We start from the raw sequence: 56,802 nt of genomic DNA on the forward strand, positions 1-56,802 counted from the left end.
CTGCTCATTTTTCTCAAACACAAAATTTGGCTTTTTCAAAATGGTCTGTTAGGAATTTTATTTGAAATCTTTAATGTGTGTTAACAAACCATTAAACAACAAAATCTGGGAACATATATGCTCCCGTTTGAAGGCATTTATTATACGAATTATTTCATTATTAAGGAATTACTTGGGTACCACAAAGAAAACCCAACAAGAAGGAGATGATATGGGAGAGAATTTCATAGTTTATTATTAGAAGAAACATAAAATACAACATATACACTATCGTTCAAAATATTTTAAATCGTTAAGATTTTAAAAGGTTTTTGAAAGAAGTTTCATACTCGCCAAAAATAAACAGTAATATTGAGAAATATTATTAGAATTTATATGGTTTTCTATGTGAATATATTCTAAAATGTAATTTATTCCTGTTATTAAATATCAAAGCTGTATTTTCAGCATCTTCACGTGACCCTTCAGAAATCACTCTAATGATGATTTGATGCTTAAGAAACGTTTCTGATTATCAATGTTGAAAACAGTTGTGCTGCTTCATATTTTGCGATTCATTACCATTCAAAAGTTTGAGCTAAGTAAGGATGCTTTAAAATGATCAAATGTAACAGTAAAGACATTTATAATATTACAAATGATTTCTTTTTCAAATAAATGCGGTTCTTTTGAAGTTTATATTCATTAAAGGATCATAAATATCATGCAGCACAACAGTTTCCAACATGGATTATAATAAGAACTTGAACTTGAAGGATCATGTGACACTGAAGACTGGAGTAATGACGCTGAAAATTCAGCTGATACACAAAATGTATTAATATAGAAAACAGTTCTTTGACATTTTGATAATATTTCACAATAATACTGTATTTTCAACCAAATAAATGCAGCCCTGGCGAGCATAGGATACTACTTTTGAAAAGCATTTAAAAATCTTCATGGTTCCAAACTTTTGACCGGTAGTGTATACAACATCTAAACGGTCTCTTATTTGTTAAATGACATGACAGTTTGTTTTGGTGTGACTCCTCAACAAGATAACATTGTAATCTGTATGCATGCTGCATTTTGATCATCATCAGGTCTGTCTGAGAGGAGTTGAGGTGTCTTCAAGTGTTATTTTACTACTAATGAACAACCAGTTGACTTCTACAGCGTATTAATTGCACCGTTGGTCAAATAACTCAAAATCCAACTAGACTACTTCAAAAAAGTTGCTACTATTGTGATCATGGGGCAGGCTTATGTTAATTCATGTATTTGTGTTCAAATCAGTGGTTGGGCAACTTTAAGTCAACTATTCCACAAATCTATATTGGCAAAATAATGTGCGATTATGCAAAGATACACTGAGATTACTGCGAGTACAGCACCCGTAATCAAAGTCTCTATTAACAGAATACGAGCCGTTCTTTTCCAGTGAGGAGAGGAGCCAATGCAGCTCACTGGACGTCCAGCCAGGCGGCTCTCCCGCATTCTACGGCAGTGACTCAGCATTGGCATGAGGTTAAACTCGGCTCTCCGTTTGGACAGCGTCGAAGTGTCTATGCCAGCGGTGTGACCGGCATCACTGATATGCGAGGCAGTTGTGTGGCGTGCACTCCTCTTGTTCCTCCAGCTCGGGGCACGGCGTGCCGCTGTTGGCGGGTTTCAGCAGGATGTAACGGGTGCGATGGCGCATTCCGCCCCGAGAGCACGGCCCCAGACACAGGCCCCAGGACGACCACATCGACACCTCGCAGTCCAGTGGCGTTTCTGAAACACATGCAGGAATCATGAGGAACGCTAGTCTGGAAGCAATCAGTCCAGAGATTATGTTTATGTGGCTGTTTATGCATGGTCAGATAAAGAAAAACAGGCCACTGGCGTGCTAGATCTACAGCAGATAGCCCCAAATAACTGAAGAAATGTGTATTTTACAGTAGGACTATTATTAGCAGCATGCAATAGAAAATTGTAATGCTAAATCTCTTAAAGGGTTAGTTCACCCAAAAATGAAATTGATGTCATTAACTCCTCACCCTAATGTTGTTCCACACCCGTAAGACCTCCGTTCATCTTCAGAACACAGTTTAAGATATTTTAGATTTAGTCTGAGAGCGTATCTAAGTGTATGCACACTATACTGTCCATGTCCAGAAAGGGAATAAAAACATCATCAAAGTCGTCCATATGTGACATCAGTTAGTTCATTAGAATCTTTTGAAGCATCGAAAATACATTTTGGTCCAAAAATAACAAAAACTACGACTTTATTCAGCATTGTCTTCTCTTCTGCATTTGTTTTCAAACCTCAAATAAAGATTTAAACGGTCATGAATCAGCGTATTGATGCCAATGTCAAGTGATTTCGGCAGTTTGGCAATTTGACACACGATCCGAATTCGCTGATTCACAATCGTTTGAATCTTTATTTGAGGTTTGAAAACAAACGCGGAAGAGAAGACAATCCGGGGGCTTGATCAGGTCTCATCGGTGCTTGCTCTAGGCCAACAGCCAGGTTTTTTTGTTTTTTTGAGCTCTGATTGAATTCGTCTGAAAGAAGAACGTCATGTATACCTAGAATGACTTGAGGGTGAGTAAAACATGGGGTGATTTTTATTTTATTTTTAATTGAAAGACTTAATAATTTAGCTCAACTCGCTTTCAGACAGCAGCGAGTGTTTGAAATAACTTCTGTTTGTGATCCGATGTGGATTTTGATCATCGTAGAAATATTTATATGCAATACAAAAACCATTCCTGGTAAATATGGTAAACACGACTGCTTGAAGAAATCAGACACACTGTTTCTCTGACTGATAATATAACTGTAATGGGACTGTCACTGGAGAGAGTGCTAAAGCTCCTCAGGTCATAGGCCTATCTTTTGGTGGAAGTAGATAGTAGATTTGTAGAAACGATCATTCTTTCTAAATGTGATGTAACCATGCTGTCCTGTGACTACAAATAAACAGAAACAGATGCGACTGTTTAATACGTGTATCCTTTTTCTTTCGTGAATTAACGGTAAATCCTCTTTATTTCAGTGTGACTAATGTGTGCAATATTGACACAAATAAATTCATTGTGATGATAATGTGGTAAAACATAGAGGGGTTTAAAATCTTTAAGTAAACATCAAAAACGCCAACAAACGGCCACTTTAATCATGTTGGTTTTGCGATCTCGTTAGTTTCCAGGGATTTTTTTCTGATTCGTTTTCTGACAAAACTTCCATTTGTTGGTGAAGCGATAGGTTTGTTCCAGAGAGGCGTGTTACAGGCGGGTTTTAGGGAAGTGCTGCAGAACTTCTGGCCCGACAGAGGAAACCCAGCATGGATTTGGGCTCTGGGCTACAGGTGCAGAGGCTATTAGTAGCCTAAAGCCCTGCTGACTGAAAGCCCCCCAGATAGCATGGTGACATTGATTCAATGTTGAAATTCCATCAGAATCATCATTTTGGTTGAGGTTGAAATTTCAATGCTAAGTAATATTGGATCAATGTTGAAAATTCAATGCTAAAACCATACTGGACCAATGTTGAAAATTCACTGCTAAATAATATTGGATCAATGTTGATAATTCCATGCTTTTCAGCGTTGAAAAGACAAACATTGAATCAATGCTGATGTTTGGTCAGCTTAATTCTCCACCGGTGAGGCTTACGGTCAATCTATCTGTCACATTATTCAACATGTTAAGGCAAGTCCAAATCAATTGGCTACATTTGTGTGAATGTGAGCACATTTATTATCCTCAAAGGATACGATGAGTACACCAACGAGTATGTGGATTAACAAAGAATACATAAATGTAAATTTTGTAATTGTAAGCCTTTCTTTAAATTTTTCTGGAAGAGTTAAAATTGTATGCGTGTTTGATTTCTGACTCTTCCAATAAGAAAGCTGTAAAAACTATGAATCTTTTTAAAAGGTATATTATTTTCCTGCTTACTGGCATGTAATGTTGTCATTCTGTGTTTCATGTTATTATAATAAAAAATGCAAAAAACAAATAAAAACAAAGAACTTCTACCATAAATTTAGTCTATCAGTTTTAAATAAATAAAAATGTAGCCTATTATTATTATTTAAATAATGTAGAATGTACATGCTAGTACATGAATGTACAAGTTAATAAAGAATTTAGAATATGTGTCCCTACCTATCGAATGCGCCACAATCCAATCCAGCAGGTGGCGGTAATGCACCTTCAAGACATCCACCAATCAGATCAAAGCAAGCGCAGCTGAACAGACTTCAATCGCGAAAAAGCCACACAGGACAGCGACCGTGTTTTTTAGAGGTAAGTAGGCCTACAAAAATATATTTATACAATTCATCTCAATTTTAATTTAGTATTTTTATTCATCTTTATGTTTTACAACTTGTGTGCTTCTGAGAGTTTTAGTGAACTGCAATGTTAATAATAGTCACATGAGCGCCCTCGTAAGTTACACAACCAACGGCCAGGATAATATTAATACATTGAGTTTCAGTTTGTTTTTCACCAAACCATATCATATTTGTATTCATTTTTCTTCTTAAGATTGGCATATACACTGTGAATTGTGTCCGAATTCTGACTCGTGCAACTCTTTTTTTTTTTTTTTTTTTTTTTTTGGTCGTGCGTCGTTTGTTGTGAGGTGTTCATCTATTTTGTGAGATGATTTTTGTATTAAGATGATTCATCTGTGCGTGCAACGAGTAAAATGAATGCGCGGCGCCGATCCACAAACGTATCTTACTCGGTGCACGCACAGATGAATCATTTTGAATCATCCTATATTCGTCCAGTGTATAAACGAGAGGCGATCGGAAGGTTAGATGAATTTCTGGGTTGTCAGTAATTGTGTTCGCCACTCGTGAGAGTACCTCACAGCTGAAGCAGAACTAGAACTGATTGACCTGTTAGCGCGGTGAGGGGAAATACAATCAGTTCATAACTGCTTCAGCTGTGAGATCATCACGAGAGCAGATCACAATTACATCCTTACAGTTTAATCTTTAATGCAGCAAGAAAAAAGAAAAGAGTGAGATTTTTAAGTTCTGTAGGCAGCTATGTCAAACTACAGAAATTTAGTAAACAGCTGTGCCTCCAATTCGTGTTGTAAAATGGAAAAAAAATATCTTCCAAACCACCATGTAGCCTATACAGCTCCTCTTTTATTTTCTTAATTTAACTATTTGGTCATTCATTTACTCGTTTCATTTTCACACTTTATTTATTTACTATTAAATACAATAATATTATTAGATAAAACACCGGATATATTCACTTTGCTCTTTCATTCATTGTGTGACTGCTGGTCCTTTAAAGTCGATTCTAAAATGCATTAAATAGTCCTGAATTTAATGTTACCGTTTTAACTGGGATATCAAGATTTTGATAAAATTTCAAGTTTCATCTTTTTGTAGTAGGCTATATTTGTAATGTATAATTAATCACATTTCCAAATATTTACTAACTTCTTGTTGTTTTAGATGCTGTGAATGCTGATAAAAAGAGGCATCAGAGTTTATCTTTGCTGGGACGGTGCAAAACTGTCTCCATTACAACCTGAAAGGCTTCGGGACAGTTTGGAGTATTTTATTCTTTCTTCTACCTTCTTTCTTTCAGTAGTACTGTGTCATTTCTGTATTTATTGGCAAGTTTACATTTGTATTTACTTCCATTTTGCAGATGCACGTTGTCATGTTTTTCCAGGCTCTTCTCATTTGTGTCATAAATTCAGATGTAATTGTTTTAAGTCAATGTGAGATTTCCTGTTGTAACTGTGGGGGCATAAATAAATACACTTGCATCTAAACTGAAGGATGTTGTTTATTTTGAGTGACTTTTTGATGCAAAATCATATCGACTGCAGCCACACATGGTCTCTGATTAAAATGAATAAAATAAAGAGACAAATGAACTGGCATAGAATCCTGCTGTACATAAAGCAAGATTGATCTATTTTTCATTGTTGAAATAAAATTATTTCAGGGTGCAAACCTGATGAAAAATCAATGTTATATTTCAATATTGATTCAATGATATTTTGATTGATGTATTAACATTGATTCAACATTGATTCACTTAAATAAGTGGTTTAATTTTAGTTGGAAAACTATTGATTTTAAGCCCATCTTGATCTATTTTTCATCGTTGAAATAACATTATTTCAGGGTGCAAACCTGATGAAAAATCAACATTCTCAACATTGACATCTCAACATTGATTCAATGATATTTTAGTTGATGCATTAACATTGATTCAACGCTGATTCACTGTTTGTCTGCTATCTGGGCCTGGCTCACACTGGCCCCACAGCAAATGGGGTCTGGCTGACTGCTAAAACAACCCTCAAACACTGTAGTTGTTGACATGTCGAGAAGATAATGTTTTTAGCGCTGCCAAAGTAAATCCACTTTGCAGCACTTAAAGGATGAGGACTCGGTACGGTAAAACCAGCTCATTGTTACCTTGTGTTTCAAGTGCTGAGGGAGCTCTGGAGCTGAAATTCAAAAATGCATATGCATGTAGACCCGTTTTTTTGGAAACCTCCACAACAAAATTAGGAACTGCGTAATAATTAAAACCAGCACATTAGTTAGTGGAAAAACACACAGGCTACATTTTTTTGTGGAATCAAATAAAAAGTCTTTACCACATGTGGCGCGCATTAGGGTTCATCAAGTCTGAACTGTTTACTTGCCCTAAAACACGTTAAAACATGCACAGTGCAGTGGTAAACCAGAACATCTTGAAGAAGGGATTGGATTAACCATCCAAATAAATAATACTCTGCCCTTGCATGTGTGAACTGCGTCTGCAGGTCTACCTGAGAATCTGTGAGGTTTGGTCACTTCAGGCAGGATGTGATTGGACACCCGGTTCTGTTGGCGGACAGATGAGCGGCCCTGACGCTTGATCCAAATGGAGGCCAGAGGCGGGAGTTCCGTCAGCCGAGGGTAAAAGAAGGAATTTGCCGGGTGGTTTGGGTTTTGAGAGGTGATCTGCATCAGAATAAAACAGCAGAGACATGTCAAAACAGTGATTTATGATTTGAATCAGTCAAAAATATTGTAAGTACATCGGTGGCCAAAAGTGACAACCGGCCTACGAAAATATACATCATTACCTTATATTATTAAAAATGTGTTAATGATTTTGTTGCATGTGATAACGCAATGAGACATGACAAAATGTGCAGTCAATTATCATTTTAAAATGTAATTTATTCCTGTGATCAAAGCTGTATTTTCAGCTGCATTACTCCAGTCTTCAGTGAGAGTCACATGATCCTTCAGAAATCATTATAATATGCTGATTTGATGCTCATGAAACATTTATGATATTTTAGATAAATAATGTTCTTTTGAACTTTCTATTCATCAAAGAATCCTGAAAAAAAGCTGTTTTCAACATTGATAATAATCATCTTTCATCACAGATATAAATTACCCTTTAGCATATAAGAACACCTGTTTTGCACCGGAATAAAAAATTATAATGTTTACATTTTAAAATATAATATCTCACCATAGTGATATTTTCCGGAGGTGTTGTTGGAAAGTTGGGTGAGGAGAAAGTGAAGCCGCTATCTGTGCCGGCATCAAATGGGTGCAGGTCAAAGGTCACTTCCTGTTTCCACTGGCTACCCTCACACAGGTTTAGACTGTCGATCCCCACAAACCAGTCTGGGCTGGGGATGACTTTCACTATCAGAGACAGCTGTGAGAGAAAACACAACACGATCAGTCACCCACATGCTGAAAACACACAGACATTATCAAAGCTGATTTACCTTTGGCAATGCACTTCCTTTTTTCAGTATGCTCTGCTAACATAATTGGCTTCATAAGTCACATCTGAAACTTTTCTTTGTAGCCATTTCCAGTATTTTCCACTCATTCCTGTATGTTATGTGAAACCATCTGTTTTTTGTATTTTTTTAAAGGTGATGCATGTTTCCTTTTTGACTATGGCCTCATTCAGGAAGATCCCTTCGGGTCCGAGCAGAATGAGGGAATAGCCACACGACAGAGCGAAACGAGCCATACTGTGACAATGGCTATTTCAGGATGAGCACAAGCCTATAATATTGAGCCAAAGATGATTCATCAGACACAATAAAAGCTGATAGATCACATCTGCTTGAGTTCATTTCAGGTATATCAGTCAAACAACTCTACAAAAGAGAAGGCAGATTCATGTTATTTTTTTGACTAAAATGCAAAAGTTAAAAACTTGCCTATGTGGTTGCTAGGGTGTTGTGTGTAGTTTGCTTACTGGTGCTAGTCAAAAGAAAGCTTTAAAGGGTTAGTTCACCCAAAAATGAAATTGATGTCATTAATGACTCCCCTTAATCTCGTTCCACACCCGTAAGACCTCCGTTCATCTTCACACACAGTTTAAGATATTTTAGATGTAGTCCGACAGCGTATCTAAGTGTATGCACACTATACTGTCCATGATTTTTTTTACGCACAAAAAATATTCTCGTAGCTTCATCAAATTATTGTACAGCCACTGTAGTGAGATGGACTTTGTATCAATGTTTTTAAGGCCTTTATGGCTCTTCTGAGTGGGAATGTACTGAATGCCAATGGAGGCCTTTCTGAAGCCTTTCAGAATCAGCTTTCAACAAAAATATCTTCATTTGTGTTCTGAAGATGAACGAAGGTATCACGGGTTTCCAGCGACATGAGGGTGAGGATTTAATGAAATCATTTTCATTTTTGGGTGAACTAACCCTTTAGGCCCCGCCCCTCACTTCCGGTTCTGTGGATGGGGTTCTGAAACTGGTGCCGTTCTCATTTTTAAACAGCAAATGCACTCACGCCCATCTGTTTGCTCATCAGCGTGCTGGTCTTTAAATGAAGTGTGTTCAGGAACATTGTTGGTGTGTTGCTATTTTGAGGAACTAAAAACGACTGCGCCATTGACCAACAAAAACCTGGTCTAAAGTCAATAGCGCAGTATTTGGTGTATTATCGCAGTTTTAATATGGGCCTATTGGCGGGTGCACAACATGCATATACGCATTATTACACACACAGAGATGCAGCAGCAAACTAATATTTTTAAATATTAAAAATAAAAGGATTCCTCTCTGGAGAAGCACTCAGTCTTTCCTCTCACAAATTCTGGCTTGTAAATAGCAAATCCACCATGAAGCAAGCGCAACTGGCTTTTAAAGGGAATGGGAGACGAGACTCTGATTGGTTTATTGAATTTTACGCCCAAAACACAGCCATGACTCATTAAAGCTGCACTATGTAGTATTTTTGCAGTAAAATATCCAAAAACCACCAGGCCAGTGTTATATATTTTGTTCAGTTGAGTACTTACAATATCCCAAATGTTTCCAACTATTTGTAAATTGTGAGAAAATTGCTATTTTAACTAAAGACCGGGACGTTTCAGCATAGCGTTTGAGCGAGTCAGGGATTCTCATCAATCGTCAATCGAGTCATATCTGCGTTACCCTCGGTTTTATTCTGCAGAAGCGGAATAAAGGGAAATAACAGTTTAATATGAAAAAGCGGTGAAGTATCCCTTTAACATCCATGGAACCTTTCCATTCCACAAAAGGTTCTTTAGATTACAAAAACAAGGTTCTTTTGGAAACCTAAAATGGTATTTCTATGACACTGCTGCAAAGAAATCCCTCTGGAACCTTTCAAGAGTGTGCCTAATGATTTTTTCTAGACACCAATTGCAAATAGAGAGCATAAGGAGATTTTTGGAATATCCTGCTTCTTAGATTTGTCTCTTGACCCTATAATCTCACACGTCTCTGCTAGAGTTTCAGAAGACATCTCAAAAATGTCTCAAACTGCTCAGAATTGATTGTGTATATGGTGTAGTTTTTAAAATGCAGTTGAATTGTTCTGTAATCTGTACGCAAAATATTTATATGAAATTAAAAGCGGAAATAAAAATAAAAAGTCAATGGTTCCATACTTCGAAAGGGGGCAGCAAGATTATATAAAATTATTAGCATAATTAATTAAGGCTAAACTCACCAAAACCCTAAAAATCCTCACCCTAAAAAAAGTTGTTCATGTAGGAAACTGGCCTATTTATTTGAATTTGTCCCTTCAACAGCTGCTGTTTTTACTGAGGAACAGTTCTGGAAACTTCTGGAACCATATAATCAATCACGGTTAATTAATTTACACTGAAGGGGCCTTGGAGCCAAAAAGGTTAAGAACGCCTGCATTTAGGCCTTGCACTTGCAGAGCAATATTTTCCTCTGGGCCACAAACTTAAGCAACAAACTGGATGTCACTTTTATAGTATGCATTTTAGTGTGAATTACTTTTACATCATTCCCAAAGCAAACATTAAAAGCCGGACAGATATATTTGCAGTCGGCACTTTGCATTCATAATTGGGGCACGATTTTGGTACCTTGTAACAACATCCAGTCTACGTTTGACTTTTCTCTAGGCTGGATTTACTCTCGTCTCTCGCTCACATCTCTTCTCGTTCTGTGGCTTTTCCAGGAATACCTCCTGCTATATCAATTTCTCTGGCGTGAGAGGCGAGCGGTGCCTCATCCCTCTGCTGTCTGTTCCGGCCCCGCGCTAATAGAGCTCAATCTCTCTTCAGGGCACAAAGTAAAAACTAACACATAATTGCCAAACCAATGCCCTGATTTGCCAGAACATTGTGTCAGAAAAAATAATACACAATTCCTCTTTCTGTCTGCATGTGCTGCTGGAGCACGCTGCGGTTTCTTACACAGTGCTGCCGCTGTCTGGTTCCTATTAAATTCAAAAGAACCTTTTGTAATTTTGGACAGCATTTAGCTGTTTTTTGATTACCATGTGTTCCTGTTGATTTGATGGGGTTGGTCATGCATGTGCAGGAATCTGAAATTTGACACGGTCTCTTTTTTGGAGACCTTAAATAATTGAACAATAGTCAGTGTCGGCTGCAGCCCAACAGTGTATTTGCGTAGTTTCTCAGAAAATGACACAGAAAGGGAAAGGTAGCATACAGAGGTAAGAAGGCATCAAGGCATGTCTGAATACAATGTTCATTTTAATAAGTGTAAAGTTAGAGTCTGTCAAATGTGAATTTCCATTTATAATACTTGAAAAATCTTCTTATTGTTACACACGTGGTGCAAATGTCAAACTCACAAAGGCGAAAGAGAAGGAGAACTTGTAACAGGAACCTTTAATAGCAAAACTCAGGAACATGCAAACACCACTTTGACATTAACGTTGACAGACAAACACTGAGGGGAAACAGAACTAAATACACAGGGCTAACAAGGTGATTAACATGACACATGTGATAGGCATAACTCATTAGGAAGAATGGGGAGAAACTAGGTCACGGGGGCTGAACTCAAAACACAAAGAACACAGCAGACAGGTTTACATGTAACATAACAACCCCTCCGAATAGGCGCGTCCTCGCGCCGTAACCATAACAGCAGAGGAGGGTGGGAGGGGACTCTGGAGGAGGGCGTGGAAAAAAAAGGGGAGACAGAGTCCAAAACAAAGAAAACCAGTCCAACAGAAAAGGGAAGTCCATGGGGGTGTGGAAGGAGGGAGGAGCCAGTGGGGAGCCTGGAGCAGGAGCCAGATGGTCCAGAGACCAGCCACGATGAGGCCCCAGGGCGGAGTTGGAGGAGAGAGGAACCATGGGGTCGACGATATGGTGGGACACACCCTGGGGACGACATACGAGGAAGCAGCCACTGATGGAGACGCCGGAGGAGCAGCTGGGTCGATGAGCCCACACGAGACCAGAGGTCCAGGAGACCGAGGTAGAACCATGGTGACGAGCGTCCGAGGTGGAGCTGGACAACCGCAGGACAGAGGCTGAGCCGGTGGGACCGAGGATGAAGGCAGAGCAGAAGGGAAGGAGGAGCCAGACGAAGCCGAAGGTGGAGGAAGGACGACGACTGACCAAGGCGGAGCCGGAGAGACGAGGGAGCTCGGAGAAGCCGTTTGGCCGAGGTTGTCCGGTGGAACCAAGGGAGGGAGGAGCCAGGGCGTAGCCGATGTGTCGACGGGCCGCTGTGGAGTGTAGGGGGAGGAGGCCAGCAGTGATGATGGGAGATCCTCTGGGCAAGGTGAAACTGCTGGACAGACATCTCGAGGCGTATCCACACTGCATATGGGAGGAGCCGAGGGGATGACGGACAGCAGTGTGGTCGAGGCAGAAGGGCTGGTAGACAGAGGCGGAGGAAGAGGGAGGATGGGTGGGAACTCGGAGGGCACAGGAGAACCTTGGACACAGGGGTTACCGGAGAGACAGGGGTTGTGGGAGAGTACCAGTCAATTAAGTCTGCCTCGAAGATGTTGCCTAGTTCCTCGAGATGGCCGCCAGAGGTCCTCATCACATCCACCGCAGCGGGCTGATGGGTGGGGCTCCTGTCCCAACCCTCAAGCTCCACGAGGACTTCCTCCACGAAGGATGATGTAGCTGGCTCACGCACCTGGTCAGACACTCGCTGTGGTCCGGGCTCCGGGGCGATGACTCCTCTCAACCTCTGCCTGGGTTCGGGCTCGTCGATCGTGGCAGGCCGGTCTCCATGGTGTGCAGTGGGCTCAGACACTTCCTTCATGCCGGTCGTGGTCGGTGGTGGATGGCTGGTCTCTGGCGGTGGAGGAGTGGGACTGGTACCACTGTCCTCTTCAGCGGGGCCGATGGTGAATGACGAGTGGTTATGTACCAGTACCCACTCCACAAATGCGGCGAAGTCTTCCCTTGGACTGCCCGCTGGAACGCGTGCCTTCGACCGCTCGCTCAGCCCGGTGTAGTAGAAAACGCTGAGCGAGCGGTCCGGGAAGCGGGACAGGCACACAAGCTGGAGGAAGTCCGGGTGTGTGCCTCCAGCGAGCAGTCTCCCTGCTCCAGGCAAAGAAGCTGGACATCAGGGAGAGCCATGGGAAGATGGGGAAACTCAAAACAGACACTAAGAAAACGCTGCAAAAAAACGTTTTCAGTCCGTCGATCTGTTACACACGTGGTGCAAATGTCAAACTCGCGAAGGCGAAGGAGAAGGAGAACCTGTAACAGGAAGCTTTAATAGCAAAACTCAGGAACATGCAAACACCACTTTGACATTAACGTCGACGGACAAACACTGAGGGGAAACTGAGAACTAATGCTGCCTTCACGTGCTATCGGAAGTTTCCTACTTCCCACTTCAGAAGTCGTGATTACGAGCTTGTTGCGTTCAGGTGCTTTTTTGTCGGAAAGAATGGAGGACGCCAGGTTCATACTTTTGTGCGCCTTGGGAAAATGTTATTTTAACACTATAACCATTTCAATCATTTCCCAGTATATGGACAGTCAGCTTGCTCACTTCTGGAATGATGGTCTAGATGCGATTTTCGATGTGTTTAAAATACACAATATGCTCTAAATGATTATTCATTTATGTAAATGTGTACTACTTTAAGAACAAGACAAGACAATTACATTGTTGTGAGAAAAAAAACTAATAAAACACCTGCCACAGCAGAAATTCGTCTCCCATCTGCCATTTTTAACGGTTATGCCACGCCCATCTCAGGAACTTGGGTATCAAAATTATTTCCGAACTTCCCAGTGGTAAACACGACATCAGAGGGCGTTCATGTGCAATTTTTACCTCGAAAACTCGTATTTACGATAATTCCGATAGCACGTGAAGGCAGCATAAATACACAGGACTAACAAGGTAATTAACATGACACAGGTGATAGGCATAACTCATTAGGAAGACTGGGGAGAAACTAGGTCACGGGGGCTGAACTCAAAACACAAAGAACACAGCAGACAGGTTTACATGTAACACTTATTCAGAAAAATAAAAAAAGCGCTTTGTTACTGTCCATTGCAATGCTGTTGCTACACTGTAAAAAAATTCTGTTGGTTTTTGTTGGTTTAACTTAAAAAAGTAAGTAAACTCAAAATTTTAAGGCAACCAGGTAACTTTTTTTCTAAATAATTTTTTACAGTGTAGTGTTTAAATATTAACATCGATATATATACACACACTGTAACATTTTTGGTTTTTGTTAGTTTAACTTAAAAAAGTAAGTAACCTGGTGGCTTTAAAATTTTTAGTTTATTGAAATTAAAAATTTGAGTTGATACAATGAAGAAAATTTGTTTAATAAATAGAAACTCAAAATATTATTGTATCTAAACCACATAAAAAATTTGATAAATCATGAAAATAGCACTATTTGACACGTTTCACTGCGTCATCAGAAATAAAACACACACAATTACCCAATATTCTTACAAAATCTTTTAATAATATTTTAATAATGGTTGTCGAATCTCAAAAAATGTTCATTGTATTAACTCCAAATTTTAATTTCAATTAACTCAAAATTTTAAGGCAACCAGGTAACTTTTTTTCTAAATAATTTTTTTACAGTGTACAGTATACAGTAAATATTTAAAAAGTCTCAAATATATTTTAAAAAGAAAAAAATACATATTTTAAATACTTTACCGTGTTTCATTGTGTTACTACCATTAAAACAACTGACTCCAAGCATAGCTACATAATATGCTTACAAAACTTTAACACATTTTTAATAATATTTGCATAAATGGTGAAGATGTCTAGAATTAACCTAGAAAAAAACTTGACACTATTGTTTATGGTACAGCGTTGTCATATGGCAACAATAATTTCTCCAAATTGTCTTAGTTAAAAAAGGCACTAAATGCACCTCATTATGGGGATTAAAAGGGCAGGCCTTTGATCATATGATGAGAAGTGCTGTTTTTTTTTAAGTCAAATGACATTTGAATGCTCGTCCAAAACTCTCTTTTCCACTGTCACCCAGTGTTTCAGAAGGTGCTCTGTAACCTATTTCTCAACAGTTGGAGTTGCAGTAATGTATTTCCCCGTTGGGATTTTGTATACATAGTAGCATTAACAATATAATTGCAATTATTTATTTAAAGTGTTTTTTTGTTTTTGTTGTATAGTTGTGTTTATGTATTAGTAACAAAAATGAATATAGCAAATATTTTACAGAAAGGGGCAATAGGAAAAATGCCGAGTGAGGATGAGTTTGTGAAAATTTAAAAAGCTAAATGTTAAACTTTTCTACTAGGTAAATCAAACAGTCCTTATCAATATTTATATAGTTTTATTCTATCGCCTAAGCTCTTTCAGTAATTCATCAAAAATGAGCACTAGGTTACTTTTACTTTCAGGGTTCCCCTACAGTTGGAAAAAAATATTGTCCTCTACTACTGTCGTAAACTCTGTCATCCTACATCAGGGGATGCCATCGCGCGTGCATTTGTTGACATGACAACCCTGATAGCCCTGAACTAGTGATGCGTGGGTCGTCTCATAACCCGCGGACCCCGTATGTCTATTTAATGGTCGCGGGTGCGGGGCGGGTTGTAAAAATATATACAGTGGTGCGGGGCGGGCCAAATAACTTCATAAAAGCCGGATCCGTGCAGTTCTGCTTGCGTCGCGTGTGAAATGTCTTCATCCCAGGTACAGTGACATTTGTTTCAGCATGTCATAAATGAATATAATTTCACGGGTTTAATTTTTTTTCAAACGCCAAATGATCGCGATGCATACGTTTACAAGCCAGCCTCATTATAGCCTAGTCTATTGGTTACCGTTCTACAGAATCTATGATACTTCAATTCAATATTTGAGTGGTAGGTAATAACCCTAGCAAGCATGACAGCCAAGTCAGCATCGGTCGGGCACGCCTCCTTCAGCTCACGCCAACGAGCAAACGATGGCCCAATGTAGATCCTTGTCCTGCCTTTAATCCCATCACTTTTTCGTTTCCTCTTATTGCTTTATTTTTGCTTTTTCTTTGATTTTATCTGTGCTGTGCGAGCCCAAACAAACGATAGTTGGGCTCGCACGTCTGAATGTAAGGGAGTGGTGGTGGTGTTGGTGGAAGTGACGTATATGCCATAAAGCAGTCGAATTTTGTAGTTAGTTTTTGTTCTCGGGTTACTACCCGAAACCCGAAGTTTAAAAGTATGATTAAAAACGATACAGACCCCGTCAGACTATGGCAGACGTGTAATTCATCCTATTGTAAGTCAATGTATCATCACAAGAGGCTTGAAAATATATTATGAAGGTTGAAAAGTTACCTAGTGCTACTTTTAAATAGAAAAATAAAAGTCCTTTTTTGACCATTTGACCATTGTGGTACAGCGTGGTACACGTAGTGTGATTTAAGGTATCATTTATTTCTGTAGCTCAAACATTCAGGACAAATTAACAGTTTAATATTATTAAATATGTTTAATATTAAAGTGTAAGCAATCAGTTCATCAATAAGTGAACAGACACTCACAGCTCACACCCTTACAGTCTCATCACAAGGCCACATTCATGCTCTCAGTCGTACTTTACAGCCCTACGGATCTAAAAACAGCAGCGCCACGACAGACATCCCGCCATGCTGTGGTTAAGTGCCTGCAGGACTGAATGCCAAGCGCATCTGAGGATAGTTGCTGTTTTTAATAAGTCTCGTTTGTACTCCAGACTTTGGCAATAAAGATATGTAGGTCACCAGCAGCACCAGCGCTGCCTTTAGACCCTTTAACCAACTGACTCATGGCTAAGGAAAATAAATATTCCAGAAACTGAGAAGGAAAGGATCCAGCCTCTCCCTATCTGCAGATCTGGTGGGTGCAGGAAACACAGCACAGGAGCCGGAAGGGAGGCTTGTGGTCTGGAGGTCCCGGGACTGTGGATGTGGTTTTGCAGACTTGCGCTCTGGTAAAATCTGTCTTTGTGCAATATAGAACTAAATTGTATCAATAAAAGTCCTGACCTGAATGACGAATGCAGGACTTCTCCAATCATTTGCTTTCTTAAACCTGATCCTGCAAGCTCACGTTCATCTGCTTCCACTTTTGAGTGCAATAAATCCAATAAACAAATTATGCATCGGACCAAGTATACACAGCCAACATTTTTGTCTTTTTCGATAATCTATTATGGATGTACACTATATTGCTAAAGGTTTTGGGATGTCTGTCTTTATGCACATGAACTTTAATGACATCCCATTCTTAATCCTTAGGGTCTAATATGGAGTCGGCCAACCCTATGCAGCTATAACAGCTTCAACTCTTCTGAGAGGGCTTTCCACAAGGTTTAGAGTGTGTTTATAGGAATTTTTGACCATTCTTCTAGAAGCTCATTTGTGAGGTCAGGCACTGATGTTGGACGAGAAGGCCTGGCTCGCAGTCTCCGCTCTAATTCATCCCAAAGGTGTTCTATCGGGTTGTGATCAGGACTCTCAAGTTCCTCCACACCAAAGTCATCCATGTCTTTATGGACCTTGCTTTGTTCACTGGTGCGCAGTCATGTTGGAACATGAAGGGGCCATCCCCAAACTCTTCCCGCAAATTTGGGAGCATGAAATTGTCCAAAATGTCTTGGTATGCTGAAACGTGCCCTCACCATAATCCCCCTCCACCAAACTTTACACTTGGCACCATGCAGTCAGGCAAGTACTGTTCTCCTTGCAACAGCCAAGCCCTGACTCATCCATCAGATTGCCAGACCGAGAAGCGTGATTGGTCATTCCAGAGAACACGTCTGCACTGCTCTAGAGTCCAGTGGCGGCGTGCTTCACACCACTGCATCCCACGTTTTGCATTACACTTGGTGATGTAAGGCTTGAATGAGCTGCTTGGCCATGGAAACCCATTCCATGAAGCTCTCTACGCACTGTTCGTGAGCTAATCTGAAGGCCACACAAAGTTTTGGAGGTCTTTTAACTAGTGACTCTGCAGAAAGTTGGTGACTTCTGCCACTGTGCGCCTCACCATGCGCTGACCCCTCTCTATGATTTTATGTGGCCTATCAGCTAACTTGTGGTTGAGTTGCTGTTGTTCCCAATTGCTTCAAACTTTGTTATAACACCACAACAGTTGCCCTAGTGATTTAGTAGTAATTTCATGAATAGATTCACTGCACATGTGGCAACCTCACGGTACCACGCTTGAGTTCACTGAGCTCCTGAGAGGGACCCATTCTTTTACAAATATTTGTAGAAGCGTCTGCATGCCTAGTGCTTAATTGTATACACCTGTGGCCATGGAAGTGATTGGAACACATGAATTCAATTATTTGGAGGGATGCCCCAATACTTTTTGGCAAAATACTGTATAATCCTGTCCCATCCATAAGTTTTCTATTTATTTTGACCTGTGTTGCGTACCATTTTCAGGTGGTGCGCAAATTCTCACACTCCACAACACAATCTCATGGCCGTGCCACTTTTATCATAGAAATAGACATTTGCCATCAGACAAAAAATAAAATGAAATCAATAAGATGATCCTAATCATGGAAACTAATAGCAGAGTTAGGTACGAATGTAATCTTGATTGACAAGGATTTAAAATTTAGATCAGACAGTGCAGCGTATAGTATTTCTACGGCAGAACGGCGGCAGCCATGAACTAACCCTTTAATATCCAAAAGCAAATTCAAGTTTTAGCTGCTCTTTAACTTGTGATTTCTTTATTATTCAAGAAGTCTAAAGAATATCAATAAAAACAAATCTCTGTGTAGTAATGATGACACACCTACATTTCAAATCTATTGATTTGTTAGGGTGGACATTGACATTTTCTTATTTGTTATTATTAATATAGGTGAATACTTTGTGGTACGGTAACAGTTTTGCATATTCATGGGCACAATTGTTTATGTCAAGCCATAAATCCACAAGAATGATGCAAAGATGCTTGCTTTGGTGTTTTCACAGTCCTCATGTCATCCCCTTACCATCCCACAAAAATGTTCTAGATCACCCCTGAATGTCCCTTCCTACTAACTAACAAGATCTGTTTTCATTTCGATTCCAATGAAAAGTCAGTGTTTCGCTAAAAGTTAAACTTTTCTACTAGGTAAATCAAATAGTTCCTATCAATATTTATATAGTTTTATTCTATCGCCTAAGCTCTTTCAGTAATTCATCAAATGACATATAGGCAAATTGTTTTTAGGTACAGAAAAGATGTAGGAAACAAATGACCTATTTTGTGCCGGGACTATGATCATCTTACCAGCGGACTCCTGGGCGTCAGAAGCAGCTCTGTGGAGCTGTGGCCGATGCCAGAGGGAATCCCGGCTGTGCGGTACATGGACCCCACCGTTCGCCCCTTCCTCGCCTCCTTTGCATCCTTCACCAGATCCACTGTGAGCCCCTGCTCAGCAAAGCTCTTCATGCCGTCGCTCGCCGGCGCCCCCTCCTGCCACAGCCGGTACTGCTCATTATGGGTCACGGCTGCACACATTCAGAAGTAAATGAATAAACACATTTCAATTGCTCGTCTTCTCAGGCCTCGTGATTCCTCGGGCAGGTTCTGTCGTGGCCTGTTGAATATAACTACCACTTCATGAATTTATATTGCTCATCTGATTTCACAAAACACAAATACAGTTCTGCCACTTTCTGTGTGTGCTCAACACACCTCGAGCTGTTTAAAATACAGCCATGCAGAAGCCCCAATGCCAAGAGAATAAACACCTAAAAACAAAACCTTCAGTGAGAAAAACCAGACCTACTATGAGTCCAGCGGGCACCTAAAGTGCAGGGGTGACTGAGACTGCTATGTAATATATTAAAGTAGATTTTCATGTCCTGAAGGTAATATCAGTGCTTGCGAGACGGCAAAAGGTTAAGGTTTTAGGTAAACCGTATGCATGTATGTTTTCGGATTCGGTTCACTTTGTCATTTAGCGTGCATCGTGTTTGCAGTTCATTGCACTCACTAAGCTCTAGTCTATACTGTGGAAAGAAGAAAGACCAATAAAAAGTTCAGTATACAAACACACAAAGACCAATCCCAAACTGGTATTCAAATATTATGACATGATCTTCACTCACTGATAAGGAAATACTACAGAAAAGAGTCATGTAATTTCTACCTAAATAAGTTAAAACAAAGTAAATGCTATATCAGCACTCAATTAGAGCTTGTGGACATTAAAGGAAGTGTGTTTAAGATTGTGGCCAAAACTGGTACTGCAATCACTTTCAAATGACTGTAGAGCGGTGTATCCCCTCTCCCCCTCCCCCTGACTCGAGGATGTCAGATAGGCTGCAGGATCAGCAGGAACGGTTGTAGCTGCAGCTGTGGTAACTAGAGCAGATCTGGAAACCCGGATGCTGAAACACTACTGACTTCATGATTGGTCGATAGGTGGAGGGCGGAGCTTCAGGTCAAAACACAACATGTCAACATCAACATCAGTTGAGGGCTGCAACAACAACTTTGAAATGGCAATATCCTGGCCGGACTACTGTTATCAGTGATATAAGTATTTGAAATGAACATGATTTATGTCTAGTGAGACATATCAGGGCTATAAAAGTGAGTAAAACCTACTCAACTTTCTGATACTGGTGTTCCCATCATGCACTGGGGTTTGAATAATTAATAAGGTTGCATTTTCCACTGTTTTACAGCTGTATTTACTTGGTTTAATCATTGCTTTTGTTGTCAGGCTTAGTAAACTGTTGTTTTCGCTCATCTGGAGTGCATTTTCTACTCAAAATGACATTTATCCTCAAAAAATTATCTAATAAATGTGTGTACCGGGTGGGTGTCTCTGTGTTCGGGTGGGTACCATATTACTTCTATTATGTTGTCTACTCAATATCTATTCTATTATTAAGTTAGAGGTTCTAACTAAAAGCTTTCACTTTAGAAGCATGGCTTAATTCAGTGTTATGATGTTTGACTTGAGTAAACTGCACTTTGAGAATTGCAAAGTAGAAATGACACAAACAAAATTTAACTGGCCACTTATTTTCTTTGTTGATTTTACTTAAAGGGTTAGTTCACCCAAAAATTATATTTGTCATTAATGACTCACCCTAATGTTGTTCCACACCCGTTCATCTTCAGAACACAGTTTAAGATATTTTATATTTAGTCCAACAGCGTATCTAAATGTATGCACACTTTACTGTCCATGTCCAGAAAGGGAATAAAAACATCATCACAGTAGTCCATATGTGACATCAGTTAGTTCATTAGAATCTCTTGAAGCATCGAAAATACATTTTGGTCCAAAAATAACAAAAAATACGACTTTATTCAGCATTATCTTCTCTTCCGCGTTTGTTTTCAAATCTCAAATAAAGAATCAAACGGTTGCGAATCAGCAGATTGATTCGTGATTCATATCGCCAGTGTCTCGTGATTTCAGCAGTTTGTCAGTTTGACTTGAATCATGACCGTTTGATTCTTTATTTCAGGAACACAGAAGAGAAGACAATGCTGAATAAAGTCGTATTTTTTGTTATTTTTTGGACCAAAATGTATTGTCAACGCTTCAAAAGAGTCTAACTAACCAACTGATGTCACATATGGACTACTCTGATGATGATTCATTACCTTCTGGACGTGGACAGCAAGTGGGCATACACTTACATTCAGACGACAGAAAGGCCTCGGACTCAATCTAAAATATCTTAAACTGTGTTCCGAGGATGAACAGAGGTCTTACGGGTGTGGAACGACATTGGGGTGAGTCATTAATGAAAGAAATTTCATTTTTGGGTGAACTAACCCTTTAAACTGTTTTATTGCACACATTCCAGCCAATCAAACTCGAGTATTTATGAGTAAATACAGACAGAATTTTCATTTTTGGGTGAACCATTACTCCAAAGACAAAACGTGCCTAGTTTGATAATTCACCTATTAGCTCTTGATATGACAGTAGAGGTTTTGAAAGAGGAAAGAGCTAAGATGAAGTTCCTAAAATTCAGCCTCTCTCAGTGTGTTCTTCATAGCTACAAACCATTTTGGTCTGGCAGAGCCTGGGAGTGAGAGAATGAGAGAAAAAGTGAGAATGACAGGAAGACAGGGAGCATGTTTGGCACCCTGACACGTCTAGTCTCTCCATGCTACACGTCTGGCCCAAATGTGGACGGGAAAATTGAAGAGACCTGACCTCAATCAGCTAAAGCACAAACCACAACCATCTCCCAAGCTTTTATCTCTCCAGCTCCCTCTTTCTCCAAATTGTCTTATACTTCATCCAGGGAGTTCATACGTCCGTCGCAAACTTTAGATTAGATACAAAAATGTGCGGGTTCTGAACATAATTGTGATACAATAGTGATAAATGGATAAAGAGAGAGCCATAAAGGCATCCAGGAGGCAGCAGAAACCGCTCAGACATCATCTCAGCGCTCCAAAGCCACAGCCTGAACTTTCAGGATCTCTGGGTTTCAAATGTTTTGGCTGGGGCGTCCACGTCTGCTGCTGGTCTTGGCTCGCGTGCCGTGGCATGTGACGACTGGTGTATACCGGTGACACCCAGAGAGCGCGTTCTTAGAAAATGTGAGCGTACAGCCATTGCAGGCCGCATGCAATGTGTATTTATGGAGCATAAAAGAAAAGGGTGAACCTGCAGGGCAGTCCGCGTCATCTGGCAACGGTTATTACTCTCTCTCTTTCTGCTTTCCTCATTAGACTGCCCCGCTCACTTGCTGTGGCAGGTAATGCGTGTACGTTTCGGGGGTCGTCGGGGCAAATTACAGGGTTAACAGGCCAGCTGTGAGTATTTAATGTCCTGACATATGGTGAGGTGAGGAAGTTTGAACAGCCTCATCCCTAACAGAAAGTGGAGCCTTGCTGGCGGTCAACCTCAGAGAACTAAATGTTCCACATCTAGCAACCTACATCTGAAATGTCAACCAAACACCTCATCTCTCAGAAAGCTCTCGCTCTCACTTTCGGAGTCTTACCCATGAGCTTGGACCACTGAGCAGGTGGCCGGAACAAGGGATACTGTTTGGGGAAGGTCTGTGGACTCCAGTGGCCGGTGAACACCAGGATGTAAGAGGCGGGTCCTCGAGCGCTGCACTCCGTCCCATTGTTCAGGTTCAGCGGGGCCGCGCAGGACAGTGTAAACCTGAGCAGCACGACGAGCAGCTGCTGCAGCCAACCGGGAACCAAGATCTCAGATGACATCATCTGTGTCAGGGGGAAAAAAGCAGGAAAAGTCATTAGCCAAAAATAGTGTTCATTCTTTTGAAGTTTGTTTTCCTTTCATATGGTTAATAGTAACGAAAAGGCCATGTAGAAATGTTTGGTCCTTCAATAACTCTGATCCACTCATGCAGCAAATATGCATTGCAATAGGAAATTACATAACTTTGGTTCCTGACACCATAATCCTCTGTCGAGGGAAGCATCCGAGATTTGCAGCTTGCTCCGGATGAGAGTGCATTCAAAGACGCTAACCATCTGATATTACAAAGTTACACTCCTTTAGAGAAAAGGCAGGTCTTCTGAAATTTCTGAAAATTAAAATCCCTGTCGTCATTTACACGACATGTTGTTCCAAACCTGATCGACTTTCATTCTTCTGAGGACCATAAAGCCCACTGAAATCAAAATTGAAGTTTTTTAGTTTTACAATGTCAGCCTTAAAGGCCCACTGAAATCAAAATTGAATTTGTTTAGCTTTTAGTATGACTGTGTTAGCCTTAAAGTTATGAATAAGCTGGTGTGTTCCAAAACTATGACAAAATTTGCATTTAGGAGATATAGGCATTCAAAATATACAGTCTCTCACTTCCGTTAAAACGAATCTCAGATTTTGATGACATCATCGCAGACTTCACTTTCTCATCAAATCTTCTGTCCAATCAAAATGCTGTCTAGAATCTAAAGCCCGCCCCTACACTGCTGAAGTTGCGTCTGAAATCGGTCAGTTAGTCACACATTTACTAATTTATGCATGGTGAAAGGGACACAGCACACTATATATGTGATAGGAAACGATTGAGTGAAAATATGCTTTCAGTTGAGGCGAATGAAGTCTGGTTTTACACTAGTTTCACACACCGTAGCAGCGCAAACACACCCACACACCAACAGCTCTGGTCTATATTTAGACTACAGACGCAGCGGGGATCATATGTGCGAGTCGGCGCAGACAACAAACTTATCGGACCCATTTGAATTCTGCACAAAATCAATGCAGCATTTCAAGGCAATATGGAGGAGATTTTGATAATAAACGATTAGTGGAAACAAGCTTTACCAAACAGACAGGCTGTAGTCAAATTGTATATCAACGAAATGCTATTGGCTGTTTCAAAAAAGGGGAGGAGCTGCTAACAGCTGGAGACGTTTCAGGGGAAATTACGTCAACACATTGAATAATGCGGCGCGTTTCAAGGCACTTGATTAGAGACACGAGAGCGCAGCGCGGATCATATGCGCGAGTCGGCGCAGACAACAAACATATCGACCCATTTGAATTCTGCACAGAACGCTGCTTTTCAAAGCAATAGGGAGGAGATTATGATGGTAAACAGTGTTAGAGGAAACTGGCTTTACCAAACAGAAAGGCTCAAACTGTGATATTATTAACAAAACGCTATTGGCTGTTTCAAAAAAGGGGAGGAGCTGCTAATATGGAGCTAGAAATATGACGAAATGATCTGATTCAAATTTGTTAGATTACACTTGTCAATAATTCAGATATATACAATTCAAATTCAGATTTTGTCATATTTCTAGCTTTATATGCTAAGAGCTGGAGCCGTTTCAGGGGAAATCACGTCAACACATTGAATAATGCGGCGCGTTTACAGTTTAGCTCTGTAATTTCATATATTGCATCAGGTTTCAAGTTACTGACGATGCTGTGAGAATAACCCGTTAAACCCGGTGCGACACAGCGCAACATGGCATTATTTTAAAATGATTAAACCTTTCCTTTAGTATGCAATATTGCTATTTGTGCATTTATACGATCTGCAAAGTTGCAATGCAAAGTCCACACCAAAGACAGTGAATCTCTCCAACAGAAAACACTTGCCTGAAACGCCTTGTTTGTAGTCCTGCCATTATTTACGTGACTTTGCTACATCATGTAAACACATTTGCATAATTTCACTACTGGTTACTTGGCCATCTTCAAAGAATAGTTGAATAAGAGATTTAATTTGTTATTAAAGGAAACATAAGCCACTACAATAGCTTTCTAGCCTGGATGCCAGCTGAACTCAGCCCCGCCCGCAACATTTGAGCTCGGGCAGTTGGGTCTGGACTTGATCCATAGTGGAGTAATTATGCCCAAACAGAAACTGTTAGACCAATGAAATTGTCAGGGCGGGCTTTAGACGATGACGGACAGATGATAAACAGTAACGTAATCATCCATGTCATCAAAGGGGCTTTGGTTAAATTTGTTCTAATCCAAAACGGAGAGCTTGTTTGTATATGCATTCACCTTCACTAGTTCTCTCAAAAATGATGATCGTGTTGGTAAGTACTTCAACCCGCGGACATGGAAAACAACCTGCGGAAAGAAACGCAAACTTGGCAACACAGTGCAGACATTTGACAATGCGTCGCTTCGTTGGTCTATCCAATTGAGGTCTTTTGTGGTTCGGTTGAAACACGCCCCATAATCACAGCCCAATGGAGCAGTTTCAGACTCATATTCTGACTAGAATTGAGTACGACCACGTCAGAACTCAGAACTTTCTCTAGGAACTAGTGACTTGGGGGTGATACTCTGAGGGTTTTGACCGCAGGGACTAAATGAAGTTGCAGGTCAAAATGTCCTCAGAAAGTCCCTGCTCTAGACTGGGTAAACCCAGCCTGATCTGCCAACTCAGATCAGTTCTGCCAACTCAGTCTGGAAACCTGTGCATTCATTTCTACTGCTTCTGTTACACTTTTGTCGGAACTAATCACAGTAATTTGAATTATGCTCGTTGATCATACCTCTTGCACAGTTGAAAATGCAGAGCAGACTCCCCAAACCAATGTTCAATTTTAAATTGAGCCTGGTCTGGTGATAGCCAGACAATCCCTGCTCATGAGGTAGTACTTTCAGGAAGTTCAGAAACTTTTGGGGGTGGGACTTGGGCGCTAAACATGCTGATTGGTGTACTCCACGCAGCATTTTATCTCAACCACCATTTTTAAAAGTCTGTTGGGTGTGTGCGCAGTAAGAGTTGCTTGCTATTCAAATCAACATTGGAGTTTAAAAAATACAACCGGTGGACCGACAGCGAGGTTCAGGGTTTATCAACCTTATAAATGGAGTGTAAAAAAGTGGGAACTGGAAAGTTGTGAGCAGTCCTACATCACCAGACTTATTTGCCTAATCTTCACGGTACTTTGGGGGGTCTGGGTAATTTTAGTGGAAACATGACTATAGTGACATTTTCAGAAAGGTGGGCTTTAAAGGTGCACTATGCAACTTTCTGTCCACTGGAGGGCGCATATTCAAAACAAATGCGTAGTTTGATGACGCAAAGTTTTTGCGCAGCATCTTGGTGTGGTCTTCACCTCACATCCAGTAGAAAATAGGACTCGGGCAGAAATCACATTCATGGATGCAATTAATAACATTACTGTAGTGTAAAGCAGAGCAGGGCCGAGTGTTGTAGAGCTGAGCACGGCTGCTGGAGCGATTGTTAAACAAATACCCACTTCGCGAACACCGGGACTTTTATTATGACAGGACGGGACACATTCGCCGGGCGCCTGCACTTATCAGCTCTTCCGGTTATGATTATGAGGTAAAGCAGCTCTATTTTAGCCTGAAAATATAGACGCACCCTAGCGGCAGCAAATTTAATCTGTCCGCGAGTGTCGTCTAGCAACTCTCAATACCCATCTGAGCTGTGTTCACCTAACTCTTGCCGGGCCAATCACATCGTGTATAGAGTCGTAATGATAACGGCCGAGTTGCGTTTGCGTGTTTCTAGTAAATACAGAAACTGGAGAAACGTCTTTCGAATCAGCTTTGACCGCGACTCTGGAAGACTTGGAGTTAAGCTTTTCTCTGAGAAAAGAACAAAGAACGGCACTGAAGTCATTCTTAAAAAGGGAAGATGTGTTCGGAGTTTAGCCGACCGGATACAGTGAATGTTTAATCCATCAACAAGCTCTGTTTCACCTCCGTTGCTCTGGTTGGTTGTAGCGCTATCCTATCGCGTGCAGAGGGAGTTTGAAAGACAACCGTTTATCCCGCCCCTCGGATTGAGCCGTCAATGGTGAGTTTCCAGACCAAACATCTTGATGTGGCTCTGGCTTGTCAGGCTAGCTCTGTTTATCATATTAGATACATTTAAGTGTGTTGAAAAGGATGTTATGGCGTTAATCCGTGCGTTCACTTGTTCACACTGCTAAGAGTAAAGCGCTCCTGCCAAATAAAACCCGAACACTAGAGTAACCCAGATATGACGTAATTGACAGACGACTTCCTCAGACGCTATGCTGAAACGTCCCGGTCTTTAGTTAAAATAGCAATTTTCTCACAATTTACAAATAGTTGGAAACATTTGGGATATTGTAAGTACTCAACTGAACAAAATATATAACACTGGCCTAGTGGTTTTTGGATATTTTACTGCAAAAATACTACATAGTGCACCTTTAAAGGGACTAAAACCAAGTGTTTCAGGCAAATGGTGAAAAGAGGTGCTGCAGCAAGCTAGCAAACTAGTATGAGAAAAAATAATATGTTTTGTTTTTGAACTTCAAATTGGGTTAATGTTTAAAATTCTTTTTTAAAGTTCACACTTTAAAGTTATGCATTAGATTTTTTTTAATCTACTTTGAAGCTTGACAGCACCTTCCTCTTTCATATTCAATGTAAGAAAAATAAGGTGAACATTCAAAATATTAAATTTCTTGTTTCTAGAAAGTCTTTGGAACAACATAAGGCTGAGTACATTTTTGGGTGAACTATCCCTTTTAAAGTAAGACTGGCAGACGAGACAGCTTCATAAAATTTTAGACTTACTTCATGCTTTAAATAAAACATAATTAACAGCTGCTGAAGGCATGTGTGATCAACTCATCATCACCACGGCACAGATTTACCCAGGACCCCACAGTCACATCCCAGCCAACCCCCTATCAGCACAACAACACTTGGCTTGCTGTTTATTCCAGACTAAATTAAAATAACACAACAGCAAGAGGTTGTGTGACTGATTTATTTTCATCCCATATATCCTTTGATTGATTGTATTACGCAAGACCACGGCTGAAGGTTTAGAGCATGACTGCATGAGATGCTGGGATCCGCACCGTCTGCCACTGTCTTTTAATAAAGAGGCGAAGCGACAAAGGGCACAAGTTCATCACCGCAGGCTCAGACTATTGCTCTGGCCCCGTCCGCTGGATCCCCATAGTTTATAATGAGCCACGATCAGATGACAGACCCGCAGATCAAAGACACAGGCTCACAGCGTCCCCGCTTCTGGTATTTTTATGCTCGCCTGTTAAAATTTGAAGTCATTAATGTAGGTTTAGGTTGGACTGGTAGTTCATCTATATATACACACACACACATTTGAGTAGGTGACTCTGATGTTATTGAAGCAAAACAGCAGACAGGGTTATAATAGTGCTCATAATGAACAGATATATTGAGATCCATGAAGAGAGAGGTCTTGAGTCACCAGAAATGACCTCATGTCTAATGGACATAGTTCTGGAGTGAGAGAGCAGCTAAACGCTCCTTGTTTTAAAGCCGGCTAGACCGCAGGTTCAATGGGACATGGATAAAATCTTACGAGTGAGGACTGAGCGTGCAGCTCCTTTGTGGTTTCCTCTCTTTTTCTTCAGAACTCAGAGTCTCTTTCTCCAATATTTGACAGATCAGGTTTCGGCATCTTTTGGAAAATCTAAAATGTCACAGCACTTTCACACATACAGACTGCATTTTTTCCCATTTAGAGGCGAACAGTGCGTGAACAGAAATGCCGGCAAATCAGCCACAGCAATTTTGCTCGCTTGAGAAGTTGTAACATTAGTGCAAAAATTCAGAACTGATGCACATAAATGATGCTTTTATGAGGTTATGGAGCTCTTTCACATTTGCCAACACCTTAATTAAAAATTGATTTCAAGAAAAAAATACATTTAAGGCAAGGCACTGAAGGCAAAACTACCAGGGTTATTTTTCCATGCACTGGTCAGTTTTGAGATTTATTTTGCTTCTGTAACATGTCTTCTTTCAGGTGAGTGGAAAGAAAACATGGAAAACACACATTTAAGTGTTTGCAACTGTAGTTTTCAATTAAAACACACTTTAAAGGCTGTTTTTTCCTGCAGAAGTCTTCACTTCAGCAGCTTTACATACACCAAACTTTACAGTTTTCTTCCCATATCTTCTGAAGGTTTTTACAGATGGGTTTGTCCATACAATTGCCTAATATATATATATATATATATATATATATATATATATATATATATATATATATATATATATATATATATATATATATATATATATATATGTGTGTGTGTGTGTGTGTGTGTGTGTGTGTGTGTGTGTGTGTGTGTGTGTGTGTGTGTGTGTGTGTGTGTTTGTGACATATGACACAAATATGTATAATGACATGTATGACAGGTATTACAAGGAGAGGGTGACTTATATGGACATTGGCCATGTCCACACTTCAAAATGCTTATAAAACATACAGGATGAGTTTTTTTTTTAGAATGTAAAAATGCAGAATGTTTCCTGTGATGGGTAGGTGTAGGGGCAGGGGCAGTGTAAGGGGGTGGAAAATACAGTATAAAAACCATTACACCTATAGAATGTCCCCATATGCCACAAAAACAAACGTGTGTGTGTGTGTGTGTGTGTGTGTGTGTGTGTGTGTGTGTGTGTGTGTGTGTGTGTGTGTGTGTGTGTGTGTGTGTGTGTGTGTGTGTGTGTGTGTGTGTGTGTGTGTGTGTGTGTTTTATGGACAGTATTTTCTGATTTATGAAGTGATAAAAGATCCAAAATCCCTTGAGCAAATCCTTTAACTCTAGTGACTCAATAAAATGAAAACCTTATGAAATGTTCAGATTTTTTGGTTTCTGGAAACAAACTGGTGCATATTTAATTACATAATGTCTCATTTGCAATTTAAACGTAACATTTCAGAAAACTTGTAATACAAAACAGTTAGTTAAACAAAAAAATGATTTCAAGATTAATTAGATCTCCATTATATTTTTTTACATTTTAAAAACCTTATTCGTCATTGACCCAATCGCGTTTGGATTATGTCAAATTTTATGCGTTCACAAAAAGTTGTCTTAAGTCTCGTGATAACTATTAGTTAACATGTTACCACATTTACGAACTCTTCCGAAAAATGTCATGAGAGTAATAAGTAATGATCTGTGAATTTATTGTATGAGTTATTTATTCATGAATGTAATTAGGTTTTGGAGGAGTTGCACCACATGACATTAACAGCCTGAACTAATCTTTCCATGTCATAAACAGGTCAAATTATCAGATATTTAAAGAGAATTATTGGCTCGCAGTCATGAGGGTCGGTGGGGGTCGTCTCTATGACATTTACCTACTGTTGTTGTTTTTTAATTTATGACATGTTGGTCGCGCCACATGAAATTCTACATTTTGAAAAGAAAACTAAACAAGCACTGAAACAAAAGTAGCAACTGAGTCAGCAGATCTCGGAACGGTTTGATATTCTGGATTTCTGGCGTAGCCGTTTAAAAGCCATGTCCACCAAATAACACCACAATATTTAACTTCAGTTTAGTGCTGATATGTAAACGGGAACAATAAAAGCTGTGAAGTGTGAAAAGCAGATGTGGCATTTGCCAGAAAAGGTAATCCAGCCGTTTTACTGCAATTTAACAGGTTTCATGTGTGAAAGTGACTATGACCTACAAGCATCCCAGACACATGCTACAATTTCTCAATAATGTTTGTCCTCAAAACAAACACATCTGTTTGTTCATGTGAGACTGAGCAAAGCATTGCTTTGGAACAACGCCTTGTCTATCTAGTACTGTCAGCATTCCCAAACATCATCCACTGGCTAATAAAACAGCATAAACATTTTGATCTCAGAGTGACATTCTGCACACGTACAAATGCAAAGTCCCACGTTTTCCGCATGATCTCTTTCTATGGGGCTCGGGTTCATTCAGGCTCAACATTCAGGTGCGTTTTGCAGGGTTGGGATATATTTCTGCAGCCCCGCACTTGCCAGAGTTTGCAGATGCTGCGTGACACTGACCTAAAGCAAACCTCCCTCTGTTTGCTATCTCCAGCGCAACGTCAAAAGACACACGTATTCTCAAACATCCGAGAGACACGGCAAAACTCTGCTCTCAGCACGAACCAGACACAATAAAACCAGGGGAGACGGAAAAGTGCCAAAGAAAAGAGCTTGCGGCTTTTCCACATTTAAGCTTAAACTTACAGGGAGAGCAATTATGAAGCCGCGGTGCGCTTGTACTGAAGAAAGAAGACAAAGCATGCAAGCGCAAAACCTTCAGAGTAATGAATGAGAAAAAGGGGGAAATAGTTAAATAACTGTCAAGAGCAGCACATGTGTTAAAACACTTAAGGACTGCTGCAGCATTGTTCCTCAAAGAGACGTCAAACCTGCAGGAGAGGAGTGTGGGAAGGTAGAAGCACAGCAGGAAAGTGGAGAAGCAGAAAAGCAACCCTTGGCTTAACCTTTGCCACAGCAGCCGGCATGAGCACAGGACACACACACACACACACACACACAGTGGATCACATGATAGTGAACGGCTGACTCTTACCTGGCTGTGATGGTAGACAGCAGGACAGGGTTTGAGGAGAGGTGCACTACGGATCAGGATACCTCACTTTCATGCTCTCTATCTCCTCCTCTTTTTTCTTTCTCTCTCTCCTCCCATTCTTCACCCCCACCTCTCCATGTATGGGTACACACACACACACACGCACACACACGTTGTGTTTTCATGTTTTGTGGGGACTTTCCATAGACATGATTTTTACAAACTGTACCTCCCGTTACACTAAACTAGGGTACCCATCACACAAAACTTCTGCGCTACTTTTTTTTTTTTTTTTAAGCTCATTCTGTATGATTAATAAACTTTTCCCCTTAATTTCCTTATGGGGGCGGTACAAATCCTCATCAGTCTGTGTGCATTCAGATTGAAGTCCGGGACAGAAAAACATGCACACACATTTTCTCTCTCTTGTAACAGCCTTGCTCTTTTTCCTGTCCTCTCCGTTTATCTCTTTTTCTTCTCCCGTGAGATCACAGACGGTCCCACTGTGCAACAGCCAAGTTGCTGTGTTCACATGAATAACAGCTCCATAAGTGAGCATTCATCTAATAGTTTATAGCTGTCTGAGCTGCAGATTCCTGTTTGTATCTGGGTATTTTAGTGATGTTTTGCTTAAAGAATTTCATGTGAAAATACTTAACTTTGTAACACAACTGCGTCATTTGCAGGTTGCTTCCCCTGAAAAAGTGTAAACATTTCTCCGTGGCTCTATCAAAACATTGCTCGGTTTGTTTGTGCGACCGGCCTGACAACAGCTCAGCCAATGGCGTGATTTTGGGGCAGGGCTCTCTGTTTGTTTTGCCAATGGTAGAGTAAGGGGAGTGTGTGGGAAACTTGTTTGAAAACAGTCATTAGGTGCACCTGAATAGGCATACTTAGTAGCAGGGCAAATAGTAGTAGGAAAAAACAGTATGTGAAAAGTAGTGTCTAAATTCTGAGTATTAGTAAAATATAGGCAAGGCTTTTCACACTGTGCTGAACCCCAGGTTATCATCATTCTAAACACCGCTTTTAACCTTGGGTAAATAAATGTTTCTCAATAGGGCTTTCCACAATTAAGCCCTATTCAGACGGGATTAGATTAACATGGGGACGTGGGGGTAAAGTAATTTTACCTCAGGAGGTCTGTAATATGAATGGCTAATTCGCACGTGGTAAGACATCTCAGTAAAACTAGCAGAAGTAGGAGGAGTAACTGGCTTTACGCACCACAGTAACCTCCGTGTCGTCATGTGCGTATGACGCTGCTGTTATCACGTGAGCAAACACACAACATGAGCGCCATTCTAAACTCTGTCTCCTATATAATGTGTATATATCATATGTGTGTTTTAATAAACAGTTAGGTCCAGTCTAACGATTCTGATTGGATTGTGTTGGTAATGGACACTTTCCTAGAGCTAAAATATGTTTGTGCCTCTGATAAGTGCTTTTGATCTTTTTTTTGCTTTAAATGATATGCAGAAAATACTGTACGTTTGCCACACATTTGTCCAACCACCTACAACGCAACCGAATGCTTCAACCGCCGGCAAGCTTGCAAAATGCGCTCTTTTTAACTTTTAAACAGGAAATGACAGAATTTTACCATGCATTTTTTTACAGCGGGTCTATTCGAACGGGATTAGTATTACCCTAGGTTATTTTTCCAGACCTTTTTACCGAAGGTAAAAGTCTTGGTAATCTTCACTGACATTGTCCGTAAGGATTACCGAGATGGCAAATTCGGACGGGACTGAAATCAAGAGAACCTCTTGTAATAATTATTCGGACTGGACATGGGGATGTGGGGGAGCTTTACCCCCACATCCCCATGTCCAGTCCGAATAGGGCTTTAGTTAATCGTGGGTCATTCTAAACCCTGGGAAAACTGAATCCTGGGTTATCTTGCTTCTCGTTTTACGCTGCTCATAATCTTACCGGGGTTAACATAGCCTGAATGCCAGCCGAACTCAGCCCCGCCCACAACATTTGAGCTCGGGCAGTTCGGTCTGGACTTGATCCATAGAGAAGTGATTATGTCCGAACAGAAACTGTTTGAACCAATGAATCATCAGGGCGGGCTGTAGACGATCAACAGCGTAATCATGCACGTCATCAAAGGAGCTTGGTTGAATTTGTTCAAACCTAAACAGAGAGCTTGGCTTGCGCTAAACGGATGGCTTTTGGGGGGTAAGATGTGTGTTATTTTGGCATGGTTGCCTGCTAAAATTTGCATTCGGGTCTATATATCACAAAATTGAGGTCGCTTCAACCCACAGACATGGAAAACAACCCGCAAAAAAAAGCAGACTTGGCAACACAGTGCAGTTGAGTTCTGTTGACATTTGACAACTAACTATGAGTCGCTTCATTGCTCTGATTGGTTGTAGGTCTATCCAATTGATGTCTTTCCTGGTTCGGTTGAAACACGCCCCATAATCACATCCCAATGGAGCAGTTTCAGACTCATATTCTGACTAGAATTGAGTATGACCACGTCAGGCTAGGGTTAACAGGTAATCCTGGGTATTCATAAGCTGCTGTTTCACACTGCACATTCCTGAACCTTGGGTTAAAGTCCGTATTTGCATATTTGCAGTGTCAGTGCTACTGGACAAATGCACCACATGACCCGTTAACATAATTGCTCCATCTAGTATTGCACATCCTCATATTCCACATTACTGACTGTAATATCAAGTTTACTTTTCAAAACTTGAACTCTCTTTTGTAGATTTTCCATCACCGTTTGACATTTGTTTTATTATACTCAAAAGCTGCGCTGTTTCCGTGACTGCCCAAAACACGTGACTATGAGGCACATAATTAGTTGTCGGTTGCTAAGCATCTAGTTGTAATGTTCTAACATTACATTGTTTCACACTGCACAAGTTTGGCACCTCTACGCGAAGTCAACACCACCTTCAGAACAGGGTTTCATAACCCCGGGTAAAAAACAGGAATGACCCACTGATCTATATAATGATCTCTAGATCAGTGTACTGAAATTACTAGTGAGAAAGGCTCCTTTACCTGGGGTTAAAAACAGGTTCAGAATGACAATGACCAAGGGTTAAGCACAGTGTGAAAAGCTTTAACAGTGTTAAAGAGTTAATTCGCCCAAAAATTGGTTGACCATAAATTACCACATGATTTACTCACCCTGAAGTCATCTTAGATGTATATGACATTCTTCTTTCAGATGAATAAAATCCAAGTTATATAAAAAATTGTCCTGTCTCTTCCAAACTTTATAATGGCAGTGACTGTTGGGTCATTTTTTAAGTGCATCTATCCATCATATAACTGCTCCACACGGCTCCAGGGAGATAATAAAGGCCTTCTGAAGCGAAGTGGCACGTTTGTATAAGAAAAATAGCCATTGTGTGGAGGAGTTATATGATATGATGGATAGCACTTATATGGACATAAAAAATGACCCAGTACCATTATAAAGCTTGGAAGAACCATGAATTTGTTTTAATATTACTCTAAGATATATACCTAAGATGGCTTTGAGGGTAAGTAAATCATGGGGTAATTTTCATTTTTGGGTGAACTAAGGAGGCCACAGGAGAGGAGTTGTAAATGGCAGGGAAGCAACACAAATGACTTAGTACAACTAGAGCTCATTCTTCTGTATATTCTTAACTAAACAAAACATATTTTTTAACAACTAGGATATAAGTATTTATTCAAAAAAAATATACTTACTTCCAATTTCAGACGCAGCCATTTTTAATGATTGTTTAATGATTTAAAATGCACAGATATCAAACATTTCAAAATTAAAGCTTCAGAATTTTACACACTGTATAAATAATTAATAAATTATAATTATAAATTATTCATATTTAATGTTTTTATTATTATTTATTATTTAATAAAACTGGGAGTTGTTACTTTGGTCATCTCCTAAAATAAACAAAGTATCGTTTTTAGTAGATTAATGCTTTTAAAATGTATACAGTCTCTTTTTTTTATTGAAAAGGTCATATAAAAAGATTCATACAAATAAATGTGAATTGAATGGAATATAGCCCAAAAATTGATGATTCATTACACACTCAGGGGTGTAACCAAAATTTGGTACAATATTCTCTAAAACGAGAATGCCCCTTCCTCTAATGCCACTTCTGACCAAACAAAGTCCCTTTTAAAGGAAAGTCTGTTCACTCGGCGGTCATATTTGCAACGTTTCTGGGCGTCTATCTCAGGGATCCAAGACCAATATCTGTTTGAATGAGGGATTCCTGAAATCTCAAAAACTGCTTGGCAAAATTACAGTTAAAGAACATTTCAAATCAGCAACAAAAGCTGACATGAACTGTCCAATAAATGTTGTTTCTTATGCTCAAATAGCAGTAAAAAGCTTATTTTGCAGGTAAGATGAGCCAATGGGCATGTGCAGTCCCTAAGCGTGAGTCTCAGGTGTCTATGGGAACCGGAGCTTCTAACGGCAGCTGCAGTGACGCGATGACTTTACCAATCAGCTATTGGCTCTTTTACTTTGAAGAAGGGCTGTATTCCACCATATTGTGTTGCAGTTGCTCCCATTCAAAAATAAAATAAGTGATCCATTTTTTCTTTATCTTTAACCTTTGCTAGAAATAGTAAGTAGCAAATTATGAAATATGTTTTCTAACAGTTTTCCTGAACACTCCCTCCATTTGGCATTAGACAAACAGAAAGCTCCGCCTCAAATTCAAAACATTGGTTTTGCAATTATTGCTGTTGGGCTGCTCAAACAAACAACAGCATCACAGAGCATTTACACTTATCAAGGAAATCAGCCTACGAATGACTTCCTTAAAGTTGACTATATTAATGTACTGTATTTCTTTGGCTTGCAGTGGATCAAACACCTTATTCCATTACACACAGAAATGTGTAAACTTGCCAACCCAATGCTAGAGCATTGCTATGCAGTTGCTGAAGTGTTCAGATGCAAATGTGCTCTGTTTCCAAAAGGAACTTAATTCCCTTCAGTGTCAGTCTATAGGTGAACATCCAATTCTTAGAAAATAGCCCAAAGTTCCTCCATGAGCCACGTGACTTATTCCATACATCATACCAGTAGCCCAGACAGTCTAAGGTATGTTACACTGTGACATTCAATACCTGGGGATTTGATTAGTAGTTAAAAGTAATAAATCAGGTTGCTTTCTTTAGTAATATTGCACTGATATAGCTGATCTAAGCAGCTCAGAGACTCGCACAAGCGCTTTTATCAAATCCAGATCTTGCTGAGTTAAGACACATTTCTGGGTCAACATTCCTGTCCAAAAATGTAATTGTAACTTTATAATAAAATGTAATAATGTATAATCCAAAAAAATTCCATTGGGTTATTTTTCGGTTACTTTTGACTGGCCATTGGATTAGTTGGCAAACCTGATCCAGTAATATTGCACTTGGTGAAATCAGGACCTGCATTTTAGCATCTGAAGACTGGTTTTCAAAATACACTCCCAAGCTGCATTTCCACCAAATTTAGGAACTTTTTTCCCCAGACCTTTTGCTGTCTCAGTTTCCATTGCAGCCTAAAGTAGGCCTACCGTGAAAATTGGGCAAATTAGGCAAATGCGAGCAACTTTCCTGTTCCTTCTGGATTTCATCCTCCGCATATAAGCAATAAAACCTGAAAATCGTCATCGTCGGACCATCATCATATTATTTAAGTTGATTCGAATAGCAAACAACTCTTACTGCAAGCACAAAACAGACTTTTAAAAATGGTGATCAAAATAAAATGATGTATGGAGTAAACCAATCAAAAAGCTGAGTGAACTCAACCAATCAGCATGTTCTGCACCCAAGTCCCACCCCAAAAAGTTGCCAAACTTTAAAAAAGTACTACCTCGCAAGCAGGGACTTTCTAAGGGGGGATTTTTTTACCTGGAACTTCATTTAGACCCTGATCCCTGCGGTAGAAACACATCGAGTACTACCCCAAAGTCCCAAGTTACTGGAGAAACTTCCTGTGGTGGAAACACGACTATAGACATGAATGACATCTGGGAATTTTCTGGTTAGAAAGCAGTGGGAGTTCATGTCAGTCCAACATAAGACACATTTGTCACTGATTTGCCCATCAAGAAAAGACAACAGCAGAAATACAGCTTAAAGCCAAGAGGATTTTACTAGGCTCCATAAATCAAGACTGGCATTTACAGGAAAGGTCTGATGTAAAAGCATCCATTCATCAAATTTGGTAATGTTAACTGCGTCAGGCAAAAGTAGTCATCACTTCATCAGAGGCCAGACTGAACGGTGATTAGTCTGCATTGACGCAGATAGGATTGGACACCATAAATTAAGTGATCGGTTTCTGTCTCAATGAGTGTTATGTACACAGAGTACACTGACCCTAATGTGAACCCCTCCTGGACAAAAGCCCTTGATCAATCTGCCAGTGAGCTGATGAGACCAAGAGTGTACAAGAAACAGGAGTATGTATGCATGAAGCATTTATGCAATTGCTCACACGGTCTCATTGAGCAGCCCAATGCAACTAAAACTTTATTTATTTACCAATATTTCACAAGCATGCTAAGAAATACTTCCCTAAGACTTTAAACTGAACAAACAAGTCGATAAATAAAATCCTACAGAGTTTGAATAATTGTGGTTGTGAAAATAGCCAATATAAAGTTTTGTAATCCAAAAACTTTGATAGATTTTGGGGCATTTCGGGTAAAGAGTACCTTTAGGTAAATGAGCTCATGCTTGGTTGTCTAAGGACAATAAAACAAATTTAGTATCCAAAAATGTCATTTCTGCTCAGTATTTCAAGTGTGGCTGCTTGTTCCTTCAACAGCTCACTTTTTCCTGTCATTTCACCACCGACAACTTGTCAGTGGGAATCATGACGTCGTTCTGTGGGATTGAGTGGCGATGCATCGAAGCCATGTCAAATAAACCGCCAAAGTCTAGTAAGACAAACCTGTAGAAAAAAAAAACCATTTACATGGGGTCAGAGTGCTGCATAAATAGTCATTCTCTGCTGACTGACTCCCATAAACAGTGGAATCTAGTTTTACGTCTTGTCTGAGGGAAACCGTTTTAGACATAATACATGGTGGTCACCTTCTCGTCTGGAGTAGCAGCGTAGACATATGCGGTAGTGTAGTGACATTTGCTATGTTCCCCCCCGTTTCACTTTGGGCAACGCAACAGAAGCGTCCTCCGCTTGCGCTTGAAAAAGAGCCCCAACCCCGCCATCATGCCACGCACACACACGGCTCTGAAATTCACGGGGGCTTGGGAGAAAATGGCAATAAAATTTATTTTAAAAAATGACCCAAATATCCAAGATATGGTGCAAAAAAATTGTCTGTATAAGTTCTTGTTTTTTATACTTATAAGCAATACCACACGACCAAGATTGTTGTTTTTCTGAATATCAGCAGTACATTTGCAAATGTAATATTCATTGTACACAACAGTTCAGTACACAAGTAGTTAATATTAGGTGACAGACACAATATTGACTGCTTTAACAAAAAATAGTTTCAAACAGTAGAGCCACTGGCTAGATTTTCGTTAGTTTCGTTACTGAATAAATCTGCATTTTTGAATGAATCGGCCTATGATAAATGAGTACTTACTTTATGACTGCTAAACCAGTATATTCCATATCAGTGGTTCTCAAACGGTTTTGCTATGGGACCCACATTTCCCCCAGCCATTAAGCCGAGACCCAAGGTAACGATGCCACGTTAAATAACAAATTATAAGAATAGGACTAACACTATGAATAAACAGTAGGCCTATAAGGCAAGTCGCAATCAGTGTTAATACAATAGTTAGTAAGTTATTATAAACCTGATTCCAAAAAAAGTTGGGACACTGTACAAATTGTGAATAAAAATAAAATGCAATGATGTGGAAGTTTCAAATGTCAATATTCTATTCAGAATACAACATAAATGACATATCAAATGTTTAAACAGAGAAAATGGAAAAATAATTTGATTTAAAATTTCATGGCATCAACACATCTCAAAAAAGTTGTGACAAGGCCATGTTTACCACTGTGTGGCATCCCCCCTCTTCCTTTTATAACAGTCTGCAAACGACTGAGGAGACAAGTTGCTTAAAGGACAACTCCGGTGAGAAATGAACCTAGGGGTAATTAACAGATGGTTACAGACTAGATCGTTCTCTGGGATGCGTTTTCATGGAACTTGAATGTAAAGAGTTTTATCTTTAAAAACAGATTAGCTTATAACACTAGTCTATGGGGCACAGAGTAGTGAAATTAAATCGCTAGTTAATACCACTAACAAGGCTAAAAATAGCCTCACACTAACACAGTAGCACAATGAGGGTCCCAACATGCAAACCGAAGCATTGAGAACTTTGTAAGAGTACAAACAGTTTAATAAGAAGATAGACATACTGCATTAGGCGTTCACGGACAGGCGCCATCTTGGAAAACAGTCTCGACTCATCGAGCGACGAGAGCTCTGCTAAGTGATGAACTGTGACTTGGAATCTCATATGGTCCGTTGTTTCTGGAAGAAAACACTGAACACAACAGAGAAAATAAATAAATAAATAATAAAATGTCCATGTTATTACATTTCACAAACTTAATTCCTATCGACCAGCTCACTTAGAACAGCGCTCGTAGATCGAATTCATCGAGACTGTTTTTCGAGATGGTGCCTGTCCCTGAACGCGTAAGGCACTATGTTTACAACGTATCTTCTTATTAAACTGTTACTCTTAATAGGTTCTAAATGCTTCGGTTTGCATGTTGGGACCCTCATTATGCTACCGTGTTAGTGTGAGGCTATTTTGAGCCTTGTTAGTGGTATTAACTAGCGATTTAATTTTACCACCCTGTGTCTACCCTGTGCCCCATAGACAAGCGCTATAAGCTAATCTGTTTTTAGAGATAAAACTGTTTACATTCGATTTTCAAGAAAACGCATCCCAGAGAACGATCTACTCTGTAACCATCTGTTAATTACCCCTAGGTTCATTTCTCACCGGAGTTGTCCTTTAAGTTTAGAAATAGAAATGTTGTCCCATTCTTAGTTGCTCAACTGTCAAGGGTCTTCTTTGTTGCAGCTTTCTCTTTATGATGCGCCAAATGTTTTCTACGGGTAAAAGATCTGGACTGCAGGCTGGACATTTCAGTACCCGGATCCTTGTTCTACGCAGCCATGATGTGGTAATTCATGCAGTATGCGGTCTGGCATTGTCTTGTTGGAAAATGCAAGGTCTTCCCTGAAAAAGACAACCTCTAGATGGGAGCATATGTTGTTCTAGAACTTGGATATACCTTTCAGCATTGATGGTGCCTTTCCAGATGTGTATGCTGCTCATGTCACACACACTCATGCAACCCCATACCATCAGAGATGCAGGCTTCTGAACTGAGCACTGATAACAACTTGGGTTGTCCTTGTCCTCTTTAGTCTGGATGACATGGTGTCCTATTTTTCCAAAAAGACCTTCAAATTTTGATTTGTCTGGCCAAAGAACAGTTTTCCACTTTGCCACAGTCCATTTTAAATGAGCCTTGGCCCAGAGAAAGCACCTGTGCTTCAGGATCATGTTTAGATATGGCTTCTTTTTTGACCTATAAAGTTTCAGCTGGCAACAGCGAATGGCACGGTGGATTGTGTTTACCGACAATGTTTTCTGGAAGTATTCCTGAGACCATGTTGTAATTTCCATTACAGTAGCATTCCTGTATGTTATGCAGTGCCGTCTAATGGCCCGAAGATCACGGGCACCCAGTATGGTTTTCCGGCCTTGACCCTTATGCACGGAGATTACAGATTCTCTGGATTTTTGGATGATATTATGCACTGTAGATGATGATAACTTAAAACTCTTTGCAATTTTCCAATATTGCTCCACTATTTTTGGGGAATCATTGGGGGAATTGATGATCCTCTGCCCATCTTGACTTCTGAGAGACACTGCCACTCTGAAAGGCTCTTTTTATATCCAATCATGTTGCCAATTCACCTAATAAGTTGTAAATTGGTCCTCCAGTTGTTCCTATTATATAAATTTAACTTTTCCGGCCTCTTATTGCTACCTGTCCCACCTTTTTTGGAATGTGTAGCTTTCATGAAATCCAAAATGAGACAATATTTGGCATGACATTTCAAAATGTCTCACTTTCAACATATGATATGTCATCTATATTCTATTGTGCATAAAATATAAGTTTATGAGATTTGTAAATGATTGCATTCCTTTTTTATTCAGTATTTTTACAGATACATATATATTTGGGATGCAGCAATACAGTTAGTCCACGGTTCAATACATACCTCAGTTTTTAACCACGGTTTTCGGTTCGGTTCGGTTCGGTTCGTTTTTTTTTCTTTTCGGTTCGTTTCTATTCTTAGGCGACAGGAACAGAAAGAGGTTAAGGAGAAATTGTTTTTATTGTAATACTCTTTTCTTTTTTTTACTTAAAAGACTTGAAAACCCTTAACTTAAAAAAACCTTGTAAACATTCCCAGTGTATTGTATAATTCCAGATAACGTACTCGGTTACTTTCGTAACCTCGGTTCCCTGAGAGAGAGGAACGAGTATTACGTATGGGAAAAACTCCTTTTCTCGAGAATATGAAGCAAAACTTTAATAAAGGTATCCATGTAAAGCGCAGTGCCGCTGAACGGCCATAGCTCAGCGCGAGGAGCGCTCTGATTGGCCGGGCCACGGCAACTGCATGAACCTATGGTGAGGCGGCTGAGAGGAACGAGCCAATGGGGGGCGTTCCAGAAGCCCGCCGAAAAAAGGTGCTTATATTTGCATACAGGAGGCTATATAAAGCCCTGATTTCGCCATAGGTGTCAGGTTTTTAGATCGACTGAAGCGATACCTGAGAAGCATAAACACGGCACGGAACGTAATACTCGTTCCTCTCTCTCAGGGAACCGAGGTTACGAAAGTAACCGAGTACGTTCCCTTTCGAGAGAGGTTCCTCGTATTACGTATGGGAACACAATGTAAAGCGCCGTGTGTGCTGACTGACCCAGTATGCCCAAAGCACATGTAAATAACCCCCGAGACACCGAAGAGGCGGCTATAAGGGGGGATGAAGAACCGGAAGAGTCGGTTCGTTTGAACGGCTGATCGGACATAGTCGGATCTTATGATAAATGAAAAGTGCTTAAGGACTGATGTGTACAGGCCAAAACTAAAGGCAATCTGTTTACCAGGGTCAAGATAGAGCCTAGATGGAGAGAAGCCCTGCTTGTAGAGCTGGAACCTCCAATTTATAGAATCTGATAAAAGTGGACGGAGAGGCCCAGCCTGCCGCCGCACAGATATCTTCCAAAGAAATGCCACACGACCAAGCCCAAGATGAGGCCATGCCTCTAGTGGAGTGGGCTTTAACGCCTATAGGGCAAGTCAGGTTTTTAGACTCATATGCCAGCGAGATAGCGTCCACTATCCAGTGTGAGAGTCTTTGCTTCGTGACAGCACAACCTTTAGTGCGGCCGCCGAAGCAGACGAACAGCTGGTCCGACTGCCTGAAGGGGGAGGAGCGCTCCAGATACAGTCTCAAAGCTCTGACCGGGCAGAGTAGATTCGCGTCCTGTTCACCCTGAGATGCGGGTAAAGGAAGCAGAGTAATAACCTGTGCTCTAAAAGGGGTAGAAAGCACTTTGGGTATAAAACCATGTCTCGGTTTAAGAACAACTTTGGAGTTGTTGGGCCCGAACTCAAGACAGGACGGACTCACTGAGAGTGCGTGTAAGTCACTCACACGTTTAACCGAGGCCAGAGCCAGCAGAAACGCAGTTTTGAATGATAAAAGCTTTATGGTCGCGGTCTGGAGAGGCTCGAAGGGGGGACCCTTCATAGCGTCTAGAACCACCGCGAGGTCCCAAATAGGGACCGAAGGGGGGCGAGGGGGGTTCAATCTCCTGGCCCCTTTAAGAAAACGTACAATGAGCTCACTTTTCCCTAGTGAATGTCCCGCGACCTGAGCGTGGTTAGCCGCTATGGCGGCGACATAAACTTTGAGCGTGGAGGGGGAACGACCCGCGTCCAGTAGCTCTTGGAGAAAAGCGAGCACTTCTGTTGTTTCGCATGAGCGTGCGTCGATATTTCGGACGGCACACCAGTTAGAAAACACTGACCACTTCAGAGTATAGAGCCGCCTCGTCGAGGGGGCTCTAGCTTCCGCTATAGTGTTCATAACTCTGTCAGAGAGGTTTCCCGATACCAGTTGATGGGCCATACGTGGAGGGCCCATAGTTCGGGACTGGGATGCCAGATCCCCCCCTTCGCCTGCGTGAGGAGGTCTTTCCTCAGCGGAATGGGCCATGGGGCTGTGTCTGACAGCTGGATCAGATCGGAGAACCACGTTCGGTTCCTCCAGAGCGGGGCTATTAAAAGCACCGCGGATGCTGTCTCCCTGATTTTCTTGATGGTTTGTGGTAGCATCGCGATCGGGGGGGAAGCATACAGCGGGAGACTGGGCCAGACATGGGCCAGGGCATCCCTGCGTTTGGAGAAAAATATTGGGCAGTGAGTGTTGTCTTCTGAGGCGAAGAGATCCACTTTCGCTCTGCCGAAGGTGTTCCAAATTAAGAGAACCGTTTGCAGGTGAAGAGACCATTCCCCTGGGGGAATGGTTCTCCTGGATAACATATCCGGACCCACATTCAGAATACCTGGCACGTGAGCCGCCCTCAGGGAGCTCAGGTTGTGCTCTGCCCATAAAAGGAGATGCTTCGCCATGCGGTGAAGGGAATATGATCTCAGGCCACCCTGGCGGTTTATGTACGCTACCACCGACATGTTGTCTGAACGAACCAAGACGTGGTGGTTCTTTATATGTGGAAGGAAAGCTCTCAGCGATAAGGCGACCGCTTTCATCTCTAGACAGTTTATGTGCAGCCGCTTTTCTGTTTCTGCCCACAGGCCAGAGGTCGGCTTGCCCTCGTGCAGGGCTCCCCACCCCCGAGTGGAGGCATCTGTCGAGACCACTTTCAACTTCGTAACTGTGCCCATAAGCATTCCCCTCCGATACCACTCTGTCCTCGTCCAAGGAGCCAAAGTTTTGACAACGCTGTGGCTCACTTTGACGGGAAAACGGCCCCATTTCCATGCATAAGGAGGGACACGGGCGCGTAGCCAACGCTGGAGGGGACGCATGTGTAGCAGTCCCAGCCTGAGCACTGACGATGCCGAGGCCATAAGGCCGAGCATTCTCTGAAAGTGTTTCAGGGGAACGCGAGTTCCGGCTTTGAATGAAGTCGCCATGTTCTGGACGGATAGCGCGCGCTGTGACGTCAGCCGCGCGTTCATGAGTCTCGAGTCTAGAACAATGCTCAGAAAAGATATCTTTTGAGTGGGTGACATCGAGCTCTTGGCGATATTGATCCTGAGACCCAAACAGTCTAAATGGTTGAGGAGCCAGGATCTGTGTGTTAGTAGTTCTGCTCGAGACTGGGCTATCACTAGCCAGTCGTCGAGGTAGTTGAGCACCCGCATCCCTTTCAGCCTGAGCGGGGCTAATGCCGCGTCCATACATTTCGTAAACGTGCGGGGCGCCAGGGATAAGCCGAATGGCAGGACCGTGTACTGATAAGCCTGCCCCTCGAAGGCGAATCTCAAGAATGGCCTGTGGTGGGGGGCTACCTGCACATGAAAGTACGCATCTTTCAGATCTATCGTGAAAAACCAGTCCCCAGGGCGAATGTGCGCGAGGATCTGTTTCACCGTTAGCATTTTGAACGAGCGAGTCATTAGAGCTTTGTTCAAATGCCTTAGATCTAGGATGGGCCTGAGCTCTCCGTCCTTCTTCGGAACGAGAAAGTATCGGCTGTAGAAGCCCGACTCGCTTTTGGAAGGGGGGACGGGCTCCACCGCTCCCTTCTTTACCAGTTTCAAAATCTCGGTGCGAAGCACGTGACTGACGCTGCTTCTCACCGAGGTCTCGACCACGGCGCGAAAGCGCGGGGGCCTGCGAACGAACTGTAGCGAGTAGCCCCTTTTTACTATGTTCATAACCCAATTTGATACCCCGGGCATGGCTTGCCAGGCCTGAGCCCGACACGATAGCGGCTGGAGCCGGCGCGGATAAGGGTCGCCTACTAGAGGGAACTCGGTAGCGCTGCCATTTTGTGCTTGAGACATAGAGGGGGTAGTGCTTATGTGTGGCGGCGTGCACTGTGGAGTGGGCGCCGGGACATTTATAGCATGGGTGGGAGGGGTGAATGAGTGTAGGAGTGCAGACTGATGTGTGGGCACATTTACTACAGAGAAAAAGCTCTTTTTGAGATTTATTTGGGTCGCCGTGATAACGGCGTTTGTGTGCAGGCGAGTGCGTTTGACAACGGGCTCGTTGGCTGCTAAACTGAGGTCGGCAGTCACCTGGGTGCAGGGAACTGGGAGACCGGGAGGGAGAGATGGGGGTCCGGCCGAGGCGAGACCTGACCATCTCCTTTTTATCCCTGCGGCTAGGACGGCTTCAGAGGCTCGGGGTTCAACACAATCCTGGGTCGAGGTCCCCGGCGTTCAGGCCGACTGCTGCGGTTCGCGGAGCGGGAACGTTGGCGCGGTCCAGAAGAGGAGCGAGGCCGGGAAGGTGGTGCTGCCGGCTTAGCGGGTTGAGAAGGCGGGGGTCTACCTCGAGAGCGTCCCTGGCCTGAAGACGAGCTGGAGCGCTTAGGCAGGAAATGCCTCATAGCCTGCGAAGCCTTCTGCGCTTCAGTGAAACGCTCCGCGAAACCCACGACTGACGGGCCGAAGAGACCGGTAGTGGAGATGGGGGCGTCCAAAAAGGAGGCTTTATCCTCGTCCTTCATCTCGGTCAAATTCAGCCAAAGGTGCCTCTCTAAGACCGTCAGGTTAGCCATATTTTTCCCGATGGCTTGTGCAGTGGCTTTAGTGGCGTGAAGGGCCAAGTCCGTCGCGCTGCGGAGGTCCTTCAAAACATCGGAGTCGGGGACAGACTCATCCAAGGAGCGGAGAAGTCTGGCCTGGAACACCTGAAGGACAGCCATGGTGTGAAGGGCCGCGGAAGCCTGGCCAGCGGAGGCATATGCCCGGCCAGCGAGAGCAGAAGTGGTGCGGCAGGGCTTGGACGGGTGCTGAGCCCTGGACTGCCATCCTCTGGAGGAGGAGGGCGGGCAGAGGTGCGCGGCGACAGCCTCCTCGAGGGGTGGAAGAGACTCATAGCCTTTTTCCTTAGCGCCGTCGACAACGGAGAGCGCTGGGGAAAAGGCGGATCTGGCGCGAGCAGAGTAGGGCGACTTCCACAACTTCGTAAGCTCGTCGTGTACCTCAGGGAAGAAAGGCGCGGGCTTCTGAGGAGAGGCGGCGGCTTTCCAGGAACCACTCGTCCAACCTGCTGCGCGTTGGCTCATCGGGCTGGGACCACTCGAGCCCGAGGTCTTCCACGGCCCTGGAGAGCACGCGGATGAGTTCCGCGTCGACGTTAGATTTGGCGCTCGTGGCGGTCTGCGTCGAAGCGGGGGGCTCCGAGACAGAAGCTGACCACTCTCTACCAGAAGCGGCTGTGGAGAGGCTGTCCTCATCATCCTCTGGCGACGGGCCACCGAAGGAAACCGAACAGGCCGCTGCATGAGAGGGACGCTGTTCCTCCTGGGTGAAGGTGACCGGCGATGGCGAGGCACGCGGGGAGTCATCCGGCGTGCAGTCGCCAGACCGTTCCGGCAGCCTCTGGTCGCAGCCGTTCTTGCGGCGCGGCCCAGCGGCAGGAGGAGGGACCTGGTCGAAGGTGGCGAGGCGAGCCCGAAGGGTCTGCAGCGCCATCTCATCGCACTCGGGGCAGCCGCCCTGAGAGAGTGCGAGCTGCGCGTGGTCCCGTCCAAGGCATGCCACGCAGATGACGTGACGGTCGCCGCCAAGGAGAGGAGCTCTGCAAGAGCCGCAGGAAATGCGAGGCATTTGAAACAACGCCCCGCGCTCTTTTAGGAGAAGAGAGTTTAAAAGGATACGATCGCCGGATGGCGTAGCTGGAACAGCAGAGAAGGCGGAGAGGGAGTCCGTCGTCCTCAGCTGCAGGTTCCGCTGGTGCCTTTTCGACGGCGGTTGCTTCTTCCGGAGGTCAGCGAAGGTATCGCTGAAGGAGATAAAATCTGACACCTATGGCGAAATCAGGGCTTTATATAGCCTCCTGTATGCAAATATAAGCACCTTTTTTCGGCGGGCTTCTGGAACGCCCCCCATTGGCTCGTTCCTCTCAGCCGCCTCACCATAGGTTCATGCAGTTGCCGTGGCCCGGCCAATCAGAGCGCTCCTCGCGCTGAGCTATGGCCGTTCAGCGGCACTGCGCTTTACATGGATACCTTTATTAAAGTTTTGCTTCATATTCTCGAGAAAAGGAGTTTTTCCCATACGTAATACGAGGAACCTCTCTCGAAAGGGAACCCGCTCATACGGGTACTATGAGTTATCTTGACCGGTACTACTTCTATGCTTAACGCTGGCGCCATCTTGTGGCTTAAGCAGCCGTGGGTTACAATGGAAGACTTCAAGACAGGTTTCCTTTATAACGTTTTTAATATAGATCTTTTTCTTACACAAACGCATCGATTCGAATCAGAAGGCTCTATTAACCCATCGGAGTCGTGTGGAGCACGTTATTTGACGGACAGCTGCATTTTTTATGGACTTCAAACACAACTACAACTACTGCTTGGATTAACGTTAGCCTGGACTTTTTAAATATAACGTTAACTCTATTTTATTTGTCTGAAAGAAGAATGTCATATACACTTACGATAACTTCGTAAGCCAAATATATATATATGGCCATGATAGATAGATTTTAAAATCCATTCAGCAAATCTCTGGATCTGGCGGTAGCACTTTTAACATAGCTTAGCATAATTCATTTATTTTGATTAGACCATTAAGATCTCTCTCAAAAATGACCAAAGACTTTCTATATTTTTCCTATTTAAAACTTGACTGAAGTCAGCCTATTTTCAGGTGCTTTGTAATATCATTGCGCCGCTACACGCAGCAGCAAAGATCCTGGATTATTACGCAGGAATGAGAGATTGTTCGTAGCCATATCAGTCTAGAAAAATCAAAACTTTTCATTTTCTGTCGGTCTTATTACATGAAGAATCAAGTTTTAAATAAGAAAAATACCAAAAGTATTTTTTGAACGAGATACTAACGGTCTAACAGAATCAGTGATCTATGCTAAGCTATGCTAAAAGTGCTACCGCCACATTTGGAGATCGGCTGAATGAATTCAAAAATGGTAAAAGTCAACTGTTGAGCCTATTTTCAAAAAAGTGTTCCTTTAAGACAATGATTTGTTAATTTTATCTTAGAGGCTGAGAGAGGGATGAAGATCCCATTTTTGTTTTCAGTCATGGTTGTAACAATAGGTAGAATACATTCATAAATAGACTATTAAGAGCCAAATATGATTTAACATTTAGAAATACAACAGGGATGAAGTAATTAATTTAATTCGTAGTGCATACATTTTGTCTTTACATGGGGGTATTTAGGAGGATTAGAAATTTTAACCCATTAAAAAGTAATTGATTGATGTGGACAAGCAAACTAATAATCAGATTTAAACTCTGCATATAGAGCGCATGTATTTTAGAATTATCAGCACCATATTCACATGCAATACGATTAATAACACTCCAAAAGCTTAGATAATTAGCAAATGTTATAATTGTCCATTTTCAAAGCAAAGTATGACAAAATAAAATGCTCTTCATTGTGGGAAATGGTTTATTGGAGGATGTTATGGCAAAATCTATTAAAGGAAGTGTGTGTAAGATTGTGGCCAAAACTGGTACTGCAGTCACTATCCCCTCTCCCCTGACTCGAGGTTGTCAGATAGGCTGCAGGATCAGCAGGAACGTTTGTAGCTGCAGCTGTGGATAACTAGAGCAGATCTGGCATCCTGGATGCAGAAACACTACTGACTTTGTGATTGGTCGATAGGTGGAGGGTGGAGCTTCAGGTCAAAACACAACATGTCAACATCAACATCAGTTGAGGGCTGCAACAACAACTTTTAAATCACAGTATCCTGGCCGGACTGCTGTTGTCAATGGGTGTGTTTACATGCACACCAGTGAGCTGATAACTCCCCAAAAAAATCAGCTTATTGAAATAACCAGTTTTCCCCGTTTACATGCAAACCAGTAAATAGACTACACAAGTTACCCACTTTTACATGACTATTTATAAACCGGGTTATTTCCTTTTAGTGCCGTCAAAAATAATAATGTCCATATATCTGACTTAGATTTTTCAAATGTTAAGTCAGTTGTGATGTTAAATAAAGCGTACACTGTGTCAGCGGGAGATTTACGGCTCATTATTATCCCTCATGCAGTTATGCAGCGTTTTGACTGAACCTCTTCTAGGTTATTTCTGCTGCATGAGAAAAGAGAACACCTCTTTACAATTTTCTGGGTCTCAAACGAGTCTACGTTTGTGATATATGCCCTTATTTCATGCAAAACGCTAGCTCGCTCTGTCTGGATGCGTTTAAATCTGCTCTAAGTTTGCGTTTTTGTCCCCTATCACACATGCGCACTTCAATAAGCCGACAGAAAGCAGGTTAATGCGTTTACATGCAGTGCGAAATCGAGGTAAGAGGCAAAAAACTACCGCTGAATCTACTACTGAATCACTGCAATAAAAAGCCTTTTCTCTATCATTTTTGCTTCAGCACATTTAATCTGAACCATCATAAAATCATCTCACTCAACTAGAGGAAGCCGTTATTTTTTCTACACGGTTTTTCCAAGACAGCCCATTTAGATAGAAGTTTCCTTCATTTACAAGACATAAAGAATGTTTACTGCCAAACCTTTATGGTTAACCTACACTCCTAAACTTCAGCTTTCAACATAAATAAACTGAAATGGCACGAACAACAGGCGCCAAACAGTGCATTTAACGTCCTAACTCCATTATGCACAAAAGGGCTTTCCTGGTTTCAGCGGAAGACAACAGGACTTAATATGTGGCAGAAGGAGTTTCTTGGAGACATTTGGTAACAATTTAAGCTAGCAGAGGCAGGGGGTATATGCCCTGAACACCTCATTAACCTGATTGGCAACACATCAGTACCTGGGGACATTAGCTGATAAACAGCCCATCAGGACACATTCAGAGGGAGCACCCTGCTAAAAATACACGGCAGATTACTTTCCTCCCTTTAAATCACCTCAAACCATGCTTTTCTTTTCCCTATACCGCCAAAGATGTCGCACAAGTACAAAACCACTAACACCTGAAGAGCAAGTCTGGAATATTTGTCTATGAGCTCTTGGCTAAACTCACACAAACATTTAAACTAAACCTGGCAACAGAAATTATTAGGAGTTGAAATTAAATCAAAAGTGAGCCCCTTTAATTAAAGGGGTAATATAAATGCCACTTTTGTACAAGTTGATATGATTCTTTAGTGTCTAACGTTAAATGAAAAGTTTGTAATATACTTTAAAGGTCCTGTTCTTCGCGATCCCATCTTTCAAACTTTAGTTAGTGTGTAATGTTGCTGTTAGAGCATAAATAATACCTGTATAAATTATAAAGCTCAAAGTTCAATGCCAAGCGAGATATTTTATTTAACAGAAGTTCCCTTTCAAAGCCTACAGCGAACGGCCGGTTTGGACTACACCGCTGCACTTCCTTCATGAATGACGTCACTAGAACCGTTTGTTGACTAACCCTCCGCCCACAAGAACACGCAAAATAGGGGGCGTGGTCTTGTTGCTCTGCCACGTGGAGAAGAGCGCATTCAGCGCTTGCATCTCCCCGTTATGGTAAGAGAATACAGCTCTGTTTTCAGCAAGCCATTTCAGTGCATACGACTGAGTTTTTGTTCACCCCGCCCCTCTGTTGTGTTCTCCTTGACAACAGTTGCGTATATTTTGGAGAAAGAATGGCAACGGGAGTCTCTGAGGACACATCGTATCAATTTGAACGCAGAACAAGATGATGGCCGGCGAGCTGGACGTTTCTGAATGGTTGGTTAATGTATGTCACTTTGATCTATCTTTGTATTGGCGGAGTAGCATTAGCGTAGTGAGTTAAGAATGCTATGCGTTTACTGATGTATACATTAGTTCATTGACAGATTGATGTTACAGCTAATGGTCATGAAAAACTTTTTTTTCTGTAAATGTAGGCTTGTCAGTGATGTGTAACATTATCTGACATTAGGTCGCCACAGGAATGATTCAACAGACACCTAACGTTATAAGCCAACTAATGCTACAAAAGTAAGCTTAGTGTAGTGTTACCACGTTAACTTTATCACCAGCGTACAGTTTGTAATAACACCATAGCCACAATGCATAAACTTTAGCCGCATTCGTGCCACATACAAGCGTTTCAAACGTTACACTCACTTCTTCTGGAGGTGCAGCAGGAACACGAATAGTTGGTACAGATCCTTTATTCAGGAGCAGCAGCTTAGCAAAACCTGCTTTATACTGACCATCGTTTATAAAGCAGTCTGGTGAGAAATGATTTGCGCAGTGCAAACGTGAAAGCATTGACATTGATCGAGGGAATATCCCCTTCCAAAACAAAACTAAGCCCTGCGTCTTCAGCGGTTCGGATTTAGGAACATCAAAATGACTACTGTGTTTGTTATTACACCCAAGAACAGAACACCGCAATCGCTTAGACTCCATTCTGCTCCAGCGTATCAACAATGGCGGACTATGATGAGCTCGCTCAGGGCGGGTCTGAGGTGAAACGCTGCTGTCAATCAACAATCGTGGGCGGGTCGTCCGACCTTGTGACGTTATAGTCGAACCGAACGGCTTGATGTGAGACAGGAGAAAACATACAAGGAGAAAAAAAAAAACACTGGATTTTTATCATTATAGGATGGTTGTGTACATGCACTGTCAACACACATTTCCATACAATCAACTTGTAAAAGTACATGAATCCTTTTATGACCCCTTTAATTCATGCATGTTCCTGTATGGTCTTACTGTGCATGATACACTTAGTTTGGGCTTGGTTTCACAGACAGGGTTTAGATTAAGCCAGGATTAGGCCTTAGTTTAAAGCTGCTGTCCGTAACTTTTTTTGTGTTCAATATTTATTTACAGAATTATATAATGAGAATGTACAACATGAATCCATTTTCCAAACCATGTTTTTGTCTTACCTGGAATCATTATGGTACACTTATAATGAGTGTTTATATTGGGACTATAGGTAGGTACCGCTGCGGAGGTGCACGGTCCTTGCGTGACTAGCCATAGACATAAACAGAGAGAAGTAGCTCCAGTTGCAATGTTCTTCCGCAAGACGCCTGCAGTTCTGTTTATTAACCGCTAGAGAGCAAAAAGTTACAGACTGCCGCTTTAAGAAGCACATTTAAAGGGGTGGTTGATTATATTTCACTTTTTTTTAACTTTAGTTAGTGTGTAATTTTGCTGTTTGAGAATAAACATCTGCAAAGTTACAACGCTCAAAGTTCAAAGCAAAGAGAGATTTTTTTTTTTTTTACAGAAATAGCTTTGTAAGGACTACAACAAACAGCTGGTAAGGATTACAATTAACTTATTCACAGGTTAGTGACATCCCTAACAATTTACATAAACCCAGCCCCGGGAACAAACAACAAAGGCCACGTTGAGAAGAGGAAGAGATGAAGTCAATGTGACGTGTCGTTTCACATGTATTGCAATACAGTACGAACACAAATGCAATAGCATGTCCAAAAATCAAGATTAAAAGGGGTGATGAATTGAGAAATCAACTTTCCCTTGAGCCTTTGATATATAAAAGGTCATGGTAATATAAGAATATCCTGTAAGTGTCAGAGCTTACGCCACCTCTGTGTGTACGCTGCTTCTGTCTATCATGGGTAAGACTGCCGACCTGACTGCTGTCCAGAAGGCCATCACTGGGTGTGTTTACATGCACGTTCTTAAGCCGATTATGCCCAATAAGCCGACAATGAACATGGTCATGTAAACGCGGTAACCCGTTTTCTTTTATCGGAGTAATGTCATAAATGGCGTAAGCATAAACCGGTCGGGACAGGTAGTTTTCTTCCACTTACCTCGATTTCACGCTGCATGTAAACGCATTAATCTGCTTTCTGTCGGCTTATTGGAGTGCGCATGTGTGATAGGTGAGAAAAACGCAAACTTAGAGCAGATTTAAACGCATCCAGACAGAGCGAGCTAGCGTTTGCATGAAATAAGGGCATATATCACAAACGTAGACTCGTTTAAGACCCAGAAATTTGTAAAAATGTGTTCTCTTTTCTCATGCAGCAGAATTAGCCTAGAAGAGGTTCAGTCAAAACGCTGCATAACTGCATGAGGGATAATATGAGCCGTAAATCTCCCGCTGACACGGTGCATGTTTTATGTAACATCACAACTGACTTAACATTTGAAATACTCAGATACGAACATTATTATTTTTGACGTCACTACAAGAAAATAACCCGGTTTATAAATAAAGTCATGTAAACACTGTTTACTTGCATTGTCAGTTTATTGGTTTGCATGTAAACGGGGAAAACTGGTTATTTCAATAAGCTGATTTATTGAGTTATTAGCTTACTGGTGTGCATGTAAACGCACCCATTGACACCCTCAAGCGAGAGGGTAAGACACAGAAAGAAATTTCTGAACGAATAGGCTGTTCCCAGAGTGCTGTATCAAGGCACCTCAGTGGGAAGGAAAAAGTGTGGCAAAAAACTGCACAACGAGAAGAGGTGACCAGACCCTGAGGAAGATTGTGGAGAAGGACCGATTCCAGACCTTGGGGGACCTGCGGAAGCAGTGGACTGAGTCTGGAGTAGAAACATCCAGAGCCACCGTGCACAGGCGTGTGCAGGAAATGGGCTACAGGTGCCGCATTCCCCAGGTCAAGACACTTTTGGGCTACAGAGAAGCAGTACTGGACTGTTGCTCAGTTGTCCAAAGTACTTTTTTCGGATGAAAGCAAATTTTGCATGTCATTCGGAAGTCAAGGTGCCAGAGTCTGGAGGAAGACTGGGGAGAAGGAAATCCCAAAATGCCTGAAGTCCAGTGTCAAGTACCCACAGTCAGTGATGGTCTGGGGTGCCATGTCAGCTGCTGGTGTTGGTCCACTGTGTTTTATCAAGGGCAAGGCCAATGCAGCTAGCTATCAGGAGATTTTGGAGCACTTCATGCTTCCATCTGCTGAAAAGCTTTATGGAGATGAAGATTCGTTTTTTCAGCACGACCTGGCACCTACTCACAGTGCCAAAACCACTGGTAAATGGTTTACTGACCATGGTATTACTGTGCTCAATTGGCCTGCCAACTCTCCTGACCTGAACCCCATAGAGAATCTGTGGGATATTGTGAAGAGAAAGTTGAGAGACGCAAGACCCAACACTGGATGAGCTTAAGGCCGCTATCGAAGCATCCTGGGCCTCCATAACACCTCAGCAGTGCCACAGGCTGATCGCCTCCATGCCACGCCGCATTGAAGCAGTCATTTCTGCAAAAGGATTCCTGACCAAGTATTGAGTGCATAACTGAATATAATTATTTGAAGGACTTTTTTTGTATTAAAAACATTTTTTTTTATTGGTCGGATGAAATATGCAAATCTTTGAGATTAACTGTAATGTAGGGTTTTCATGAGCTGTATGCCAAAATCATCAGTATTAAAACAATAAAAGACCTGAAATATTTCAGTTGGTGTGGAATTAATCTAAAATATATGAAAGTTTAATTTTTATCATTACATTATGGAAAATAATGAACTTTATCACAATATGCTAATTTTTTGAGAAGGACCTTTATTGGCCAGGGGACTCATAAAGCCCAACGTCCCAGAGCTATGTGTTTTCCAGAAGGGCAACCAAATCGTAAGCACGTCTGCAGGGCGGTGAATTTTTAATAGTGAAATAACATTCATTTCTTGATCTGTTGTTCACATTCTTGACTTGATAGTTGAAGAGCGCGCGTCCACGTGTGTGTGGGGTTCATGCTTATATCCACCGATTGGGCGCCGGGCCAAGTATAATTTTTTTTTTTAAATCGCAAGTGGATGAGAGATAAATAATTGTGTTTCTTTAATAAATACATTTTGAGAGCCCTGTCAGATCATTTTTCTGGTTGCCGCTTTCAAAACAATCCCTCCTGTGAACTGACACAGGAGCTGGAGCTCATTAAATATGCAAATCTTATCCAATCCTAGCTGTGGGCGTTTACTTCCAAGTCTCCAGTGCGGGGCCCATCAAAACCCAGCATTCAGGAGCGAGCCTCAAAACCAGTGTAGAAAATTGCCTATTACTTTATTAGTTATGATTTTTTTAAAATGTAAAAACCATGCAAACATCATGTTGACCTCACAACAGAATAATTTTTTTTTTTTTTAAATGCCAGTTCATGACACCTTTAAACTAAACTATATCCGTTCTATCTTCATGCAGCAGATATTCTCTGGATCTTACAATAGTTCCTACACAAGCAGTTTATGGATTATTATGGCAGAATATGCTAATTAATAACTCCACATCACATCATAATTTCATCAACTAACCATTCAGAAACGTCCCGTCTCATTCTACATATTTCACTTCTTCTTGAGTCTCCATCATTGTCCGACTCTGGTTTGAACATAAAAGGCTGAACAGTTTCTGACATGTTCAATGCGTGTCTGCGTGAAGTGACCATTTTAACATGCTATTAAAACAATTTTGCACTGAAACTTCACACATACACACAGCTTTACATCTAGTAAAAAGAGGCATTATAGGACCCCTTTCAGTAGATTTTCTGAAAGTGCCTTAGAAAAAAAAGTGCAAGTTGCTCTACATTAAACAGCTCAAACATGCATTTTAATCTGGGATAGTGTTGTCAAAAGTATCGACCATGATACCTAATCGTTACTGAAATGATAAAAATATGACTGAGCGCTGTTGAGCTGTAATCCTAAACACCTCTGACTGGTCATTGTGCTCATCGGATGTGCCTGTGATCGGCTACAATGATCAACACACAGGAGCGTTTGAAAGCATTTTTTTAATTTCAGTACCGATTTGGTATCGTGGTCGGTACTTTTAACAACACTAGTCTGGGACTAGCTTAAATCTTGTCTGTGAAACCAGGGTTGTAGTGTTCATTCAAAAACCGCACTGAAATAATAACGTTCCTCTAAAATAACTTTCCTATTCCACTCGTGTTACAAAAATACGTACAGGTTTAGACACCATGTCAGCAAACTCACCTTCAAATCTGGGCATATTCTGTTATGCATCATCCACTTTACAC

At 41.6% G+C, this 56,802-nt stretch overlaps 1 protein-coding gene across 1 annotated transcript; it reads right to left on the reverse strand.

Annotated features, from left to right (window-relative positions):
* Window positions 1-362: 362 nt before the first annotated feature.
* Window positions 363-31,652, reverse strand: spon2a (spondin 2a, extracellular matrix protein). The gene is made up of 6 exons (XM_067456665.1): window positions 31,555-31,652; window positions 22,728-22,956; window positions 19,027-19,247; window positions 7,510-7,701; window positions 6,809-6,983; window positions 363-1,758 (listed from the first exon to the last, which is right to left on the reverse strand). The coding sequence occupies exons 2-6, from the start codon at window positions 22,954-22,956 to the stop codon at window positions 1,571-1,573; spliced, it is 1,005 nt and encodes a 334-aa protein (XP_067312766.1). The 5' UTR covers window positions 31,555-31,652; the 3' UTR covers window positions 363-1,570.
* Between the last annotated feature and the right edge of the window lie 25,150 nt (window positions 31,653-56,802).

Source organism: Pseudorasbora parva, chromosome 11 (assembly GCF_024679245.1).
Source record: "Pseudorasbora parva isolate DD20220531a chromosome 11, ASM2467924v1, whole genome shotgun sequence".
Classification (NCBI taxonomy): domain Eukaryota; kingdom Metazoa; phylum Chordata; class Actinopteri; order Cypriniformes; family Gobionidae; genus Pseudorasbora; species Pseudorasbora parva.

What these genes read in the sequence shown, in the direction of transcription:
- spon2a (XM_067456665.1), bottom strand. Translation starts at nt 22,956, where the DNA reads ATGATGTCATCTGAGATCTTGGTTCCCGGTTGGCTGCAGCAGCTGCTC. An exon ending in TCAGTGGTCCAAGCTCATGG is followed by an intron (nt 19,248 to 22,727) that starts GTAAGACTCCGA and finishes GAATGTGTGCAG; the next exon opens with CCGTGACCCATAATGAGCAG. An exon ending in TGACGCCCAGGAGTCCGCTG is followed by an intron (nt 7,702 to 19,026) that starts GTAAGATGATCA and finishes TTTCTCTCACAG; the next exon opens with CTGTCTCTGATAGTGAAAGT.